General features: G+C 36.1%; 2 protein-coding genes across 2 annotated transcripts; both read left to right on the top strand.

Annotated features, from left to right (window-relative positions):
* The first annotated feature begins 50,518 nt into the window (after positions 1 to 50,518).
* Positions 50,519 to 55,979, top strand: LOC149236756 (uncharacterized). The gene is made up of 4 exons (XM_089369020.1): positions 50,519 to 51,383; positions 52,098 to 52,561; positions 52,656 to 53,490; positions 53,572 to 55,979. The coding sequence occupies exons 1-4, from the start codon at positions 50,519 to 50,521 to the stop codon at positions 55,977 to 55,979; spliced, it is 4,572 nt and encodes a 1,523-aa protein (XP_089225146.1).
* Positions 55,980 to 60,920: 4,941 nt separating this feature from the next.
* On the top strand, positions 60,921 to 66,413 carry LOC149236755 (uncharacterized). The gene is made up of 2 exons (XM_089369019.1): positions 60,921 to 61,527; positions 62,548 to 66,413. Exons 1-2 carry the CDS (start codon positions 60,921 to 60,923, stop codon positions 66,411 to 66,413), a joined length of 4,473 nt encoding a protein of 1,490 aa, XP_089225145.1.
* Positions 66,414 to 72,089: the final 5,676 nt, after the last annotated feature.

Genomic DNA, 72,089 nt, shown 5'->3' with positions numbered 1-72,089 from the left:
CTTATTGAGCTTTAAAGTGCAGCGCTTGATGATTCGTGTCTATAAACAGGCATATAGATGACTCCATCTAACAGACAGTGACATTATTTCATTCATGATTACTATGCTTAAATATTTAAGCAAAGCGATTAAAGCAATATTACCACACTTATCATTTATATCATTGATGTATACATGATTAAAAAAAACACATCATAAAACATCCAATAGTGGAATGAATATAGATCTGCTTGTCACAGCGCATGCATATAATCAATAATAGCAAGAATAATCACATAACAATTCATATGAAATGAATGAATTCAGACATAGATAGAAATACCATATGAGCTGCTTGACATTCCCAATATCAATCGTTACTTGTAGTTCTTCCTTCAACGCAAAAACATTCTCAACAAAGACAATAGTGCACAATTGCATAAAAAGCTTCCTTGTCGAATTAAGAACAACTGGTCCAGTTTCATAAAAGAATATTGACTGAAGCACAATAGTGCAAACTTCAGTCTTTTAAGTCTGGTACAAAAATTTACGACCCTTTCCAAAACAATGAAAGGGTCTATAAATACTAAATTAATCTAAATATCTATTAAACTGAAATCCTACTAAATCGGTATCAATAAATCTTGATCCTATTTCCCTCAGCGATCTGGCAATCGGCGGCATGATTCATCAAGTAGGCTGCTTGCCTTTGAATCTGAGCTGACTTATCGCAAGCATTGGCTCTACTTCAGGAGGTTTGTTAAGGCGCGAACTGAGCTGGGCGGCATAGGTGGCATCCTGAATATCGGGAATTATATACCCGATCGCATCTGTTAGGCACTTAAGGGCGGCTCTCTGTGTATGTGGCTTAATCAGGAAGAGCCAATATGCCTCGAAGGTTAAACTGTTAATCCCGACGATTAATCTCCCCTTTTCCTCTAAATCAAGATAACATGATTGCTCCAATGTGTTTGTTGTTGTCATCTTTCCTGGTGTACATTGGGAAATCATATTTGATAAGTAGAGAGTGTTGTTAACTAGTTCAACTAGATTGCTGGAAGTTGATTTACATCTTGAAGCCGCCCTTTCTGCTTTCATCATCTAAGACTGCCATTCTGTGAAGAGTATATCTTTATGTGTTTCTAAGATCCTGGGCAGATTTGCTGCTCTCCCTTGATCAGAATCTTGCCAGTCAAGAAATGCAGTTATGATCTCTTCGGCTTGATCTAATTCATTTCTGGCCTTCTCTACCTACTGATTTATGGATGTCGTTAACTCACATAGTGGCTCTCCTGAGCGATTTGTTGACACAGGAGCCTAATTTGGGATATTAATGCAGTGTTTATTTGTAATGCTTCTGCCCTGAATTCATCCACTTGTGGAGCACCCTTTATTTTTTCGAGCCGCGATGACAATTGAGCGATTTGCTCATCCTTTGTTTTCATCATTTGCTCGTTTGCTGCCCTTAATTGTGCCAATGCCTCTGATAATTCCTTCTGTTTTTGGATCGCGCTTTGGTCGATCCTTTTCTTTTCTACCTGCAATTGCTGAGTTAATTGACTGTTCACTTGCTGTTGTGTCAACAATTGCTGCTCTGCCTTCTGCTTTGTCTCAGCCAACTCTGCCTGTAATGCGAAAATTTCTTGATCCTTGGTTTTTAATAGAAGACTTACCTCCGATGCCTTATCGATTGTCGCTGCCGAATAGGTTCCCGCATACTGCGACAGTTTTGTCAGGTCATCGGAGGGGTCGAATTCCTCCTTCCAAACCACGCTGCCCGTAACAGTTTGCTCTGGGAAAAGGGAAGGTTGATCAATCTTCCTTCTTTTCCTTTGTCGTTTTACCACTGCTCTATGCATCGGGCTGTAGAAAACATCCAGGGGAGGAATATCTTCTATCTGGAGAATGATTTGGTCGGAGGGGTCTTTTGGTATTACTTCAACATCCTTAGAAATGGGTGGGCCGCTGGCAGGGAAAATTTTAAGAACCCCCCCTAAATTTATAAATATAATAAATGGGTGAATCTCCATGATATATAGGAAAAATGGAAGGCGATTTTATCAATAATATAATATGTATATATAATTTTTTGGCGAATCTCTCACCAGGCATGGCGAATATTTTACTCAATTATAAAATCTTGTAAGATCTTGGCGAGTCTTTCACTAAATAATAAAACTTTGTAAAGTCCTAGTGAATCTTAGCATAGGCTACATGCTGGTTTAATTCCCCCATTTAAATAGGCTACATTCCAGGTGAATACCATAGGTCAATACCATGTGCCATTTTGGTGAATACCATGGGTCAATACCATGTGCCATTTTGGTGAATACCATGGGTCAATACCATGTTCCATTTTTATTTTTATTAATTCTAATATTAGGGTTAATAATGGTATTTTGCATCGTATTAATAACAATCTAGTCCATGGTATTTGTCCCATAGTATTTTGGCCATAGGTTTCACCTAAATATAACCCATTTCTTGAGTGTTTGTAAATATAAGGTGACTTATGGAGTAAATATAAAAAAATGTTTTATTTGTTTACCATACCTCTCGTTTATTTATATTTTTATTAATTTACCATACCTCTTTTACAAATATGGTATTTGGCCCATAGGATTCACTTAAATAAAACCTCTTTCTTGAGCCTTCATAAATAGAATGAGGGTTATGGACTAAATATAAAAAGAGGTTTTATTTATTTACGATACGTATAGTTTATTTATATTTTTATTTATTTACCATACCTTTTGAGTAAGTATAAAAAGATGTTTTATTTATTTACCATACCTCCACTTTACTTATATTTTTATTTGTTTACACCCTTACATGTATATAAGGTGACTTATGGAGTAAATATAAAAAATGTTTTATTTATTTACCATACCTCTCATTTATTTATATTTTTATTAATTTACCATACCTCTTTTATAAATACGGTATTTGGTCCATAGGATTCACTTAAATAAAACCTATTCTTGAAAATAGGCGAATGGATTCACTTAAATAAAACCTATTCTTGAAAATGGGCGAATGGAAGGTTGTAAGTCCTAATTTCAAGGGCTAAATTTACCTTTTTTACCCTCTCCCTTAAAATAAGGTGGGCTATTTGAGGTGATTTGTAAAAATGTACTATGATACAAAATATTCGCCCACTAAAAATTTAAAACCCCTTAATTTCGCCAAAGGGCAAACATTCGCCCCTAAAATTATCCTTGGCCGCTGGTTCCACTTAGAACCTGAGGTGAAGTGATGTCCTGTGTATCGTTTGTCTTGGAAGTGTCTGTATCCTTGGAACATTCCAACCCACTGATGATAGAGTCAAATTGCTTCCATTCCTGGAGCAATTTAAGGTCAATACGAGTATCTATATTGACATCAATGGTTGTTTGTTTTTGCTTTTCGGCTTGGGACTCCTTCCGCACTTCTTCCTGCTCTTTCTTCTGTTGCTCCTCTTGCTCTTTCTTTTGTCTTTCCTCCTGCTCTTTCATTTGCTGTTCCTCTTTCTCTTTCCTCTGTCTCTCCTCCTGTGCTCTCTTCTGCCTTTCTTCTTTTTCTTTTCTCTGCCTTTCCTCCTGTTCCTTCTTATGATCCTTTGTTATAACCGGAGGTTCCTTTGACTGTTGCTGACCAGGCTCGCTTGATGATGTCGCTGGGGTTGTCGCTAGTAAATCTAGAGGCAGAGTTTGCAACCTCTGCTCTCTAAGTTTATTAAATTCAGTCAACCTTTCATCATTATATTTCACTATGGCGAATGATTTAACCTGATTTATTGACTCCGCTGAAGGGAACAGGTCGTCAAAGATATCTTCCTTATGATCAAATCTTGTCAGTTTGGCCTGTTCTAATGCATTATAGGCAACTTTATTTGGATCAAAATGCCTATTTGGGAGAGTCGCCAGAGTCAAGGATTGAATTTTTGTGGCTTCCTTTTCTGCATGTTTGAGGTCATGCAGGGTATATACACCACACTTCAAAGGAAAAGAGGGCCAGCCTTGCTTCTTATTTTTCTTGAGCGTTTGTGTAACACTCTCTGCAATGATTTGGTAAGAAATTTCCCTCGCTAGCAGTTTATCCGGTATGTACAAAGGGAGGACATGCGGTCTGGCTTGGCTACTGAAAACTCTTATGTAGGTAAATCTCTCCTCTCCAAACCATCTACCTATTCCGGTTAAATCAATTCCGGCTTGATAGGAAATCTTGGGAGCAGGTTTATCAAAAATGGAATAATAAATAGGCAACATAAAGCCATTACAGACTTGGTATAGATGATGTTTATAAGAAGTTTTCCATAATTTCTGATGATATATATGAATAGGCGTGGGGTCTTGTGCAGTCCACCTCCAGCCGAGTACGGGGAATTCAGAGTTAAAAAAGAGGGTATCTAGAATATAGGCACTGTAGTAAAATGGGGGAATTACCCTTTCAGAAATACAGGTCTTGCTTCTAAACTCAAGCACAACTTGTGCTAATTTGTCAGAAAGGATGGTGGCCCAATCCATAATTATACTGTTGCATGCTGCTTCCATTAGAGGAACCATTTTTATGGTAATATTAGTAGAATCATGCAATCCCCATAATCTACACATCATTATTCCAGCATAGCAATAAGGAGAAGCCAGAGAATCAACCGAGTACTTACCGGAAGATTCGTGTTTGTGCTTGGCCGGATTTTGTCTCCAATCCCGGATGGGTTCGGATTCAACTTCATTTTCGTTTGCAAATTTCTCCAGGAACGCCTTATTATATATCTTCTCTGGCTCGGGCAAATGATACATTTGCCTTAGATCATCAGCCCTGAATGATCCGAAAATTCTCCCGTCTCTGGTGCTGAAAGTTCTATCCAAGATTGGGATTTATTCAATCGCCCACTGCACGATGTCTGTGTATGGGAGAATTTGCTCCCTGGCCGCTATCCTGTGAAGGAAAGAGTCGGCTAAATCCTTGAGATTACTCTCAGACTTCCGAGTTAAATCCACAGTAGCTTCTACTATTGTCCTTGCTGGTTCTTCGGCTTCAATCAGGTTGTAAGTGCCTTGCCAAGTAACTCTGGTGAGACCCGTACATGTAGTATCAGATATCAAGCCCTTCTTTTTGTCCGTGACAGCTTGTCCTACAGCCGGTGTAGCGGAAGCGCCTGTGGTCTTCTTGGATTTCTTCCCCATCTTGCTTGAGCTTCCTTTTATGGATGAATTCTGCACAACAGCGAAAATAAACGTAACACAGAGATATGCTAATGAAAATCCAATATGGGAAAGATATATTGATCAAAGCGTGCTGAGAGATTAACTCTTAAAAATGGCTGCGGATACAATCCATGGGAAGATCTTACAATTACATTAAATGGCCATTTAAGACCTGCCACCCCTTAAATGCTCATTATACAATTATTCGGCCGAATGGCCCGCTTAAGCGTGCTATGGATATTTTGGCGGTTGAGTGCAGGTGATCGATTACTTAAGAGATCAAGCTTTAAATATGAATAGATCGTAATATCCCTCCATTTAACGGCTTTTTTTGAAATCCGCGCTATATCATAATCGAGCGTCGGGAACACTTAAATCCTTATGTTGACAATTTTGAAACCCCGATCGCCGATAGCGATATCGCATCGCATCAGGAGAATTGGTGTTATAAGAACATATGGATAGCATACCACCGACCGCCGATAGTGAAATCGCTTCGCATCGGAGTGAATGGGCATAACAATGTGCATAGATAGTGTATCGTCGATTGCCGATTGCAGATATCGCATCGCATCGGGGGTATGACATGGGCGCCTTATTATTGTGCATAGGATATTGCCGATTGTCGATTGCGATATCGCATCGCATCGGGGTGAATGGCTCAAGGTGCTTTAAGATTGCGTATAAAGTATCGCCGATAGCCGATAGCGATTTCGCATCGGTGGGAACCCACATGTCACTTATTTGTGTTTTCTATGTCATTGCGATATGCGATCTTGCGATCGCTTTATCGCAATGATAAAAGATTGTTTTATTTGATCAAAAATGGGTTTTTCAAAAGGTTTTATATAATGTCTTCATTTGGTTTGCGGACCTTTTTCAAATCATGCAATATTGATACCAATTAACTTCTAAAGGGACCCATTTCATATAATACTTTTGTAAATATAAATGATATGAAATGGGGGGTTGTTGTAGGGCACAACAAGTTGTTACTTAACAGAATAGCTTGGTTAGTAGTAGTTCCAGCATGAAAGTACCCAAGAAAAATGATATTGCCTTCATTCCTTAGGTTGTAGATGTCTTTTTCTAAGGTATTGAATGGACAATTCTTATCCAAGTTGTTTTTCTTATAAGATCTAGAGTATATAGGAGCGAAATAGCAGATTGCAGGAAGATCTTATTAATGGTAGAATCAAATATCTTGATCCAAATGTATTAATTGAAGGGGTTGATTTTATGAAGTTGGATGTGAGAGGAAACATTGTTCCTTATATAATAGGCTATACCATCAAAACCCTCTGTGAGGATTTATTATTCCAAGCCGACCAAAGAGTGAATAAGTCAAGGTGAGGGACCCTAGAATCATCATGTTCCCAAGTTTCAACTAAAAGAATAATATCAATATCACTCGATATCCAACTTAACATAGGGCCTTTACACCATGGAAAAGCACGACAATTCCATAAGAGGATTTGGAGTGATGCTAGTCCCTATTTATCACTGATGTTTGGGACTCTATCTCTAATAATAACTTTCCTATTCCTAATGATTGCCCATTTCCCTTCTTTTCTTGCCTCCTTGACCTTTTTAACTTCTTTCCTAAGTTCATCTTGGTTTTCTGGAATGAGATATTCATTTATAAAGATTTCTGATCCTTTTAGGCTTGTCGATTTCCTGAGTATATCTAATTTATGGTCATTACAACTAACCTTGACACATATTAGTCTTTGGTTATGCTCAAATATCTTTCCTACCCTTATTTCTTTTGTGAGATAAGTTGTTTGAATTTGAGAATTTTTTTTTAGTTGTTTGTTTACTATTTCTAATGTGTCTTCATTGTTTTGTTCTTCAATACCAGAAATTATAAGGTGTAAGGCTCTTTCGTGGCACTCATTGTTGAGTACAATTAGTTTATTAATTTCTTCTTTTGTGGGTTTAATATCTAATTTATTCTCTGCATTATTTAAGGATGAGTTATTACGTAGTTGTTCTTTTAGATTTTTAATCTCGCTTTTCAAGGTGTCATTTACTTGAACCATTGAGTGTTTAGTATGTTCCATTTCTTGAATTCTACCTTTCATTCGTTGGAGTTCAGTCTCAAGTGTGATTATTTTATTTTCTAGCAATTTGTGGTTGTTAATCAATAACGTAAAAGCATTTTCACTTAGTCAAAATAATAAAAAAATAACAGTGTTTGTTATTAATGAGCATTTGTTATTAATGAGCTGTTGGCCATTGTTATTAATGAGCATTTTTTGGGGTTCATGAAGAACCATCTCAATAACAGTATGATCTGTGATGAGATTCCCATGGTTCTTGCCTTGATATGCCATGAAATTCTTGAAGGACAAAAAATCAAGGCAGATGATAAATGAATTAATGAGAAAAAATAACAAATTCGACTAAATCAATAGCTTCATATAATATATCTTAGGTGTCTAAAATTAATACCTTAAAGGCTTAAAGCTTGGCCTTGTAAAATCCCACACGAGTCTCACCACAATCAGTTTATCAGTGGCATGACACATTAACATACTGAAACTAAATTTAAAGTCACGGTAATAGAAATTTTCCTTTGATAAAGAGCTGAATAAACAAAAAAAAGGCAAAACAACCTAACAAGAAGACAAAAGCTGGACGAAAGCAGTCTCCCCTCCTCCTCCTAAATTCCAAGCATCGGCAAGTGTCTTGCCACAATTAGGAAGCAGTGTCTCCTCCTTGTTCTATTTTTCAACCATGGGGAATGCATGCTATTTATGGTTGGAACACAACACAAAAAGCTCCCGATCATATGGAGGGTGCACCCTTATTACAGTCCTTCTTCCACCCACACCCTTTAAAGACAGTGTTCACTTTTTTTCACCTTTTTCTCCTATCCTTTTTTGTTAAAACTTACTGTTAGCTGACCCCGGTATATGGATGGCTACACACATGTCACAAAACATCCCACCTAGGCACCCAACACCCTCTACGAATATTCGCTCACTTTTTTCTCCTATACCCTTTCCACTGTCAGGAGACTCACTCTTAGCTCTGGGTTGAAAGAGCATGTGACCTCGAGCATGGTGGCGTCACTCACTAACTATATGGACCACTACAGACATGTCACGAAACATCCCACCCCACATCAACTGTCATGTTACTTACTCTTAGCTCCCTGGACGAGCATGTGACCATAAATAGTTCACACTTACTCTTAGCTCCCACCGGGAAAACATGTCAACGTATGGATGGCTGCAGATGTGTCACGAAACATCCCACCCGCATCAACTGTCATGTTACTTACTCTTAGCTCCCTGGATGAGCATGTGACCATAAAGAGTTCACACTTACTCTTAGCTCCTTCCAAGAATATTCGTTCACTTTTTTCTCCTATACCCTTTCCAATGTCAGGTCACTTACTCTTTGCTTTGCGGAAAAAGACCATGTCACCATTTTCTGGCAACCAATAAATCCTATGCTATCGGGCTTTAATTGCACAGCGGCTGTATATTCCCACCGTTCGATTTTGCTAAGGCCGAAAGTGAACGGTGGGCATATACAGTCGTCGTTCAGTTAAAGCCCGATAGCATAGGAAATATGGCTCGCCATTATTTCTTCTCTTTTCACTGTTACCCTTATTTCTTCTCTTTTCACTGTTACCCTTTCCACTGTCATGTCACACTTACTCTTAGCTCCCCGGAGGAGCATGTGACCATAAAGAGGGCTGCACATAAACCTTAAGCACGGTGGATCCTTATCCCAGTCCGTCTTCCACTTGCACCGTCCAAAAGATATTCATTCACTCTTTCTCCATTACCTTTTCCACTGCCATGTCATTTAGCTCCACGGACAAGCCTGTGACCATAAGAATGTGTGCAACCTCGAACATGGTGGACCCTTATCCCAGTCCGTCCTCCACCTACACTCTCCAAAGGATATTCGTTCATTCTTTTCTCTGTTACCTTTTCCACTGCCATGTCACTTACTTAGCTCCACTGACAATCATGTGACCATATTTCTCCACATATTTATCCTATATTACTTTTTTCATTTCTATAAATATAATTTTTTTTTTAATCCCATGTAACTAAATAATTTAGTCTTTATCCCATATGCAAGGATAAAATATTTCTCCTATATTACTTGTTTTCATTTTTATAATTTATTTTTTAATCCCATGTAACTAAATAATTTAGTCTTTTATCTTATATATTATTAAAAAATGTGTAGCTAGTCCCTACCACTTAATTTAAAGATAGTTAAATTGAATAGAAATAATAAAATTAGCAATTATATGAGAGGTGCACAGGAACACCGAATAAGTCTCTCACATTAGTACAAAAAGTTTATTTTTGCAAAAAATTGGAACCCCTTCAGCTTTGTATTCATGCTCCTTTATAACCCTTTGAGTTTCTTTAGCCTCTCACTATTTTGTGCCACAAAATTTTCCATATCCACCTAAAATCCAAACAACCAACAATTTCTTAAAACAAAATATTAAACTAAATCTAAATAAAACTTTGAATAAAATTTAAAAATAAAAACTAATATAAAATTTAAATTTGATTAAATTAAAGTAATTAACTAAAAGTAATCTTAAATAAAAATTAAATTTAAAATAACTTAAACTATAACGTAAATAGATAAAATTCAAATTTATATGCTAATATTATCATTCAAACAAAAATTAAAACTAATAAATAATAAAATCAGAAATCATCGTTACTAAATCAAAGTTAAATACTAAAGATTAAACCAAAATTAAAATAAATTTAAGCTAAATTAAATTAACTTTTAACTATAACTAAAGAAAGCTCGTAATATAACTAAAATAACATAATTTAAATAAAAATAAACTAACAAAAAAAACTAAAATGACGACAATAGACCAAAAATTAAAATAGCTATTAAAAGAGTCATGACATAAAATGAAAGAAAACAATAAAGTTCATAAGGTTCAAAGAGCCCATCACTTATTCATATTATCATGAGAGATATGTTGAATTCGAAGCTTTTCCAATAACCCTTGTACATCGTCTATAGTAACCATGCCATCGACATCACTTTGCAAGGTATTGAAATTCGAGAGAGGTCCCATGTTTGAACGAAGGTCGTGTATCTTTTATTTACAAAATCATTGCTCGTTTCATCAATCATACCTCTGGACAATGTGTATTTTCCAAGATGACTTATAATATGTGGGTCTTTTGGATTGCAATGTTTACGAAACTTAGTTTTCATTATCTCATAAACCCAAACATGAAAATGAAAGTTGTAGAAGGATTGGAAAAGGAAACTTACTTGGGTCAGTAGTGGTTATGGTAGCACAACGTTAAAGTCACAAGATCCATCTGGTTATGGTAGCCACAACGTTAAATTCACAAGATCCATCTGGTTATGGTAGCCACAACGTTAAAGTCACAAGATGCAGCTGCTATGCCTGTCTTGTGGTAGTAGCTATCAAAGGCATAGGAAGCATGTTGTTGAACATTATCAAGATAGTCAAATTTTGATAAATTTGATCAATATTGTTATTATAAGTCAAGGAACTTAAATCCCTTTCTAACTCCTTTAAGAAAATATCTATATTACTTCGATTGAAACGAGTGTGTCTTTGGGTTTCACTATTAGCCTACACGTGGCTCATATTCATAACAAGATTGACAGTTAAAGACAAAGGGTTGTGGTCACATAAATTAATACTTAATAATAATAATAATAATTTTAATATGATAGTTATTTGTGTAATATTAATATTAATATTATCATTAATATTAGATCTATACCATTAACGTCTGTCACTTTTTTCAACCACATTTACTGATGTGGTTGTACTAGCAATATTAAGTTGACACCTACAACCTATCTCAACCACATTTATTAATGTGGTTGTGCTAATATATAATATATGGAGTAATTTTATTAATGTGGTTGTGCCAAAACGCTTGCTAATATTGGAGTAATTTTATAATATATTAAGTTGGCACCTACAACCTATCTCAACCACATTTATTAATGTGGTTGTGCCAAAACCCTTGCCATGAAGATTTGTAGATAGAAGTTTTTGGGGCCAAGGGAGCCATCATGATTTTATTGAGTAAGAGAAGAATCCCACAATTTGATTTCCTAGAATTCAAAGTCTGTCTATTATTATTTTATTATGAAGTGTATCTTGGAAGCATAAGTCATGCTTCTGCAAAATTGCAATCTAAGGCAAGAAAGCCTTAACTAAACATTTCAGTGGGCATAGGATTTTCCCAGATCAATGCGACGAATTGTACAAAGGTTTGTTTCATAATTTATGATGAACACTGATAATTGGAGGTGCAATCATGTTCATTGACCTATGCATATTATGATGGAGGGATACCTAACCATAAATTTAGATATTGAAAAGCCTGAACTGAGAAGCACTGACCCAAAAATAAATAAGCACCCATGTCAACATAAATAAGCCTATCTATATCTAAGTTGCATGGAAGTAGATACTGAATTGTTTGAATAGTCAGGTTCTCACTACAGTGAAATGATATATAAAAAATATGACTGTTGAAAATCCCCATGAACTACAAACATATAAAATTCATATATGTGAATATGTTTTTCTCCCATTCACTTCAACAATTTAGAAATTAAGAAACGTAGATTTGTGAGATTTTAGGATGGAGGATGTTTATTTCACAGGCCAAAATCAAGGTTCTAAAATTTAAAGCCTTACACTTTGTTTAGAAAATTTTTCCCTTACAACGTTTCCTTTACAACATATGGTGTAAATGCTAGTATAATTATCTACCACTTATGTTATAGGTGGATTAACCAAATTTTTAATTAATATTTATTTTATTTTTTATTTTTTTATTATGGTGAATTGGTATTTTGTTGGAGTAATGTGGGTGAGGCCCAAGACTAAATCTAGTGGTTGTCACTATAACACCAAAAGTATATCCAACAACTCTTAAGCCTGATTTCTAGGAATTTATGACTATGCAAAGTGTTCAGCCTTTACAACAGTGGGGTAGCCTACATTCTTTGAGTCTTATCACAATGGAAAAAAAATGGTATAACATTTCGTTGTGCCAACCACTTAGGCATCCAACGAGAAGACTAAAATTCATGCTACAACTATTTCATAAATGCCACAAAATGGTCTAATATGAAAAGGGGGGGAGGGTGCGACACTAGGACTTTCTGAGAGGTCACTCATACCAACATTGTTGTAGCCCAAGCACACCTGACACATTAACGTTGGTAGGATCGTACCAAAGTTTCAAATTTATATTGTTAATATTGTGAATTAAAAAACAAATGGTGTATGACACCCCCTCATTTGTGTGACAATGGACCCCCCTCCATGCAGCTCATTAAGTTCAATCCCAAGGGACATGTTTCACCTGTTGTGATAAGGTTTGAAGAGTAGGTGCTCCTACCGACGTGATATCTCTACTCTTGCTAAATCATAAGTTAAGGGTATATCCAACTTTCTAGCTATTGGATATACTCTTTGTGTTATAGTGGCAGCGCAAAGTTTTGATCCTGAACCTCTAGATTACTCTAAGTGGTTTCTAATTCACCATAGTTCAAAAAAAAGAGACTACAAAGGTGTGCAAATGGTAATTATTTAGTGCATGTTAAATTTAAAATCACTTTGTTTTTAATTTTATATAAAACATCATATTAAGTTAACACACTTTAATAGTAACATTATAAAGAATACAACTCTTTAATACTAGGTTGTAAAAATTAAAAGCATCTTGCATTCTTTAGTGAAAATATAGTTTTTAATAAATAGCATACATAAACTTTAAGGATTAGTTGCAAGTGGTTTGACTCATCATGTACAAGCCATGTTAGTTAAGGATATCATGAGGTTGAATTTACATGGATCTCTTGGGTTAATGCATAAATTAATGGCAGAAGTGTCCTCAGACACGTAATTTTATTAATCAGAAAAAAGATAATTACATAATTTATTTTGCAAGAGTTTACACCCAAACAACCAAACACTCTTGCAATGAGCTATTTATAAGCTCCATGTCCTAACTACCTCTAATTATGGATCACTTATTAAATAACAAGTGTCCATTTACAATAAATGCTATTCAAACCAACTAGCTAACAAATCTCCTAAAATAGAGCCTAAGATACGACACATTTGGAGAGTCATATCTAGTTACAACAATATGCTAATTCTAAAAGTCTCCATTAAATAATTAAACATTCTAGAATAATAATTATTAATTTAATATCTTAAATTAATAATTTTTTTATTCTAATTTTATAACCTATGATAATTTTGTATTTTTGGATCATCTAACATTCCCCCCTATGATCCAAAGATACATTACAACAGATACCAAGTTCATCCCTGAACTTAGTAAATTTTATTCTGCCAAGCGGTTTCGTGAAAATGTCGGAGATCTGATCTTCGGAAGGACAATAAACTGGCTTGAGGACATCTTTAGCAATGAGAGATTTGATATGATGATACTTGTTATCCACATGCTTTGTATTTGAATGAAAAACTGGGTTCTTGGCAAGTTTGATGGCTGACTGGCTGTCAATGAATAATGATGTAGCTTCTGTCTGAGAAATGCCCAAGTCCTGCAAAATTCGGCGCAACCAAACAATTTCACATGCTGCTTCCCATGCTGAAATGTACTCTGCTTCTGCTGAAGAAGTGGCCACTGTAGCTTGTTTCTTACAACTCCAAGATACTGTTGCTGACCCCATGTTCATTAAATAACCTGATGTTGATGCTCGATCATCAATACTCCAAGCAAAGTCGGCATCAGAATATCCACCAAGTACAAAATTTTTAGTCTTTGTGTAAAGAAGACCAAAATCTTTTGTTTCTTGGATATATCGAAGAACTCTTTTAGCTGCATTCCAGTGGCTATCTCGTGGTTCCTGCATAAAACGTGAAAGAATACTGACTGCATAAGATAGATCAGGATGAGTATTTGTCAAATAAATCAAGTTGCCAATCAACTGTTTGTAAATTGTACTGTCCACCTTTTCCCCCCCTTCAAATTTTGAAAGTTTCAAGTTTTGCTCCATGGGGGTGAGAATGGGCTTGCAATCCTGCATGCCAAATCTCTGAAGAACCTCTGCTGCATACTTACTCTGAGAAATGAAAATATGATGTGGACGTTGGAAGACTTCAACTCCAAGATAGTAGTGAAGTAATCCCAAATCTGTCATCTTAAAACCTGCATGTAACTCCTTTTTCACCTGGGCAATATGATCATCATGGTTGCCAGTAATGATCAAATCATCTACATACATAACAAGAATGACCAGATATTTTCCCTGTTTTCGCACATACAAAGTATCATCATATTCACTTCGTTGAAAACCAACTTTCTTAAGGTATTCATCCATATTTGCATACCAAGCTCGAGGAGCTTGTTTTAATCCATATAAAGCCTTGATCAATTTGCAGACTTTATGTTCTTGTCCTTCAACTTCAAAACCTGGTGGTTGTGTCATATACATTGCTTCATGTAAATCCCCATTGATAAAAGCACTTTTCACATCCATTTGATGAACTTTCCATCCTTTCTGAACTGCCAATGCAAGTGTTAAACGGATGGTGTTCCATTTAGCTGTAGGAGCAAAAGTTTCCTCATAATCAATGCCTTCCTGCTGCGCAAAACCTTTTGCGACAAGTCATGCTTTATACTTTTCAAGTTCTCCCTTTTGATTATACTTAATTCTGTAAACCCATTTGCATCCTATGGGTTTAACATTTTGTGGACAATCAACAAGTTTCCAAGTGTTGTTATCAATCACTGCTTGATATTCTTCAACCATAGCCTGTTGCCATTCTTTATGTTTTACTGCTTCTTTGTATGTGGAAGGTTCAGTAAAATCATTTGCTATCAAGGCAAAATTGCCTTCACTTCTATGTGCCCTTCTGGTGCCTGTTTTATTCTGCTCATCAGGCTTTACATCTTTCAAAAGTTGAACTGCCCATTTCGGTAGTTGGTGCTCACTTGTTTGCGCTTCTGTAAAATCTCCATCATTGTAAAGAGGATTAATATAAACTGATGTTCTTCGTTCAGGTGAAGAATCTGGAGAATCACTGTCAGAAGAACTGTTGCTGCTTGGTGATGCGGATGCACTGCTAGAAGACCCAAATGATGTTGTTGATGTAGATGGACTGGATAACTCATCTTCAGAGGAAGGAAAATCAAGTTCATACCAATTTGGTGAAGTTGGTTGACTTTGCATTTTTCCATTTCTTTTACTTCCCTTAGTTTCTAACCTGTGAAGAAGATTTTTAATTTCTTCACCACTCTTACTCTCAGTTTCATCAAAAATGACATACCTGCTCACAATGAATTTTCCATTGGTCAAAAGACGATACTATTTCTTCTCATTAGAATAGCCAATCATTATGCATTTTAAACTTCTTGAGTCAAGCTTAGTTCGTTTTTCTTTCGGAACTAAGGCATAACATACTGATCCAAAAACTCTAAGATGTTTAACTCGAGGTTTGAAACCAAACCAAGCTTCATAAGGTGTGATTCCGTCTAAAGAAGCAGTTGGAGATCTGTTTCTTAAGTAGACAGCTGTATGTATTGCTTCTGCCCAATATGTTGGACTTAACCTCTTGAAAGTTAACATGGATCTCGCCATTCCTAACAAGGTGCGATTCATTCTTTCGACTACTCCATTTTGCTGTGGAGTGTAAACATTAGTAAGATGTCGTCTTATGCCATTTTCACTGCAATAAGTTTTGAATTCATTTGAAGTGAATTCTCCCCCATTATCTGTCCTGAGAGTACCTATCTTTTCTTTGACTTCATTTTCAACAAGTTGGCGAAAAATTTTAAACTTATCAAATGCTTCTGACTTGTTCTTTAAGAAGTAAACCCAAGTCATTTTGCTGAAATCATCAATGAATAGTAAGAAATATTTGCAACCACCAAATGAAGTTTGTAGTGGTCCACAAACATCATTGTGAACTAGTTGTAGCCGCCTGTTTGCACGCCATGAACTTGTTGGAAAACTTTCCCGACTTTGTTTACCATAAATGCAAGCTTCACATTTTGCATTTTCCCTTTTGAAAGTGGGAAGTCCTTTAACCATTCCTTGTTTCTGCAATTGAGAAAGACTCTCAAAATTTAAATGTCCATATCTTACATGCCATAGTCTTGCAGGTGAAATACTTGTACTCACTGCCCCTACAAAATCAGAATGCCTTGGAATAATTGTCCCTTTCATCCGTAACAGTTTTCCATCTTCATAACCTGTCATGACTGTTTTCAAGTTCTGTTTGACTGAATTAATCTTGACTAAACCATCTTCCATAATCACCTGATGTCCTGCTTGTCGAATTGTGACTAAAGAGAGAAAATTTTTCTTAAAACTGGGTACATACCATACATTGGAAATCATTTTTTCTCCAATGCCAGGGAGAAAAACTTTAACTGCTCCTTTTCCATAAGGAGTATGTTTTGTATCATCAGCAAGAAAAATGGAATTAAGTTGGCAATCTTGAAAATTCCAGAAAAAATCACGTCGACAAGTCATGTGCTGAGTGGCCCCGGAATCCAAGATCCAGGCATCTTCATAGTCACTTCTAAGATGGGATGAAAGTTGTGATGTTGGCGAGGAAGTAAAAACATATTCTGAGTTATCATCATCTTGATCATTTGAAAATTGCGCTGAATGCTACTGAAACTTGGGAATTTTATTAAGTGAAGTTCGACAATCTTCAGCATAATGGCCAACTTTGTTACATCTTCGACACACAATTTGACTTAAGTCTCTTCCTCTTCCTGAAGATTGTCCTCTGCCTCTGCTTTGACTTCTATGTTGAGATTGTCCTCTACCTTGATTATTATTTCCTTGAAAATTTCCTCTTCCTTGGTTGTTTCCTCTACCTTGAAAATTACTTCTTCCTGAACTGTTGCCTCTGTTAAAGTTGTTTCCTCTACTTTGGCTTCGACCTCGACTTTGTACATTATGTGCTGCTTGATTCTGATTGCCTCTGCCTCTGCCTCGAGAACTGTCTGCTGATGATTTACTAGTGCTGGCCTCTGTGAGAAAAACATCTTCACCAACTTTCTTCTTCTTCCCAAAAGTTTTATCATGTTGAGTCAACATTTCACAGAGTTCATCAAACTTTAGTTTCTCTAATTTCCCAGTTACTTGTAGAGTCTCCAAAAAATGCGTGTAGGAAGAAGGAAGTCCAGCAATTACAATTGTGACCATAAAGCTATCATCAATTGCGGGAAAACCAACATTAATGATTTCCTGCCTAATATTCTTAAGTCTTGAGATATATTCAAGAACATCACCTCCTTCAGTTAATTTTTGTTGCAACAATTTTAATTGTAGATCAACTTTCTTTGATTCAGGCTGAGTATCAAAGAGGTCTTTAAAAGTTTTCAAAGCAGACCATGCATCTGTAGCATTTTCTATATGGACATACATTTCATCATTCACAGAAGATTTAATAAGAGCTAAGGCTTTAGCATTCTTAACTTCCCATTTTGCTAGTGCAGCTGCATCTGTGGGTTTATTCAGCTTAACATCTCCATCACATATACCCTGCCATAATTCATTGTAAATGAGAGTGCTTTCAATGAGATGATGCCATGTTTTGTAAGATTTTGTGCCTTCAAGTTTGTCGGAATCAGAAAACAAATTAATCAACTTAGACATTGTAGTGTTAAGACTTCACACCACGAATCAAGCTCCAAAAAACTCAAGATGCGCAACACAACAGCAACACACGACGCAAAAAATGAACTATCGGGGCTTGGCCTTGACCCTCGAATAGTCGTCAAAACAGGAGAAAATTGACTGAGCTTTGCACTTGGCTCTAGTCAATTTCTCAAATTTTTACAAGGCAACTTTCAAAATTTGACTTTTACAATGGTGCTTTTGCACAATCTGGTAAAAAAATTACCCCCCCTCAAAGTAAAATTACTTTGAGTTACAATGTGATGATCCCAATTGAAAAATAAAAAATAACTTCTTGAAAACAAATTACCCAACACACCTTATCACCACTTTCATGCATATAAAAATGCATCTCCAATTTCATGTCAAGTAAATCCACTCACTGGGCAATTTCAACACATGCGGAAGCTCCTTTAAAAAAAAAAAAATTCACTTATGGTCATAAAACCATAGTCATCCCTCTCGCATTCATCTTATTCCTCCAAATAAAATATGATTTTAATTGCAAATCACAATTACAATTTAAAAAAAACTCCAATTACCAACTCCACTTTTTAATTTCACCAATCATTAACGTTGACTGGAACGCTGGAAATTACCTTAAAACACTGGCACACAAACTGGTTGGAATGCTGGCTGACTGACTGCAAACTGCAAACGCTGGTTTGATTACACCCCGTGCAGAAATGGCAAGAGCGCTCTCCTTATCTTCTGAGCTGCAATCTTCCAGACAACTGGTCCAAGGTTTGCAGCAAACCGAGCAAGACTACTAGCATATGCATGCTCTGACCGAATTCCAAGTTATATTCTTTTAATTGAACGTGGTAAGCAGCGATCTTTAACTAAAACGCACCAGTGACTACCGTGCAATGAAGGATCTCATGTCAAATATGCACAAATGATCAACCATATATAAAAAGAAAGGTATATACAGAAATGTTGGTATCCGTTAGTTCAACGCTTTCAAGGTTCACGCTTAACTGGTTCAACGCTTTCAAGGTTCATAGTACGCTGGTTCAAAGTGCAGAGTGCTGGCTCAAATCGTTCAACGTTGGAAAGTTGGTTCTTATTGCTAGAGGACGCAATCTTTTGATGATCACTTCAACGGAGTTGAGTTTTCCACGATCTGATAGAGCTGGAATCTCCTCCTCAAATCAACTGCAGCATTACTGGAGCTCTGATACCACAATAATGGCAGAAGTGTCCTCAGACACGTAATTTTATTAATCAGAAAAAAAGATAATTACATAATTGATTTTGCAAGAGTTTACACCCAAACAACCAAACACTCTTGCAATGAGCTATTTATAAGCTTCATGTCCTAACTACCTCTAATTATGGATCACTTATTAAATAACAAGTGTCCATCTACAATAAATGCTATTCAAACCAACTAGCTAACAAATCTCCTAAATAGAGCCTAAGATACGACACATTTGGAGAGTCATATCTAGTTACAATGCTAATTCTAAAAGTCTCCATTAAATAATTAAACATTCTAGAATAATAATTATTAATTTAATATCTTAAATTAATAATTATTTTATTCTAATTTTATAACCTATGATAAAATTGTATTTTTGGATCATCTAACATAAATGTTGTTTGTTGGTGGTATTTACTCTGAGTACTATTCAAGAGAATGTGAAAGAATCCCCAAAGAATTTCCCCATGGAACTATTCCTTGGCAAAGGAAATTAGATCATAGTTTTCAAAATAGGAACCGGTCGTTGGCCCGGTCCCCTTATTAAACTAATTTTTGAATTGGAACTAGAAAAACCAAACGAGTCAGATCTCATTGAATCAATCATTAAAAAAATACATGAAATAATTAAAATTCTAATGAAAATAATTATTTCTAAGATTTAAAACCATGATTCCAAACCATTAGAGACAAAATATGCAAAGTTTACGCATCTATATACCATTAAAAGGTGAATATATCAAAAATGGTACCGAGTGCAGTACATATGAGCAAAAAAATACATAATCAATGATGATCTAAATGGCTTCTAGAGTCCAAAAACAATACTACAAACTATTGGGCCACTGGCCTACTACAAGTCTACATATCAGTGATCAACATGATCGCTCCTCATCAAACTTACTACCACTACTACACATGGGATCATCATCAAGAGCTACATAAACATCATATGGCTTAGAGCCTGAGGACTCCTCAAACTCCTCTGCAACCTCAGTAGTAGTAGTAGCAAAACTAGACCTAATAGAAGCATGAGTTGGTCGACTTGCACGATTAGTGTCTCCCATTGGTTGTTTTCTTTCTAATTCAATGATTGCTTCTAATTCCACTGACACTACCCAATCTACATTGGGGTCAACACCCCCTAACTCCAAATGAGATGTGTGAGGAAAATGAGAGGGGAGGTATGATTTTATAAGCTTGGAGGGGTTGTTTTTGGAGGGAAATAGCCCCTAGCTTCCCAAAAAACCACACACACCCACCCTAAACTGCTCTGTGTGGCTTTGTGGCCACGCACGTGCAAGTTGTCAATGTCTCAACCAATTTATGTCGGTTTGGTACCAAACAGGGATCTACCTTGGCTCAAACCAAGGTCATTGGTCGAGTTGACCTATGAGCCTAATGAACTCGCTGATCTGACTAAGTAGAAGTTCAACTCAAGTGGGTTTTAAAACCATGACTAGGATAGATAATATAATTTGTAGAACATGTAATGTGAGATATCCTTGATCATGGCAACTGCCTCAAACTCAATACCAATGGTTGGGGAATCAACTTTCAAAAAAATGGTGACATTCTCAACACAATGCCCTAGATTGATGTCTAATATGTCCAAATTTATTAAGAGCATAATTTTTGAAACCCAATCTCCAATGTGTGGTCTGAGTATAAAGCTCTTTTCTGCTTAAATAATCTACAAACTAGAATGTTTTTGGGAGTGTGGCCATCAATTCAACCATTGGAAGCTTGGATCTATATCCAATATATCACCACATGCAAGAAGGCAACAAGATCTAATTATGTGGTAAAGGTTTTTATGGATTTGACTTTCAACTTAAAGATGATTAAGAATTAATATTTTATAGTAACCCTCAGCTTATGTGATCTAATGAGCTACCTTAATAATTTGTATTGGTGTTTTAACCTAAAAGAAGAAACCCCAACAGTCATTTTGGTCCAAGTGAGATTGCCTCATCTACCCCTTCACATAGGGGATGTAATGGCTCTAGATGCGATAAAAAATAAGATCAGGGGATTTGAGGATAAATCAATGCCAAAGATGTCATTGTTTTGATGTGATTGCGTTTGTATAAGAGGAAATTGATATGCATCTCAACCACTAGTCCTTTGTTCAAAGATTGGATTCCATGCATCATTCATTCAAATGGAATGATTCTCACAAATATGACCATTTCAACAAAAATAGTCCAAACATGTACACCCCTCCAACATTGGAAGAGAATGGGTTTCAAAGAGTTTAAAGACCCTCAAACGAAAGGAAAAGATAAGGCAACCCCCAACCCAAAAATTATACAAAAACAAATCTAAATCAAAACAAAATTGCATCCCTCAAAATTCTACACAAGGAAAATCTCTCTTTCCCAAAAAAAAAAAAAAAAAAATATTATTTTCCCACCATCTTTAATTGGCAACCAAGAATTTCAACTCCCACTTGATCACCCCTTAAATTATGACTAAAATTATAGAATAAATTCTAAATCCCACAATAACCTTTCAGAACCAACTAAGAAAACAACAAATTGAATACCAATGAAAGAGGTCAAATTCTTAATTTCTAAAAATAAAACAAGTCATCCTTTAAAATAAATAAATAAATGAACTCAATGTAAGGAAAATTGTTCATCCAAAAAATAAAGACAAAATTTGGAGAAAAATCAACTTTCAATAAAACCACTCAATATTTTATAAGGATTTAATATAAAATAACATCTTGGAAATTTCAAATTAATAAAAAATAAAATACAAATACAAATAATTCTTTTAAAGTTCCACATTTTCTAGATTGACCATTGAAAATAAGCTTATTGAAAATTTTATTATATATTATTTATTTTATTTTTCAAATTAAAATATATTCAAATCAAATTTAAACTGTTAAAAAAACATATTTCAAACACTTCAATCCCCTCCAACTAAATTTATAGGAGTTGTCTATAATGCGACTTTTTGGAGATTCGGGTGACGGAATCCGGCGGAAGAAATTGAGGTTAAATCTTGATTTGTTGCAATTAAAATGGTTTTTTAACTGCATATTTGGATTCAGCACCCTAAAAAACCCCTGGGACGCTTTGATTGTGCAGAGACTAGCTATCAAACTTGCGATTCCAATAAATTGCTGCTGGATTTTGACCGGAAAAACCTACCGGAAAAGCTTCCAAAAAATCGCATTATAGACAACTACAAATTTATATTTATATATATATTCCAAAAAAACCATATCCCAAAAATATCAATCCCAACTATATACATATACATAAAATATATACCGACCGAAAAATCAATGTCCTAAAAACATCAATCCCGACTATAATAATGATATTTAAAATGTACCCAGAAAAGACAAATCTCAAGTACATCAAATGCCCCTCAACTAAAATTGATAGTTCCAAAAATATATGTGAAATAAATAGATGGTGCAGTGGGTCTATGGAGTTGTTGGAGGGGCCCCTTCTTGTGAACTAAAATAAGCCGGCGGTTTAGATAATTACTTGGAATGATTACAAGTAACGTGGTGCATTGGGTCTATGGAGTTGTTGGAGGGGGCCCCTTCTTGTGAAGTAAAATAAGCCGGCCGTTTAGATAATTACTTGGAATGATTAAGCCGGCCGTTTAGATAATTACTTGGAATGATTACAAGTAACGTGGTTTTGTACACGTGCACCTAAAAACATTTCATTTTTCCTTCCTTTCCTCTTTAAGGAATGTTTTTTCCGAGAAGGATTGTGCCTGGCCTGTTAAGGAATGCTTCCCGTGTAATGTTTTTATGATAGTTTATTGCATTCATGTTGGTTGCTTTATTGTTAAATTTAGAGTTATGTAGTATTTTGGGTAACATTTTATTATTATTATTATCATTATTATCATTATTATCATTTTGATGGATATGTTATTATTATTATTATTTAGTTTGAAGGTTATAGTTAAGTTATTGGTGTATGAATTTTTTTTATCTGTTTTGAATTTGTGATCTTTTACTAAAAAATACATGTTTTTAATCATTAAGCTTATTTAAGAGGAAACACATATTCTTAACGATTAAGCTCATTGGAGTTGTATTAGTTTCTTTTATATTTTTTTATTTACTATTTAATAGTATTTTGTTAGATATTTTAGACAAAATCTTACATTCATAATATAAGATATTAATTAGGTGTTGTATGGATTTATGCTTTTAAATAAATCATCACAAATATTATTTTTTAAGTATTATTATATTTTATTTAATAATTTGGTTTTTATTAAAATTGATATTTACCATTTTTAAAATAAAAATAATCTTATAAATATATGTGATGTGTTTTTATTTTTCTTCAAGATTACATAAAAAGTTTTATAATATTATATTTATAAATATTTTTTATATATTTTGAATTATTAAATTAATGGTTTGATAATGTAATTCATTGCACTTTAAAATTGGTAAAAATTACGATAGGACATTCTTATAAAAGGTTATTTTAATAAAAATTGAACTTTTGAATATGAGTAAATATATTAATCATTTTCCTTCGAATAGGGTGTGAAGCAAGCTTCTAGAAGATGGCTTGACAAGGTGGTGGGTTCAACCATCATTTCAATGCATGGGGTCCCTTATGTGGCAGGGTACTTGCTCCTTTCTTGCTATTATGAGTTGGTATGTCGAAAAGGTAACTAGTATGCGTGAATTGATGGTGATGCAATGAAAAGATCATAGCCCTTCAACCCTCGCAAACCATGATGATGCTTGTTTATGGCTAATTATCATTTCAATTGGATGAGACTTCCTTAGTATAGTTGCTATTGTGTAGGGAAAGGGTATTTCAATGCATGGGGTCCCTTATGTGATGGGGTACTTGCTCCTTTCTTGCTATTATGAGTTGGTATGTGTGAATGGATGGTGATGGAATGGCAAAATTAGGGCCCTCCAACCCTCACGAACTTTGGTGATGCTTGTTTATGGTTGATTATGATTTCAATTGGATGAGGCTTCCTCAGTACGGTGGCTATCATGTAGGGGAAAGGGAAGTTTTTTGCTTAAATGGATTGTGTTCCTCTATTATCTTGTCGTTGGTATCTTTCTTGGTCTTCTTATTTCTATGGGTAGTCTTCCTATCGTTCGCTTATTTGCCCCTATCACTTCCATGTTTTCTTCATACGTTTTTTTCATGGTTTAAAGTGTATTTGGATATGATTGTCTTACTCATTTTCTCAGCAATCTTAAACTCCTCTACTCTATGGGTTGTTAGGACTTTGTTTTACACACATCATCTATGTAGGGGGGTTTTTCGATTCTCAAGCTTAGATACCTCTCCACCTCCTATTGACGAAGTAGTGGTCTCAATGATCTAGGTTCGGGTGTGAAGAAGGACCCTTCCAAGACCTTTTACTTTCGTGATGTGATAAATTGCATTTTAAAAGAACATTAATGAATACATCGGCATGCGGAAACGAAGAGGAACATGAAAATCATCAACACATGAAAACATAAGCATTGATAACGGAGTTCGTCCAGGAGGGACTACGTCTACGGGCCCCGGTGTCAAGATGGTGTAAGTCGCTGCATTAAGTGATGTCAATAAAGGTGATGTACACAGGAGATGATGTCGCAATCATACAAGGAAAAATGCCCTTACACAGGAGTGGCTCTAAGAGATATTCCACAACCGGAATTCCCAATCAAAATACTCCTATCAGTATGACACAAAAACATGCATGATGAGTATCCTGCCAACATGGCACAAAAAGGATCTCAATGCAAAATCATGCATGATGACAACAAGAGTATCCCAACAACGTACAACAAGGGATCTCAAAACATAACATGATGAGTTATGACAACAAGTACATCACATAGAAGATTATGCATCAAATCAAGCAAGGAATCATGACAACATGTAATAAACAAGATTCGGCATCAACATCAATCAAGGATCTGTGCAACATAATGCAAAAAGAAGAAGTACATGAACAAATCATATACCTCACAACCAAGGGCCATATGAAGAAGTGGATGTCACGCTGCTAAAGCTGCTCGAACCATCGATCTCAAGGCATTGATCGTATGAAAATGGCTACTCGCACATGAATGTGGACATATGCATTGACACTTAGAAAAGTGGCTAGAAGAAGAAATGAGAGAATAAGAAATCTGAAGACACCATCAGATTTCTGGCATCGAGTAGTGCTGAATTGATTGTCCAAAATCCAAATTCTGAGAAGTTGAGAATTCTGGGCTCAAGGAATCTTTTAGATTCCTCCAAGTTTCCTCAAAGATTTTGTTCCAAGGATGGATTGGAAATCTGCAACTCGGATGGCGAATCTGATCTCGCCATTGCGATCCTTGCGAAAAACCATGAAAAATAAGTATAAACTTGACTATATTCTGAAATGTCAAAATTTTACCTCGTTGGGAAAATTTCATGGCTCATGGTTTCGCTCCCTCTTTTTGCTGAAATCACAGTTCCACGTGCATTCTGGAAATGACCGAAAAATTCAGAACTATGATGAAGAAACAGACAACACCGTTGCGCTCGTGGCGACGAGAGGTGTAAAATCCATATAAAATTTGTCAATTTCTGACAAAGTGAGAATTTTGCCCTCCTGCAAAATTCATGGTTCCTGCATTAAAATATTGATTAACTGCCTCGGCGATCGGAGTTTTAAATGGCATATATATCGGCATACGTATCGGCGCGATATATGGGGTTTCACCGATATATATATTGGCGATCTCCACATATATCGGCGTTGTCGTCATTGTATTAATCGGCATATATATATATATATATATATATATATATATATATATATATATATATATATATATGGGTCGCAATTGACGGGGGTTATGGCTGTCGGCCTTAAAATATATATGCGATGGTTTTAAAGGGTTCGGTGCCGATCTCGAAACCATATATATTGTTTATTGTTTTATTGTTTTATATAGTTATTTTAATAACTATATATTAAAACAAATTTTGTTATATGGTTATTTACTAATCATTTTCCATAAAAATGATTTTTATCTCTTATGCAAGTTTAGGAGACCAATGAAAGAACGCCAAGGGTCAATGCTTGATGGGCTGCCATGTGGGTCCCACGTGCTTACTAAGATGCCATGTGGCACACTGTGGGCCCCTCTTTTCCCCAATCATGTCAAACTTTAAAGAGCTCTATATTTCGCATACGAGCTCTGTTTGACGAACCGTTCACACCTCTGCGATCAGGATGACGAGATATACGCTCTGGTTCTAGGTATAAGTCATTATGAGCACTTTGATTTTTGAGCCCTCTTTGTCTTGTGTGTCTCTCTAGAGCCACCTCGATCACTCAAAGCTACATCCATGAAGAATAGCAAGCTACAAGGTAACTAGAGGTTAATGTACCTTAGGAGCTGGATAAGCCCATCGTTAAGATGGAGATATAAGTATAAGTGCATTGGAGTCTCTCTAGGATCTAAGCATCTAGATTGGAGGTAGGATTTGTAAATATCAACATAAATACCATTCCTTATTTCATGTTTGAGAGATCGAGAACATTCAATGGAAATTTATGCAACATAGTCTGCCAATATTAAGATTGTTGAGATGATGCAATGAAGGGGCTCTTGCACACCAATAGATATTGAACCCATGTTTTTTCCTGCTCCACAATGGACTTGAGAGCAAGATATGGACATCTAAGAAGAACACATTATGAACTACCCATCCATCTAAGCTTGTACATCATTATCACCACATGAAATATCACTAAAGAAATGAGTGGGAATGTGCCAAATTCTGCACAAATGATAGCCCAAAGGACTAATCTCTTCACATTAATATGTTTGGATAACATCCTAACAATAACTCTCCCTACCCTATTTTAGTATACTCAAAGGCATGCTCCCAAACCTCATAGCCATATATAGGGGTAGGTGTGAGCAACGAGTGAGAGAATCAAATATTCAATCAAATGTCTTAGATCTAAAGCTAAAAATATCGTTTCCAAGGGTTGTAAGAGTCCATATCCCTTACTCAATCTAACCTCTACTACTCAAGTCGAGATAACGCGTCAAAGAAAAAGACCATCGTATATATATGTGTGTGTGTGTGTGTGTGTGAAGTGACTCCCTCAACTATGCCACCTCATACGTAAAACCCACCTTGCTTGAAGTCAACTAAGGGTAGACTGAGTGGTTGAGGTGGGTTGTAAACTCCCTCACCACTCGTGTTCAATTCCCTGAACTGGCATGCTTAGCCTATATTGATTAGGCTCAAGGAGTGGGCAGCCCTAGGGAGTTTTCACTCCATTCGCAGTCAATGTGGGACGTCTTGGCTCTTGCTTAGTCATTAGGTCATTATTGTTTGAAAAAAAAAAATACCTTGCTTACCTCAGTTTTAGGGATGTTAAAAGCTATGAATCTTGTTTTCATCAAATTACCACAGACCCCAAAGATCGGTGGTCTCTACATCCATTGAATATTTGTACCAGGAAGATCCACCAAAGGGATCACTTCATGTCAGCTCAACCACGAAGCCTATCCCTGAGAATGTCAAGAAAATTGAACCCATGACCTCTCAATAACAAAGGTGCTTTAACGACAGGGACTTGACCGATTGAGCTAACCCTCGAGGCTAATTACCCCAAAGTTAATGTCTTACAAAGTAATATAATATGTCAAATTGTTTTTGAAAAATAATATTATCTAAAAATAGGAAAATAGCAATAAATACTCTATTTAGTAAGAAATATATGTGACATCTATGATTGTTGTTCACATAGAGTCTAAAAGTTTTAAAAAATAACAACCTTATTTAACTTTAATAGTGTTTTTCATCTCTTATACCTCACCAACTTTTAATTGAACTTAATTAATAATAATCTTATAAAGTGACATCACAAACTAAACCATGGAGCTGAAAGATTTAAAGTATCAAATTTCAACTCAATAAATGAAAAAGTAGCAAATAAAATTTCAACACTTTAAAAAAAAATAACACATCAAATTTTAATGAAAAAAATAACACATCAAATTTCAAGGCACAAAAGTTTAAGATAATAACAATCTCATTTAAGTCCTATGGTACTTTTCACCTCCTCTATTCTAACCAAGTAACAATAAGAACCAAGTAACAATCTTATTTAAGTTACTTTTCACCTCTTCCATCTAACTAACATTAAATTATACCTAAATAATAATGATTTCACAAAATTTCATCACAAACTAAACCATCAAAAATTGAAGACTTCAAACTTTAAAATATCAAATTTCAACGCAATAAATAAATAAAACTTCAAATTTCAACCTAATAAAAGAGAGACAGCAATTCTAATTTCAACCCAATGAAAAAGATAAACACATCAAATTTGAAACCAAAAAATTATTTATATGATAAACCATCCTTTAAAATAAATAAAATATTTCAAACTTAAAATAAAAAAATACAATATTAAAAAGATAAACACATCAAATTTAAAATATAAAAAATTCCAAATATGGTTCCTTATTTATCTAATAACTTAACCCTTTAAGCCAATAAAATTAAAAGGGAATATTTCGAACCTAAAATAGAGATGGAATATTAAATTTTAAACAGAACGAGAGTTATCTAACACAATATGGATTCTCGAGATTTCATTGTTATTCACGTAACAACTAGTTCCCTTAATTTCAAACACAATGAGAGTTACCTAACACAATATGAGATTTCTCGAGATTTCTTTGTTACTCGCATAACAACTAGTCCCCTTAATTAAATGAGGCTAAAGCGTGGACCTCACACTTAGAATTTTGTTCTCATTGTATCAGAGATTTAGTTCAAACTATAGGTTATATAACCATGGTTGGAGAGCTTACTATGACAATGACTTTGGTTTAAAAGGTTAGGATAACTTGCCATGGACATATCTATCTTATAACCAGAGAAGTGCAAGGAAAACAATTATTATTATTATTATCTGATTTTAAGGTCACAGCGAAACCAGACATCAAATTAGTGTATGAGACCCTGTTGTTTGTGGGACAAGGACCTTAAAATCTAATTTTTTACTTGTCAAGTACACCTCACACTTAGTACAGTGATGTGTGGTTTAATGGTAAGTCTACTTGGGCGAAGCTCAAGAGACCATGGTTCAAATCTCATTGAGTACATGACCTGCTATGGTGGCGGCTCGAGAGCAGATTTGGCGGCACGAGAGTCTCGCTTTGCTAAAATCATAGGATCCTAGTATATCGACTTGCAGGTAGTTGGATGTACTCTTGGAGTTATAGTGGCAGCTACGAGGATTGATCCCGTGTCTCCCATAGATTAGGACTGGCAGTTACCGATTCACCACGTGGTTAAAAAAAAAAGTACACCTCACACTTAGAATTTTGTTCTCATTGTATCAGAGATTGAGTTCAAACTATAGGTTATACAGTCATGGTTGGAGAGCTTACTATGACAATGGCTTTGGTTTCAAAGGTTAGGATGACTTGCCATGGGCATATCTACCTCATAACTAGAAAAGTGCAGGGAAAACAATTATTATTATTATTATCTAATTTTAAGGTCACAGCTAAACCAAAAACCAAATTGGTGTATGAGACCCATTTGTTTGTGGGACAAGGGACCTTAAAACTATTTTTTTTACTTGTCAAGTACACCTCACTCTTAGAATTGTGTTCCCATTGTATTAGAGATTTAGTTCAAACTATAGGTTATATAGTCGTGGTTGGGGAGCTTGTTATGACAATGACTTTGGTTTAAAAGGTTAGGATGACTTGCCATGGGCATATCTACCTCATAACCATAGAAGTGCAGGGAAAACAATTATTATTATTATTATTATCCAATTTGAAGGTCACAACGAAACCAGACACCAAATTGGTGTATGAGACCCCCTTGTTTGTGGGACAAGGACCTTAAAATCTAATTTTTTTACTCGTCAAGTACACCTCACACTTAGAATTTTGTTCTCATTGTATCAGAGATTTAGTTCAAACTAGGTTATACAACCGTGGTTGGAGAGCTTACTATGACAATGACTTTGGTTTAAAAGGTTAGGATGACTTACCATGGGCATATCTACCTCATAACCAGAGAAGTGCAGGCAAAACAATTATTATTATTATTATCCAATTTTAAGGTCACAGCTAAACCAGACACCAAATTGGTGTATGAGACCCATTCGTTTGTGGGACAAGGGACCTTAAAATCTAATTTTTTTACTTGTCAAGTACACCTCACACTTAGAATTGTGTTCCCATTATATTAGAGATTTAGTTCAAACTATAGGTTATACAGTCGTGGTTGGGGAGCTTGTTATGACAATGACTTTGGTTTAAAAGGTTAGGATGACTTGCCATGGGCATATCTACCTCATAACCATAGAAGTGCCGGGAAAACAATTATTATTATTATTATCCAATCTTAAGGTCACAACGAAACCAGACACCAAATTGGTGTGTGAGACCCACTTGTTTGTGGGACAAGGACCTTAAAATCTAATTTTTTTACTTGTCAAGTACGCCTCACACTTAGAATTTTGTTCTCATTGTATCAGAGATTTAGTTCAAACTATAGGTTATACAGCCATGGTTGGAGAGCTTACTATGACAATGACTTTGGTTTCAAAGATTAGGATGACTTGCCATGGGCATGTCTACCTCATAACTAGAGAAGTGCAAGGAAAACAATTATTATTATTATCCAATTTTAAGGTCACAGCTAAACCAGGCACCAAATTGGTGTATGAGACCCATTTGTTTGTGGGACAAGGGACCTTAGAACTAATTTTTTTACTTGTCAAGTACACCTCACACTTAGAATTGTGTTCTCATTGTATTAGAGATTTAGTTCAAACTATAGGTTATACAGTCATGGTTGGGGAGCTTGCCTTGACAATGACTTTGGTTTAAAACGTTCAGATGGCTTGCCATGGGCATATCTACCTCATAACCATAGAAGTGCAGGGAAAACAATCATTATTATTATTATCCAATTTTAAGGTCACGGCGAAACTAGACACCAAATTGGTGTATGAGACCCACTTATTTGTGGGACAAGGACCTTAAAATCTAATTTTTTTACTTGTCAAGTACACCTCACGCTTAGAATTTTGTTCTCATTGTATCAGAGATTTAGTTCAAACTATAGATTATACAGCCGTGGTTGGAGAGCTCACTATGACAATGACTTTGGTTTCAAAGGTTAGAAGACTTGCCATGGGCATATCTACCTCATAACCAGAGAAGTGTAGGGAAAACAATTATTATTATTATTATCCAATTTTAAGGTCACAACTAAACCAGACACCAAATTGGTGTATGAGACCCATTTGTTTGTGGGACAAGGGACCTTAAAACTAATTTTTTTACTTGCCAAGTACACCTCACACTTAGAATTGTTTTCCCATTGTATTAGAGATTTAGTTCAAACTATAGGTTATATAGTCGTGGTTGGGGAGCTTGTTATGACAATGACTTTGGTTTAAAAGGTTAGGATGACTTGCCATGGGAATATCTACCTCATAACCATAGAAGTGCAGGGAAAACAATTATTATTATTATTATTATCCAATTTTAATGTCACAGCGAAACCAGACACCAAATTGGTGTATGAGACCCCCTTGTTTGTGGGACAAGGACCTTAAAATCTAATTTTTTTACTTGTCAAGTACACCTCACACTTAGAATTTTGTTCTCATTGTATCAGAGATTTAGTTCAAACTATAGGTTACACAACCGTGGTTGGAGAGTTTACTATGACAATGACTTTGGTTTAAAAGGTTAGGATGACTTGCCATGGGCATATCTACCTCATAACCAAAGAAGTGCAGGGAAAATAATAATAATTATTATTATCCAATTTTAAGGTCACAGCGAAACCAGACACCAAATTAGTGGATGAGACCCATTTGTTTGTGGGACAAGGGACCTTAAAATCTATTTTTTTTACATGTCAAGTACACCTCACACTTAGAATTTTGTTTTCATTGTATCCGATATTTAGTTCAAACTATAGGTTATACAACAGGCGGTGGTTGGAGACCTTACTATGAAAATGGATTTGGTTTAAAAGGTTAGGATGACTTGCCAAGGGCATATCTACTTCATAACCAGAGAAGTGCAGGGAAAACAATTATTATTATTATTATCCAATTTTAAGGTCACAGCCAAACCAGACACCAAATTGGTGTATGAGACCCCCTTGTTTGCGGGACAAGGACCTTAAAATCTATTTTTTTTACTTGTCAAGTACACTCAACACTTAGAATTTTGTTCTCATTGGATCAAAGATTTAGTTCAAACTATAGGTTATACAGTCGTGGTTGGAGAGCTTACTATGACAATGACTTTGGTTTAAAAGGTTAGGATGACTTGCCATGGGCATATCTACCTCATAACCAGAGAAGTGCAGGCAAAACAATTTTTATTATTATTATCCAATTTTAAGGTCATAGCCAAACCAGACACCAGATTGGTGTATGAGACCCCTTTGTTTGTGGGACAAGGGAACTTAAAATCTAAATTTTTTACTTGTTAAGTACACCTCACACTTAGAATTTTGTTCTCATTGTATCAGAGATTTAGTTCAAACTATAGGTTATACAACGGGCGGTGGTTGGAGAGCTTACTATGACAATGACTTTGGTTTAAAAGGTTTGGATGACTTTCCATGGGCATATCTACCTCGTAACCAGAGGAGTGCAGGGAAAACAATTATTATTATTATTATCCAATTTTAAGGTCACAACCAAGCCAGACAACAAATTCGTGTATGAGATCCCCTTGTTTGAGGGATATTGATGGCACTGGACCCGCCAACATGTCAGGGGATCTCCCCGGTAAGAAGTCCCAAGTAGACCTCGGGCCATTTGGAGTAGGAGTCCCACCAGTGGGTAGTACAATATTGCCTTGACTGTGGTTGCGCGCAAAGGTAAGTAAGATGTCCTTGTTGGAAGCAAGGGTGTGACCTTGCAGCAAGTTAGGGAAGGTGCATGAAAGGCTCTAACACACGGAAGGGGAGAAGAGTGCGCACTTAGAACCCTGTGATATTATGCAAATTGAAAGGGAACACACGAGCGGAAAGACATCACGAGATGGAAAGTAGGATAGCCGACGATCCAAAGTGATGAGTTATACCAACAATACGCTTCGATAAGATTCATACAAACACATACAGAATAGTCTATACATACATGTGTAAATTACAACTACATACATCGTTAGAGTAACCAGGATAGTCAAACTACAATAACAATATATGCATGAAACATGTTGGCTTTGTTATATTAAAAGAGTGAAAGATCCAATCATACATACAACCATGACAACCACTAGCCCCAATAGTGGAACGTTACAGTCACTGTCGTATGCTCCTCCAAAGAGATGTACTCACTGTGCAAAGTGGCAAAGCCCAGGCTAGTTACTATACACTCCAAGCTTTCTCTAAGTTATACCTATCAGAAGCTTGGCTACCAAAAGCCTGTACAATGAGTTATGAAGTTATATATATAGAAAAGGGTGGGGTGACCCTTAACATTCCCCTTTGTGACTCTTCAACTACCCTCATGACTCTTCAACTTACACATGATTGTTTACATTCTACTATTGACACTTGGTCTTTCACTTTACAACATGTTTACAATACAATCTGCACATGTACCCATGTGAGACAAAAAATGAGCTTGAGTAAGTCGTACAAGACATCACTGAGACTTAGACAGTTGTGGGAAGACTATCTCATCAACATCCTCTTGGTGATCGATGGTGGCGAACTGATGTAGCTTGGTAGTCTGTTATGGTGTTTGCGTACTCTGTGGTGACATCCTTCTGAAAGCGAATTCTTGCCTCTGTTGCATTTGGGTACATTGATTTGACACCTCTGTCCAACTTGTTAGATAGCATGCACATCATGGTCTTGAGTGAAGTTGGACCAATGACATATTGGTGCATAGTGTCTGCTCTCATCTGCAAATCTGCGTTTGGTGGCTATGCTCATCAATTGCTCCAAGTACATGTCCATCTCTAGTCGGACTTGGTTCTTTTCTTTCACCTCAGTGAGTGTGCCAATGGATGGGATCATATGCGTGCGGACAATGACATCCATGCTCCTGAACACTCATGCATGTGAAGCCTGTAAGCTGGTGATGAGCTATGGGAGTTCCTCGTAGTTTCGGATCTGACTTTGGATGCCAGAGCTCCAAGATCGAAGTGAAGAATGAGCTCTGAAGCATCGAATAAATAGTTTTGACAAGATCGAGGCTTATGTCACACATACCATGATTCTAGGAAAAAGAAACACTTGGCAGGAGGTTTCTAAAATGACTTTTACATGTAACTCCTGACTGCTAAAAATAGATCTCTAATATCTAGGGATGTTTTTTCTTCTTCAAAAAAAATTGCCCATGTATGCAAGGCAAGATTACGCAGTCCTGGAGGGAACCGATAAACCTGTGAGCAAATACAATGGACAACAAGCCCCAGGATGACTTCTGCGCAGTTTCTGGGCTGAGTGGCTATGGTTGCCCCTCAATCTCTACGCAATTTCTGGGCTGAGTGGCTCTGGTTGCCCCTCAAGCTCTGTGCAATTTCTAGATTGAAGCCAAGGTTGGCATCCAAAACTGCGCAAATTCTAAGAGCAAGCCTAGTGATGGGTTGCTTTGCGTAATTTTCAAGTGGAAGGAAGCATACATGCTCTACGCAATTTTGGAGAACAATTGGTTGCCTTGATGCTCTGCGTAACTCTAGAGAGAAAAGTTGGTTGCCCTCCAATATTGCGCAATTCTCCAAGTCAGCATAAGAATTGGTTTAATACCAAGTCACGAGAGGTCAACTTGCGAGTGAAAGGCAAACAAGTTAGCAAACACAAGCTGATAAGCTAGAGAAACTCAATTGAAAGCATAAATACTTGGGCAGTGCAAGACACGCTGCTAAAGCTGGTTGGTAGAGAGGCTCCAAAACAAAGCTAAGGAAAAATTTTGGAGGATGGTTGTAGCCACTACAACATGGAACAAGGGACCTTTAAGGTCACAACCAATCCACACATCAAATTGGTGTATATAGTGATTTGACTGCTAAGTCTACGAAGGCATACATATTCTACCTCTCTGGTTTTGAACCCGTGACCTTTTAGGAGGAAACAGATGACCTTAACCATTAGGCTCATTCAAGTTGTGCTTATCAAAAGCCAGAAAAGATTCGGCGAGGCAACAATCTACGGAGTTATCAAAGAATTGAAGTAGATGATCTATCAAAAGAAGTATCAACAATGTTGGTATTGATGCATCGTGCATGCCATTTCAAAACGGAATCCCTGATCTCCAAGGTTTTGAGTATAACATTAATAGAAGAGAGATCCAATCAACCGCAGGCAATCATAAGGATATATACATCGACTTTGGCAGCTCTAGGCAATTTCCAGATGTACTTTGGCAGCTCTAGGTAATTTCCAAATGTTGAAATTGGGTGGTAGCCACATGATTGAAGCTCGTTCATATAATTAGCAAAAGGTCTCTTAAAAAATATATTGCACAATATTTCTGGTTAAAGCTAATTCATATCATCAAATTTATGTTACAAAAATTTCCATGGACCTTGACACTTTGTTTTTGTTCCATTGAGAAATCTCAATGCAGATAGAATAAACTATTCTTATCTCATTATGTTTATTTTTTTGTAGTCTAAAAATTATGCCTTTTTTCCTGGAAAGTTATGGAAATTATGGCCATATTTTGAAAAAATTCAGCAAGGATTTTTGTAAATCCAAGTAAAAGCTATCAATTTATTTATTTCTTTATTTTAGGTGCCCTAGACATTTTTGATGGTGGTGAATCCATTTCCACCATCAAAAACATGATTCAAACAGTGCATCTACAAGATTTTTTGAATTTTTTTTTGCCCAGATTCTAGAGACTTTTGACAGTCCGAGCAATTCCTTCACCTCCTTAGACGACTCCGTTTATTTTTACCGTCAATTACTTGGACATTCGCACATGCCATTTATCATTTTCGAGATTATATAACAATTGTAGTTTACACTTTGGTTTGAATATAAAGTACATTAGCAAACTAATCTCAATCCACCTATGCTGACTGGATGGACGGAGAGAATTCTGAATTATATCCTTCTCTCATATTTATAGGGAGCCAAATGTCTTGGCAGACTCGAAGGGACTTTTAGCTATACCTAGGTGTTTGCACTTCTAGTTCTTCTAGAATGGATACTGGAGGTAGGAGGAATGCATTCCTTTTATAGACAAGTTATATTTGTTGTTATTTCAATTTATTTTTGTATGCTTTTGATTATGTTAGGACATTATAGTATTACAAGCATAATATAAGATGAAGTTAATAGTATTTTTGAAGTGATCAGATCCTCGTTATGGGAAGGAACTATTTACAAAATATAGTATACTTGTTTTGAATAACTCATTAGATCTGTAGATATATATGATTGATGATAGAAAATATGGACTATTACCGATTATGTATTTTTTTTCTTAAGAAATAAAAAGTACATTACTGAGATTAAATGGTTTGAATATAAACTACATTACTATGATTGAAGTGGGAAAATATTATTAAAAAGTTCAAGTTGCTTAAAATACTAATTTGAAGTATTAAGTAAATTAAGTGTAATTTTTTAATTTTATTTTTATGGTAATGGTGATTAAATGTCATTAAAACTAAAATTGGTTTATCGAATCTAAAGAGGATAAGAAAAAAATCACTTGAAATCTTTTACAATTTTATTCCAATGCCCCAAAAAATTATTCAAAGATCATCATAGTTATGGTGAGTTAAAAGGTTAGGAATATTGGTAGTGTGACAAAGCATAAAAAAATGTGATTTAATTTAACTATATTTTGGGCACACTTACCAGGTGTAGAATAGACGATGATGGGGTGTATTATTAAGTCACTCTTTGATGTGAAGGCCACTGGTTTGAACTTTGTGGGAAAAAATTTAGTCATGTTAAGTACTAGTGTGGCCTAGGCTAGGTGCGATCCCTCGGTGATTTTGACAGCGTAAATGCCATTGGGTTGTTGTTTCTCAAGCCACAAGTTAAGCATGTAGTCATGTGTGGAGGACATAGACAACTTGACAAATAAAATAAAATAAATGTATAGTTTGGACACTTTTAAGAGAGAATTCTTTTCATTTTCAAGTCTCTTTTTGATCCCATGGTGTTATAGGAATTGACCAACAATTTCATTATATCGCTCATAAAAATTAATTCTGATCTTAGCAATGTTTATTTTCTTCTTTACAATAGCAAAAACTAAAAAACAATTTTGATTTTTTAAAAAGGTTTAATCACCTCTTGATAATATCTTAATTTTCTTATATTACAATTTCTCAGTAATTCTAATCTAATAATATTTTGAATATTATTCTTATTTCCCTAAAAGATCTCTTCTTATATATCTAGTTTTTAATAGTAATTTTTTTAATATTTAATAGATTAAATCTAGAGGAGGCAGCGCAAATGGTAATTGTCATGTTATGAAATGTTGTGTAAACTATGAAATTCAATGTTTAAATCCCTTATGGGTCAAGGAAACACCATGTGTGTATATATATTGAAAATAAATTTGTATTAAAATTTTAAAAAATAAATTGATATTTTTGTATTGAGGTGGTAGAGATGTTGTGTTGTAATGTCATGTAAACATTTAAAATAAAATAAAAATAAACATATCCCTATGTTAAAATAAAAATTCTAAGTTATTATTTTTATTTTTATTAGTTTGTTGAGTAGATAACGTAAACATAAAAATTCTAAGTTATATTTTATTAATTTTTGTTGAGTAGTTAAGGTAAAATTGACTTGGCCAAGTTACTGGTGGTTTTTGAGCCCAATGTTTATGAGAACCTAGTATTGATCCATGGTATTCACTTGAAATATAGCCTATTTAAAGGGAGGAATTAAACTAGCCTAGATCCATCTTACCTCTTGAGAAGTGAGAGGGATGAGTGAAAGGGATCAAATCTCTTCACTTTTGAAGAGATTTAATCTCGTTCGACCCTTGGTATATCCACAATTACGATAGATCTAGACTAGTTAAAATTAAATATTATTCTTAAAAATTAAAATATAAACTAGCCTAGATCCATCTTAACTCTGAATCTAACTACCGAGGAATCAAATCAAATCTCTTTTAACTCTAAAAGAGGTTTGCATATCAATAGATTTGGTCCATCTCTAAGCTTGGTAGATTTGGAGTTATATGGATCTAGGCTAGTTCAATTTCCGCTTTAGATAAACTATATTCCACAAAAATACCATGGATCATTTTATTTATTTATTTTTATTTATAAAATTATTTTTCTTTTTACCTTTTTATTTTATTTTGATAAAGTTAAAATGTGTATATTACATTAATATTTTTATTTTATTTTATTTTTAAATTCATCTAATTTGAATTATTCAAAATATTAATAGTACATTACAAAATCTCTATCATATATAGTTCTTATCCATCTCAATGTTTTAATATAATTATTTATCTCATTACCCTAATGAAAACGTTTACGTATCTCTAAAATATTAACTATTTAATATTATATCTTAACAAATTTTCTATAACAAATTTCCTTTTTAATTAATACTTGGTCCATCTAAACCAAATATTAAATACTTCATCAGAATAAAGTTGATTTTTAAAATGATTAGGAATACAATATGCAAAAGAAAAAAGAAAAAAGAAAAAAAAATTTCAATTCAATCACTATTAATATATATATAAACTTATTTGAAAAAAAATGATCACAGAAACCTAAATTATGATAATATAAAAATTCTTAAAACCCATTGTAAAAAAATCACGATAGAAACATAAGTTTTGATAATATAAAAATTCCTAAAATCCACCGCAAAGTCAACTTTTGACTTAAAAAAATAAATCATTTTTAAAGCTATTGCTAATTAAACTACCCCAATCAACCATAAAAATATTTTAATTCGAATCTACTTCGTCGACAACACATACGTCAGGTTTTATATTCAATGAAAAATATTTTAATTCCACTGGACCATGTTGACAACACATACGTCGGGTTTTATATTCAATGTATTTTGTAAAGAAACCACAAACGACACTTTCAGTGACCACGCAAGATACCGTAGGTCATTGTTTTGAAAGATTATATTATGTTCGTATCGCGTTTGAACGTATATTTCATGAAGCCAATCACGAGAAGCGTCTGTCAAACGCAACCGTTGTTTATTGCTGTATTCTAAAAATTATTATTATTATTTTTTTTTTGAAAGTTTTGGAAATTTTGGTCATATTTGAAAAAAAAATTGGCAGAGATTTTTGTAAATCCAAGTAAAAGTTGTTAAAATTCATAATTTTAGATATTTAAGACGTTTTTGATGGTGTTAAATCCATTTCCAACATCAAAAACATGATTCAAACACTGCATCTACAAGATTTTTTGAAATTTTTTTGCCCAAATTCCGACCACTTTTAGTCATCCAGCCAATTCCTTCGCCTCTATACACGACTCCCTTTATATTCTCCAATATACCTTTTGGGAGTACTTTCGTAACACATCTTAAAAGGAATCCAGTAAATAAATTTCTCTAATATGCCTTTTGGGAGTACTTTCCTAAGACCTCTTAAAAGGAATCTAGTAAATAAAAAAAGCTCATGAATGGGGGAGAGCTTTTTGAACGCATCATTTCAATACCAGTGAAATTTATTTATTCTTTTAATTTGGAAAAAAAAATAAAAAATGTCTATGGAGTGATTTTTAGAAGCATGCATATGAGTTAAATTTCGATGAGGCAGTCTAATCAGATTGTTTTTTCTTTGAAAATCATGGAAATTCTGGGAAGATTTTGATTAAATTCATAGGGATTTTTGTAAATCCAGGTTACAACGGTCAAACTTCAAGGTTTTGGGTGCCCCAAAAGGTTTGGGTGGTGTTGAATTCATTTCCACCATCAAAAATATTATTCAAACACAGCTAGTGCAAGATTTTTTGAAAATTTTTTGCCCCACTTTTAGTCGTCCAGACAATTCCTCAACCTAGATAAGCACTCCCAATTTCGATTTCTTCAAATTTGAAAAAAAATAATAATAAATTATATTTTCCTGACCCAAAAATATTTAAATCACACCTTTCCTCAACCTCGGTAGGCAATTCCAATTTCGATTTCTTCAAATTTGGAAAAAATAAAAATAAAAATTAAAAAATAAATAATAAATAAATTATATTATATTTTCCTCTACCATTTTGGTGGACCCAAAAATATTCAAATCACACCTTTGAATAAAGGAAATTACATTACAATCTTGTTGAAATGAAAAATAAGATTATAAATGAAAATTAAGAGATTAGATTATAAATTAAAAAAAAAAAAAAATTATAAATGAAAAATAAAATTATAATTGGTTAGTTTTACATTATATAGTTAAGAGTTTTTTTTTGTTTTTGTTTTTGTTTTTTGGGTTTTTTTTTTAAATTAGTTTCTTTGACTCCATAAAAATAGTGAAATTTAATATAACAATATTTATAAACAGAGAATCATTACAACAATATTGGGCACCAATACTTTCTTCTTCCTTCCTTTTTTCTTTTTTCTTTTTCTTTCTTTCTTTCTTCTTCTTCTTTTTTCTTTTTCTTTTTTCTTTTCTTTTCTTTTTTTCTTTTCTTTTCTTTTCTTCTTCTTTTTTTTTTTCCACTACTGGTTCACGGTTACACATGGTCACTGGGTCGGTTACGTCCAGTATCAAACAACGCTAGGGTGGACCCCACTCGAAGGGGGTCATGCCCCTCGGCTTATTGACTGCCCTGACCCCAAGAGCTTTTGGGTTTCAACCTTGTGACCTCCCATTTGCGAGGCCCCGGCCCTTGGGGCTATATTGGTCACCAATACTTATAATAAAAACAAAAAACAAAACAAAACATTTATTTCACTCTCCTCTCCTCATAGTTTGTTAAAATTAGTGTCCGGAGTGAATGTTTGGTGATAAAGATTTGTGTCCTCGGTGATAAAGATTTGTGTCCAGAGCTGAATGTCCGGATTATGTATATATATATATATAATTTTTCTTGAACATTATCAGCCAAACTTATCTATCGTATCAAGATATTGACAAGAGTGTTAATATACTTGCTATTAAAACTAAAACAGTGGAATGTTTTGAAAGTAAACAAACTAATTTATTATTTATACTAATTGTGGTAATCCTATAAGGGTTCTAGTGAGTGCGTTTATTGGAATTATAGTGGGTTAGAATTCAATAGAGTATTTTAATTGCAAATTATCATTTCAATAAGAATTGTATTAGTAATTGTTTCAAAAAGGTGTAGGGAGAGGTCAATAGAATTGTTAAATTGAAAAAATTGTACTTTGTTTTGAAATAATAATTATTGTATTAGATTAAGGTTGTTTAGTCTATTTGTGTTAAATTGGTAATACACAATCAAAATAATAATTGAAATATTGAGACAATGAAAGTCCCATAATTTGTCTATACATATCAAACAAGCCCCTCAGTTCTCAACTTGCCCTTTAAGTTCTCTCCTTTTTACATATCCTTTCATACATCACAAAAAATAAATAAATAATTTTTGTGGGGATTTGAATTTGATACCTAATTTTAACTTGCTATTGTTGCATTTTCATTAAAGTAGAATTCCTCTCATTTATATATATGTTTACTATATGTGGTAATTCAATTTTTTTTTTTTAATATGTCCATTGATTTTTTATATATATTATTATTTTTAATATATATTTTTAACTAGTATATAAAATTTTGATATGATAAAATCAAGTATAAACTTACATACTTAGTGATTGTTAATATGAGACCATTGAAAAATGATTATAAATTTTCTCAATTTACTAAAACATGTTTTAGGTTTTCCCAATTTACTGAAACCATACACAAACTCTCTACACAATTTGGTATGATTCGACCTCTTCTTCCGAGAACCTATCAATGCTTTTCCCTTCCAGGGCCTGCCATGGGTGTTCATCTAGTCTATATCAAATTAATCACTATTTGACAACCATCTCATCTTTGTTCAAAAGCTTCATCATGTCTACCTATACATCTTTTTCATAACACAACAAAGTCTAGCTTGTTGTCTCTGTCTCTCTTGAATATATACCAATAATTATTCATGAGGAATATATGTTTCTTTTAACAAGATCAGATAGTTGATATATTATCAATTTTTTTTTGGAGCAAGCTCTTTTTACATTCCGCTGTTATGATATGACAGAATCAGCGGTTAAATAGGCATGCAGACCTTTCTTTTGTGCTTAGTATCAAAACTTCAGAGTTTTTTTTAGCTATTCTAAAGTACTCTTTTACATATTGACCCACTAAGAAAACAAATTTACGTAGCATATTTCACGAAATTTATGGTTTGTAAATTGGGAGAGTATATTCTATGGCCTTTTCCATATGTTTTGCATTTTGTTGTTCCTTAAGTTTGTTGTTCCTTGTGCTGTTATTCTTTCTGCTTGTTGTCCTTTGCTGCTGTTCCATCGACCTGTTGTTCCTTTGGCGTACTGTTCCTTCGACCTGCTGTTCCTTCAGCCTGTTGTTCCTTCTGCTACTGACCCGTTTGGTTGTTGTTCCTTCTAGCGCAAAAGTCTCTACTTGGCTCCTGCGTATTGAGATTGCTACAAAGATTGCTAAGCACTCTGAGCACACCTCCCTTTTGAGCCTTGATTGAGCTTGCTAGGCTCGTGATTCTTCTCTGCTATCTCTGGAGTAATCCCCTGAGTACTGTGCTTGCCTGACTTTCTGTTTAGATCAGTTTGGGCACTACCGTGATTGATATGACCTGTATAAGCTATATTCTGATCCTGGAGATGGGTTCTTTTCTGAAGCAGGTAACGAAGCATCTCTTTCTTCATAATGGGGATTTTCCTCACTGCACGAGAAGGAATGTGTAGGAGAATCTCTTGTTGCTTATTCGTATGTGGATGCTTTGATTCTTTCGAATTGATTTGTTTAGCTGTGCTTTGAGCCTTGTACCAGTCTTCTTGAGGGGGCAATTTATGGGATTGCTTTTTCATAAGTATCTTGGTTTTGTTTCACTGACCCAACCCTTTGATCCACTGCCTTGTTGGCAAGTGAATCAACTTTTTGATTTTGATTTATTAGTAAGTGTTTAAAAACATCATTTCCCAAAATTTTTAAGTTGTCCAGAATTCTTTGCCTAATTTTATTTAAAGATTGATTTTTAAAGTCTCTTCCTGCTTCCATTGCAGCAATTATGATTGCTGAGTCTTCAGTTATGATTGGATCTTTAACCTGGTGTCTTTTGAGGAAACTGGAGCCCATAAACAAACTGTAGACCTCCGCCCTATTGTTTGTCATAGTCCCAATCCCCCATTCATAGGTAGCAATTGTCTCACCATACGGATCAAGAATTAACCCGCCTGCCCCTGCTCTTCTAGGGTTATTCTTTGAAGCTCCATCGAAGAAAAGAATGTGTTTTCTTTGGTTTTTGGTCCAATCTTCTATCTCATTTTCATTTCCACGAAGCTTTCAACCTCTAGTTTTTCCTCCTATATTCTTTAGAGATTAAATCCTTGCTGAGCCTCCAATAAGGGCTTTTCTATACCAGTCCTTTTCTTCTTGCTGCCAGCTGTTTTGATCCATGATTGGCACACCATTTGCGCTTATCATCTCCGAAATTTGACCCCAAGTTTTGGCTAAAATGGACCCTGAATTTGGCTTTTGGCCTTTAAATATGCACTTATTCCTTGCTAACCATATTTGCCAACAAAGAGTGGAAGGGAGGCACTTCCAGATTCGAATTATGGAATTTTTTTTTCTTTACATATGGATAGCTTTGCACCCAATTTTTATTTAAAGTTATCAGCTGCTCAATTGTGTCAATGTTCATTTCAAGAGGACTGATGAGTTGCTTCCAACAATGTTTTGCAATAGTGCAATTCAAGAAGAGGTGCTGAATGCTTTCTTCTTCTTTTTGACACAAGACGCATATAAAAGGACCATGAAAACTTTTCTTCCTTAAATTTTCCGCCATAAGGATCTTTCCTTTTAGGAGTGTCTAGGAGAAAAATTTAATTTTGGGGAGGCATTCATTCTTCCAAACAACTGACCAAAGATTCCAATTTTCGTGATTGTTGTGATTTTGAAGAAAGTTGTAGCTTGATTTAACTGTAAAATTTCCTCCGCTTGGGTCCCATATATAACTATCCTGGCTCCTTTTATTTATGGGGGAAACTTCTGTAAGAAGAAGCTTCAAATCTTCCCACTGATTTTTCAGTTTATTTGGAAGTGATTGCATTCTCCGGGCAATCCACCTGTTTTGGTCCCAGTCAGAGATGGAGTATAAAGAGGTTGTGCCTTTCTCTTCCATCCAATCTTTCAAACCTCTTAAATTTTGGTGTTGGTTTAAGGGGGCTGCTGCAATTAATCTGTCGTTCCAAGTAGAGGTGTCTTTCTTGTTCCCCGGGTTCTTAGAGATATGGTCTCTAATTTGAGGAATAATTTTCTCGATGAGTTTCCAGACTTGTGTACAAGAGCGGTCTGGAATTATTTCTCTAAGCATCTTTAACCGTTGACAATTGAGATATTTTCTTGAAAGAGCTTTGCCTCACCATTGATCATTTCCATTTAGCATTCGCCACACAAGCTTGATACCAAGGGCCTTGTTTTTCAAACCTGGAATCCTAATAGATATACCTCATTTTTTGAATGGGAGAATCACTTGATCCCATCGAACAAGACTGAATTTTTTGGAATCTTGTTTTCCTCCTTGCCAAATGAAACCTCTAGTAATTAGCTCCATTTGTTTGTGTATGCTTGCCAGGGCAAAAATTAAAGCATACTGATATATTGGTAAGGCTGAGAGGAGAGCTTTAATTAGAATTGTTCTGCTTACTAGATATAGCCACGTCATCCCCCAACTTTGTATTTCCCCCCTCACCCCTCATTTTTTTAATTTGTTTGTTCCAAAACTCAGACTTAACCACTTCTTTTGCCAGCGGTAAACCAAGATAAATAAAATGACACCATTTTAACTGAATCAAGATATCCATAATTTGAGAGATCCTTTGCATTATATTAATTGGCACATTCCAAGTGTAGATTTTGCATTTTTTATTATTTAGAAGGCCTCCTGAGACATCAAGAAAGTCATCTAGAATTTTTTTGAACCGCCTGGCTATGATACTAGAGGCTCCCCCAATAAGAAGAGTGTCGTCAACAAAGAGCGAGTGGTTTATTTCTTTAACTCCTCGAGCTATTCTAATGCCTGTAATTTTCCTTTTTTCTCTTTGGCTTTCTAGCTGAATACTCAACGTTTCTGCCATTAAGATGTAGAAAAATGGGGAAAGCGGGCACCCTTGTCTCAAACCTCTAGTGCTTCAAAAATATTTGCTTGGCCTTCCATTGATCAATGGGGCTATCCAAGGATTGGATATGCAAGCCATAATAATATCTATGAACTTGGGGGAGATGTCGAACTTTTGAAGAGCGGCAGCGAGGAAATTATGATTTACTCTGTCAAAAGCGTTGGCCATATCTAGCTTTATGGCCATGCCATTTTCCTTTCTTTGGATGTTGTTGTGGATGGCTTCTTGAACTAATATTAAATTGTCTGTTATCTGTCTTTTTGGGACAAAGCCACCTTGATTTTCTAAAATGATACTAGGCAAAAAAAAATTCAGTATATTTGCCAAAATTTTCGTGATGATTTTGTAAGAGGAATTGCATAAGGAGATTGGCCTATATCTATCAAAAGATATAGGAGTTGGTTCTTTTGGGATGAGAGCCAAATGGAAAGCTTTGGTGTTTTCTCCCACTTTATTTTTTTTGAAAGTGTTTTTTTATCCTTCTTACTAAATCTTTTTTTATTGTAGTCCAATGGTTCTTGTAAAAAACAATGGTGAACCCATCCGGCCCAGGGGCTTTTTCCGGGTGCATGCTCCAAATTGCTTCTCTTATTTCCTCCTCTGTGACCTCTTTCTCAAGCTCTCTGTTTTGCTGTTCATTTATTTTGCTGTTGATTTGCTGAATGAATTCTTTGCTATCCACTTGCTGATCCCTATTGAGAGAAGGTTTTTGTAGTAATTATGAGCTGATTTTTTAATTTCCTCCATTTCCTTTATTTCCTGTCCTTCCACTTGAATTTTATCAATTTGGTTACCAACTCTTCTTATCTTTAAATTGTTGTGAAAAAAGCGGTGTTTTTATCCCCCGCTTTAAGCCATAAGCATCTTGACTTTTGCCTAATTTCCTCCTCCTCTTGCCTGTTTTGCTTGTAAAGATCCAAGAAGATTTCTTTTTCAAAAGCATACTCTTGCTCGGTATCTTGTTGATTTTCTTTCTCCTTGCTCCAATTTTCAAGTTTCTTTTGCAGCTCTATTTTTTTTCCTGGAGAGCGTTTTCTCTTGCCAAGCTTTTAGTTTTGATTTTAAGTTTTTTAGTTTAGTTTCCCATACGTAATGGGGGGAGCTTATAACCGAAGTATCCCAGCTTTCCTTTACTAGCTTGCTAAAAGCTTCCTTGCCGTCCCATAGTTTGTTGTATTTGAAAGGAATCGGACTGAGATTCTCCAACCTATCCAAGATCAGCACCACCGGCTTATGGTCAGAGGCTGAAGCATGCACTATTTTGCTTTTGATGGTTGGAAAGGTTGCTACTATATTCTCTTGAATCAGAATTCTATCTAGTCTTTCCTTTATATTATATGCTCTCGATCTTTTATTGCTCCAGGTGAATTTTCCGTTGCTTGGAGGAATGTCAAGAAGTTTGTGCACTTCTATGAGGTCTTCCAGGGTTGCTCTTGAGGGACCACTGAAGTAATTGCCTCCCAGCTTCTCATCTATATGTCGAATCAAATTTAGATCCCCTCTTATAACTAAATTTCTTCTTTTACTGATTCCCAACACAGAGCTTTATCTCTATAGTGGTTTGGAGAGTATATATTTATAAAGATATACTCTTCATTCGTATTCTTATTTTTTAGATCTGTCCTGACCCAATAATTATTGAGTTTTTGTTTGACAAGTTCCCATTTCCATTTGTTCCACAACGTGCAAATACTGCCTGATGCTCCAATGGAGTCCATAGCTGTTCCTTCAAAAAAATTGAGTCTTGATCAATTTTTGGACCTCTTGGTTGCTGACTTTGGTCTCTTGGATCATAATAATGTCTGGTTGTTCCTGTTTTATTATGTTTCGTGCTGTGTTGATTTTGAAAGGGAAGCCCAGACCCTTACTATTCCAAGAGACCATAATCATTATTTACTTGATTTATGGTGAGTTCCTCCTGTTCCCTTTTGCTGATTTTTTCCCCACTTCCCTTCTATTTGCCGAGGAAGGAGTCCATTGGCTGTTGGGTGCCAATGGCCATTTCCTTTTCTGCTGCCTCGTCTCTTATTTCTTTGTTGGATTTCTTTCCTGCTTTTTTCGACTAATCCCCCGCATGGGTGATTTCTTTGACTTTATTTCTAGTGAGAATTCGATCAACGGTGGGTGGGGGGAGGATAAGCTCCGGGTAGGAAATGAGATGATGGCTAATGCATTGACTTGGGTAGGGGAACAAGGGGATGGCAGGTCTTCTCCCAGAAGTTCAAATGGATTAGAGGTCGGGTTTACTGGAGGGTCCGTGATGATAGAAGGAATAGAGGTTGAAGCAATGGTTTCGAGAGGTTGAGAGGGTTTCAGAGTAGCTTGTTTATTATGGGGCTTCTTTCTTTTTACTTGTTCCCAAGTATCTTCTTGTGTCTCAACATTCTCAGAATTCTCTACTTCTTTTATTTTACTACACCTATTTGCAAAATGACCGTATTCATGGCATACCTTACATTTGAAAGGGATTTGTTCATAGTCCAGCTGCTGGATGTGAGTCCATTGGTCCACCTTGATTTTTATTGCCTCTGGTAGCCCTTTCCCCAGGTCTACTTCCATGTAGATTCTAGCATAGGCGTGCATGTTATCTTTTGGCTCACATCTGTCTATATACTTGCCAATCGCATTTTCGATAGCTTTCACCGACTCATCGCCCCAGCAATGGAGGGGAAGATGTGGCAATTTGACCCACACCGGACAATGCTTGGGATGTCCATCTCTGGGTCAAAATCTGGTGACCATCTATTTAGATACAAGCCTCTGGAGTCCATAAAGTAAGGTCCATTTCTGAATATTAGATTCCTATCTTCTTTGGTTTCAAATAGGAAAGTGAGATATCCCCTTCCACAAAACCTTATAGCTATCTTCTCTTGTATATTTGCACTCGAGTTTCTCTCCACCCATTTTCGGACTACTCTGGGGGAGGGCCACAACCCTGTAAATTGTCCCACCAATCCACGTTCAGCTAAAGATATAGCAGCTTTCCTGGGTAGAGTTGGGGGTAAAGAGATCTCTGGTATGTCTGCTAACTTCTTCACAAATTTGCTAGTAGTTGGCCTGGCTTTTGGAGCTCCATTTTCTGCTATTAAAGTAGCAAATGCTGCTTCTTGTTCATCTATTCCATGCTGAGAGGAAGAATCTCCCCCTGCAGAGAGGGGCATGGTGGAGGAAAACTCAGCAGCAGGAGGTTGCCGAGAGAAAGGAAGGGAGCGGGAATTTGCCCAGGAAGAGGAGAACCATCAGGGAGGGGTCGAGACTGAGCTCAAGGAAGCCCAGTAGCAGGAGGTTGCCAAGCGGGAAGGTTGCAGGAGGCAGCGATGGCAGCTAGGTCAGGCCTGCACACGATCGGATTTTGAGTTCTTCATTATGAGGAATATATGTTGACAAAAGAAGAATGCACTAATACCCAAACTTGAGAATAATATTGTTAATAACAATATTTTGATGTCTATATAAAATAAAATAAAGTAATTTAAATTTAAAAATTTCTTATATTTTCTTCAAATATGTCATTTATTTCATTTTTAAGATGGAATTGATATATAAGATTTAAAAAATAATAATAATAAAGAAAAGTTTAATATAGGTTATACATCAAATATTTCAAGATGCATGTTGAGTAAAAGATTTTAACATCAAACATATAGAGAGAGAAAAAGTGAGAGAATTCTTATTCCATTAATAAATTCTTTCTAATTTAAGGTATAAGGGAACTAATGATTAATTTGAATTTGGTATATAAAAGAATATTAATAATAAAATTAATTAAATATATGCACAGAGGAAAAAATATTAATAACGAAAATATTCAATATGTGTGTAAAAATAATGTGTGTTGCTGAAAACCAACATAGTTCCATCTAAAATCAGATCAACCAAACATAGATCCATCTAACTTCAGATCTATCAAGAGTTGAGAGGAATAAATCTACTAAGGTGCAAACCTTTTCTTAGTCAAATAGGTTTGTATATTGAAAAATTTGATTCCTCTGAACGCTTCGTAAAGTAAATCCCCATAAAAATTATTTTTAAACATATAAAAAAAAAATCCCCATTATTATTATTATTATTAAATATATAAATTGTTATGTCTACTACATTTTAATTATAAATAATGATTAAGTCCACAATCTAATTATAAATTGTTATTAAATTCACATTCTAGTTACTAAGTCCACATTTTATTGAGTTGAAGATTAAGTAAATAAAACAACACAAGTTATTAAAACACATCTAGAAAATAAAATACATTTAACACTTTCTAAATGTTACCTAATTATTCTACTTCTTAATTTTTTTAAATTCAGTGATTTTTTTTTTAACTTATATTAATTTTTATATTATTTAAAATATGTTTTGAAATATATAAATACATTCAATGTGAAAAAAAACTTGTAAAAGTGTATAAATTCCATAAAAAGTTCATCTAAAACTCATAACAATTAGACTATCATTCTACAAAAACAACTTTTATTTTTTCGGAAACTTTATAGAATTATTTTTTTAAAAACTTTATAGAACATAACTTGACCATGGAAGAAGAAATAGAAAGATATTGTATATAGATTGGGAGCCCCACAATTTCCCATAACAAATTAAGGTACTTAAAAGCGAAAGTGATACATCAGTGTAGTGGACCCTTAACATTGATATTGAAAAAAACCTATAAAAAAGTGTGAGCTACTACGAAATGTCATAATTATCCACATTGTAAACTAAAATAAATACTACCAACATCTAAAAGAAATTTCAGCAAAATTGTACACTAATGTTTATGGTGACCAAATTACCAAGATGGCATGGATCGGTTGTGTACCTAGAGTTGTGAGAGAGAGGCAAAGGATAATGAGAAATAACTAGTAGTAACATATAGTTGAGGAAAATGAGTAGAAAAGAATTGACTAATAAAGGCTAAGGAATATAGGGTTTTGCTGCGACCTACAAAGTCCGCACTTCGCGGGAGCCGAACCTGCGTGCGCGCCTGCACCTCACGCTCTCTGAGCCTGCGTGGGAGCCGCTGAAGACCCTCTCGGGAGCCTGCGTGGGAGTCCGCTGAGAACCGAATTTTGTGCCTGCGGGGGTCCGCCGAGGGCCTGGCTCCAGGCTGCGGCCGCCCTGGCTGGAATTGGCCCGCCATGGAGGAGCCATCTCTCATTCCCCCTTCAACTTCTGCAACTGAGGCCTTTAAAACCCTCCTAGCCTCCCTGCCTAAGAAGAAATGCACGGAATCAGCGAAGTTTGTGAAAAGACTGGAGGATATTCCGGAGATCGCTCTTCCGCTGGAAGGACCGATTCAAGTAGCCCTCTCGATGGCAGATCAGGCTTTGGTAGGACAGTTTATAGGACTCTGGCCTTCACCAAAGACAACCGAGAACTGGGTTGCCAGGAACTGGGCACCTCTGATCCAAAACAAGGTAACCTCTTACTTCCTCGAGAGAGGCTACTTTTTGTTCGAATTCTCTGCAAAAGAAGACAAAGATTTAATTTTCAGGAACGACCCCTATTTCATGGGCCCCCAAGGGCTTTACTTAAATAAATGGACCCCAGACTTCGATCCGGCGATGGACGTGCCCACAGCGGTCCCGTTGTGGGTGAGGCTCCCAAATCTCCCTGTCCACTGCTGGAACTGGGACTCTTTGAAGCATATCGACAATACCCTGGGAAAATTCATAGATAAGGCCAACAGTAAGGACCAGTATGACTGTGCTAGAATCTGTGTGGAGGTAGATCTGGAAGTCGGACTGCCGGAAGCCGTCAAAATAGTGGTAGGTCCCTGGACCCACATACAGAAACTGGACTATGAGCAGCTGCCATTCAAATGCCGGAAGTGCCATGTCTACGGGCACTTTGCCAGGGACTGCCCGACTAAAGGAGTGGAAGAAAAAGGAAAGGACGAGGGATGGAACCAGGCAAAGCGATCCAAAACCTCTCACAGGAAGAATACAAATGGGGGTGCCAAAACCCACCAAGAGGGCATAGCTCAAAAATCAGTCAGGGAAAGTCAAGGGAATAAATTCGAAATCCTCGGATCTGAGATCATGAACACACATGAGACAGAAGTTCCAAAGGAGACCTCTCCCCCCAAAGCCTCCCCCTCCACCAAAAGCCCAGAGCCTTCCAAAGAAAAGGCTACAGAAGAAGAGGATGAAACCCAAGAGTCTGAAGAATCAGAGGAAGAAGGGGAAATCGGGGAATCCCAGAAGATCTACTCGTGGGCGCAAATCTGCAAAAGAAAAAAGAGAACAAGAAACCTACAAGGACAAGCTCCAGGGCAGCCAGCCAACGCTAGAGAAGCTTCTAGCCAAAACCCCGAAGGTGACAAGGATTCAAACACAGGGCTCTAAGGGAGCCCCCCAAGGCAGAAATAAATGATGAAAATAATCTCCTGGAATTGTAGGGGGATGGGTACCTCAGCTAAGGAAGAAGCAATGCACAGCTTAACAAGATTGGAATCCCCAGATATCCTCCTCATCCAGGAGACTAAATTGGAGGACTCAGCTTTCCTCCAAGCAAGCAAAAAATTTTGGAAAAAAAATGGAGCGCATGCAGTGTCTGCCCGTGGAGCATCGGGAGGGCTGGGGGCGCTCTGGAACTCAAATAAGTTTTCTCTAATTTCTGAGTCCCTCAACACTCATTGGATCTTTTTAAAAATGCAACACTTAGACTCAAAAGAGATTATATGTCTGTTCAATGTGTATGTTCCTAACAATGCAGGTGAGAAAAAAGATTGTTGGGACTCCATCAAAGGCCTAGCAGATATAGAAAACTTGGAAAATGTCATTATAGCTGGAGATTTAAACCTCACACTCCAAGCATTAGAAAAAAGAGGAGGTAGCATAGTCAGGGACCCGACAAGAGAATGGGCAGAAGACCTCATGCAAGATTGGGATCTGCTAGATATAAAACCAGTCTCAGGCACTTTCACTTGGTCAAACAAGAGAGTGGGGCCGGGACACATAGCAGCAAGACTTGACCGTTTTCTTGTCCAAAGCTCCTTCCTTCTCTTGGGGTTGGAGGCTAGAATGCACATTCTCCAAACCAGTGCCTCTGATCATAAGCCTATCAGTCTAGAGCTGACTCCCACTAAGGATTTAGGACCTATACCTTTCAGGTTTAGCTCCCTATGGATCAAAGAGCCTGATTTCCTGCATATGATTAGAGAGAGCTGGAAAGAGCCGGTCAAGGGGTCCCCCTTCTTTGTATGGGAGGAAAAACTTCGTAGGATCAAAAAAATGCTGAAAGGTTGGGTAAAGACATTGCCAAATCCTGCAGTGGACAGAAAAAAAAATTCAAAACGAATTGGAACTCCATCACCTACACCTGGAAGCTGCCGAAATCACCAAAGAGGAGTTAGATAAGGAAAACCTGTTGCAACACAAATTCCATAGAGCGTGCCTGGCAGAAGAAGAGTTTTGGAGACTCAAGTCAAGGAGTCTATGGCTAAAAGCTGGAGACCGTAATTCCTCCTTCTTCCACAAACAGGCCCAAGCTAGAAAATGCCGAAACAATATATCAGAAATAAAAAATGAGAACAACACCATAAAAGATTTTGACAGCATCAAGAAGGCAGCATCAAACCATTTTGGAAAAATGTATTCTGAAGATATGGGGATCAGCCAGACTGCCAAACTGATAGATGATGTTCCCAAACTCATAACTGCAAAAATGAACCAGATTCTGGAAAGTAAAATCTCAGCTAACGAAGTTAAAGATGCTCTGTTTGCAATGGAACCCGACAAAGCCCCGGGTCCGGATGGCTTCACGCCCAGGTTTCTTCAAACTTGCTGGCAAATAGTCGAGAAGGATCTTATGAAAATGATACAAAAATCCCAAGAGTGTCAAAAAATTGGGGGCAGCACAAACTCAGCGTTCCTGGCTCTCATTCCTAAAGAAAAAGGCGCTAACTCCTTCAACAGATTCTGCCCAATATCCCTATGCAACATCGGATACAAAGTGATCACCAAAGTTATAGCAAACAGATTGAAGAAAATCCTCCCTAAAGTCATCCCGGAGAACCAAGGTGGCTTCATTCAAGGCAGGCAGTTGGTAGACAATTTCATCTTGGTCCAAGAGGCGATCCACTCAAGCCTCCGACGGAAAGAAAAAGGTATGGTTATTAAACTCGACCTAGCAAATGCTTTTGATCGCGTAAGGCATAAATTTCTGTTTGATGTAATGCACAAGCTAGGTTTTGGACAAAATTTCATAAAATGGATCAGAGCTTGTATCTCCGAACCATGGATTGCTCCTCTAGTGAATGGCAGGGCTGCCGATTTCTTTAAAGCAACTAGAGGGCTGAGGCAGGGGTGCCCCCTGTCGCCTCTCCTTTTTGTTTTGCAGGCCTCTGTCCTCAGTTTCCACTTAAATAAGAAACAACAAGAACAAGAAATAGTTGGATTGGGCATAGCAAGAGGGATCAAATGCATCAATCATGCACTCTTCGCAGATGATACTCTGCTTCTTGGGGCTGCTTCTCATCTAGCGGCAAGGAAATTCAAAGAGGTGCTGGAAGATTACTGCCAAGCATCGGGCAACGAACTAAACAAGGGTAAGTGCCACGTATATTGCTGGAATGTATCAGTGGTTGCTGCCAACTCCATTGCCAGATGCCTGGGATTTGCAGCATCAGCTTCTTGGACTTCCTTCAAGTACCTCGGGCTGCCAATCTTCCACAAGAGGGCTACAAGTAAGGATTGGTCTCCACAGATAGAAAAATTCAAAAACAAAATGCAGGCCTGGGGGTCACATTGGCTCAATTTGGCAGGGAAATCAGTGTTAATAAAATCAGTAATAAGCAGCCTGCCTCTGTTTAAATTTTTTGTACTATTGGCACCAATGGGAGTCATTAAAAACATGGAGGAATTAATCAGAAAATTCCTTTGGAAAGGAGGCAAGAACAATGAAAAGAAACTCTCATTAGTAAACTGGGATATAGTTGCCAGGCCGCTACAAGAAGGAGGATTAAATTTCAAAAATTTAAGCACTCAGAATCTAGCATTGGGTGCTAAACTGATCTGGAAGATCATAGCACCAAAGCCTGGATGGGTCCAGTTGGTGTTGTGGCGAAAATATTTCAGAGGGCAGCGACTACGTTGTCTGGAGCAACCTAAAGAACAGATCAGATCCCCCCTCAGCAAGCTAATATTTAAAGTTGGGCCTCTTATCAGAGATAACGCTTATTGGATTCCCGGGAATGGCAAGCACATTAGAATCTGGGAGGATAGCATTATGAATAGACCTCCGATTGCAAACTCAAGTCTAAGGAAAGAACTGAAGGCGTGGATGGAAGAAGCGAATCTAAATACGCTATGGGACATATCTTCTTGGCATGGAGACAGTTGGGCAGGCTGGAAAACGCCCAACGTTCCAGCTGCGTGGTTACCAGATTATGCAACGCTTCTTCAGATGCTTCATGGAGCTGCCCCTATCCACGCGAGAAGGAAAGATTCGAGAGGTTGGGGAGCGCATCAGACAGGATATTCAGTGTCTCAGGGCTATGCCAAGATCACGGAGAGACCCCACGTCCCCCCCAATCCGGCGCCTTGGAAAGGTATCTGGAATTTTCCTACTATCCCAAAGATTGATTTTTTCTGCTGGCTGTTATGCCATCAAAAAATCCTAACAGAGGATAGACTGCTGAAAAGGGGATTTCTTGGTCCTTCAAGATGCGTTCTATGTAAAGAAAACTCCGAATCTGTTGTCCATATTTCTCTGGAATGCAAATTTACAGTTCAAATCTGGCAGGAGCTCCTTGGAACGCAGAAACTGATGCCCAACCTCCCCCACGCAGTTCCAGATTTGTTTGTTGGGTGGTTGACTAGATATCCAGGACCAGGCCCAAAAAACAAGATTGTCAAATTTGCTTGGACTGCCCTGCCCAAATTTATTAGCTGGCAAACCTGGTTGGAGAGGAATAGGAGGATCTTCAGGGACAAGGAACAGAACTATAAAGTAGTTGCACACACAGTTAAAGGACAACTAAATGAGTGGCTGAGTGATAAAGATGACGACTCAAATTTAAGCCAGCATGACATGGAGTTCGGAGCAGCTCTCAATCTAAAATTTCAAAAGTCTACAATATCTCCTCTATGCCTTAAAGACTGGCAAATAAGGAAAAACGAAGAAGAATTTCAAGCTTGGTTGAATAATCAAACTCTTCCTTTCTTGTTCTTTGATGGAGCAGCCAAAGGAAATCCAGGAAGGGCTGGAGCAGGAGGCATAATCATAAATCCAAAAGAGCCTTCCACTCACAGATTTGCTTGGGGTCTAGGCCTCACCACAAGCATTCAAGTGGAAGTCATGGCGCTGTTCCAAGGGATCAAAACACTGAGGGACATGGGACTCACAGAAGCAACTGTGCTGGGAGATTCCCAAATCATTATAAATGTAATGGTGAACAATGCAAATCTAGCAGATCTACGACTGGCAAGGACAATTTCAAGAATCAAAAGCATGATAAAACACATGAAGCTGACATTTTTCCATATTCTAAGAACAAATAACAAGGAAGCAGATGTAGAAGCAAATAGAGCAGCCCAGCTAGATGCTGGATCTATCCTTAGAGATAATGAACTCTCCTGGGACCCAATCCCCTAAAAAATCTCTATGTTCTTCCGTCTTTTGCTAAAGCAGTTTGTTTGTATCCATAAGCTAGGGAAGATAGCAGGAAAAGATCATGTGAAAAATTGTAAAAAAATGCGATTCAAAAGTGTTTGTGGCATGCTCAGCTGGTTGGAGAGATTCCAAGAAACCAGTATCAGATTTTGTAATCGAACTCATGGTATTTTGCTAGACAGTTAATGAAAGTCCCATAACCGTTTTTGTAAAAAAAAAACATATAGTTGAGGAAAATGACGAGAAATGCAATGAATGACCATGAAAGTGTTGGAAAAGACGACATTAGGTCCTCGATGCTCACATAATTGATTGAAAGAAGACATTAAATTCTAGATGCTTACATAATTAATTGAAACCTGTAAAACCTCCTTTCTTGAAAAAAAAGAAAAAAGAAAAGGAGAAATCAATAGCCACCAGCAACGATGATAAAAGATGTCCCATTATGAAACAACATCAATTTTCATTAAATATTTAAGCAAATCTAAATATAATAATTCAAAACTATTTTATTTACATATTTTTATTTTTTAAACCATATTTTTAACAATTTAAAATTACTTTCATTATATATTTTTATTAGCTCTCTAAATTAATTCAAAAAAAACCTAATTGCAATCTAAAATCATAAAAGCTAATAAATTTCTGATTCCAAAAAAATACAATTAAAAAAATAAATGCCCCATTACCCCAACGTCATACCCTAAATTCACAACTAATTATCAAGAGAATTTTATATTTTTCTACTAAATAACACCCAACAATTATAGTGTTGTTTGGAAATTGAAAGGTGAATGGACTTAAAAAAACGTCTGAGTAACAAGGAGATGGAAACTCTTATTTTCACTTCTATTGCAATATTAATGCGCCATGACATGCGGGGCGATAGCTAGATATAACGTGATAACTAGAGGAAAAAAAACGGCGCGCGTTATATCTGGCTATCGCCCCGGCATGTCAGGGCGCATTAATATTGCAATAGAGGTGGAAATAGCAGTCTCCCAAAGAGATGACCCTCTGTAACATAAATACAGTAGCTAAATGTCAAACAGCAAAATATATCTAACAAGATGTTAAAAAATAAAATATATGTAAATATCAAACAGCAAATGAAAATGTAAACTACTAAACTGATTATCGATTTAATTATAAACCACTATTAGAGTAAAAAATCAATAAAATGTTTTGATTTAATGTAAATGTGTCAAGCCGTAAAATACGTGTATTTTGCAATAAGAAAAAATAATTTTTAATTCATAAATTTAATAGTTTTTTTTCGCAAGACCATAAGTTAATAATTCGAAGATTTAAAAATCAAATCTGAGTAATTAAAAATTAGATGAATTTTATTAAATTATGACATAACTGCACACATTAAATATAAACAGGTTACATGTTAAAATTATGACACAACTATATGCATCGTTGTTAAAAGCATGTGCAGCGAACCTGAAATGTTAAATATTTTCTTCATAGTAAGATTAAAAAAAATGTACATGTCTCTCGCAAATTAATTTAACATATATTTATTCAAATTTCCAACAAATAAAATTTTAAATGATTTAATTTTTTTAAATTAAAAATATTTGTATATTTCATCTAAAAATATATGTGTTTTTGGCTTAAAAAATTTATAGCTACTTTTTATTATTTCAAATATAAAGCATTTATTATGTCACATATATAAATTTGCATTACACACATTTTTCATTGTGTTATTCATAAAAATTAATTCTTATTTCTTTTACAATGTTTATTTTCTTTTTATAATAGCAAGAATTAAAAAACAATTTTGATTTTTAAAATTAAGTTTAATCACTTTTTTATAATATTTTAATTTTCTTATATTACAATTTCTTAATAAATATAATCTAATAATATTTTAAATATTATTCTGATTTCGCTAAATGGTCTCTTCTTATCTATCTAGTTTTTAATAGTAGTTTTTTTAATATTTAATAGATTAAATCTAGAAGAGGCAGTTTAATTGGTGATTGTCATGTTATGAAAAATTATTTATCAATGTTTAAATCCCCTGTGGGTCAAGGCAACTCCATATATATATATATAAAATAATTTTGTATTAAAATTTTAAAAAAGTAAATTGATATTTTTGTGTTGAGGTGATAAAGATGTTGTGTTGTAATGTCATTTTAAACATTGAACTCAGTCAAAATAAAAGAAAATAAGGATAACCCTATGTTAAAATAAAAATTCTAAGTTATTATTTTTATTTTTATTTATTTTTGTCGAGTAGTTAAGGTAAAATTGACTTGGTCAAGTTTCAGGTGGTTTTTGAGCTCCAAGTTTATGAGAACCTACTATTGATCCATGTTATTCACGTGGAATATAGCATATTTAAAAGGGGAATTAAACTAGCCTAGGTTTGCATATCAATAGATTTGATCCATCTCTGAACTTGGTAGATTTGGAGTTAAGATAGATCTAGTTCAATTTCCCCTTTAAATAGGCTATATTCCACATAAATACCATGGGTCAATACCATGGGCCATTTTTATTTTTTTATTATTATTTTATATTTATAAAATTGTTGAATTGAGGCTTCTGTGATCCATAATATTTGAAAGAATAACTTCGGCGTAAATCACATGTAGACATACATTTGTCGACGCGTTTCGAACCAACTTAGCATGATAAATAGTCTGAGCAGAGCCTCCAACGGCTAAATTGACTAACAGCTAATTTTGACCTTAGGACCCAGGTCAAATTCTTATTTATTAATTTAATATTATTATTATAATTAATATTATTATTTTTATGGAAATAAGTTAAATTAGGTAAAATGGTTGGTTTTAAAAGGGAATATGTTTATTTATTTAAATTTAAATTTATATATATATATATATATATATATATATATATATATATATATATATATATATATATATAATACTATTAGGTTATTAAGGTAAAAGTTAGGATTAATAATTTCAATGGTTGGTTTGAAAAGATAATTTATTTATTTATTCAAATTATTAAATAATTATTATTGGTATTATAGTTGCTGCTATAAGGCTATACGAGAATGTAATTGCCAAGCTAAAGAACAATGAGGGGTGGTCAAAAGATATTAAGTGTAACATCGGAGTTAAACAAGGTTGCCCCCTCTCCCCTACTCTATTTGGCATTTACATCGATAAGCTCGAAGGTTATTTAGAAGAAGCAGGATGTGGTGGCACAATCTTAGCTGGGATAGTTATTATCCTTCTTCTCTATGCTGACGATATTGTTCTTTTGGCAAGGTGCCCTTCTGATCTTGATAAGCAACTCAAGCTTCTTAAGGATTTCTGCTCTACCATGGGTATGACTATTAACACAGACAAAACAAAAGTTATGATTATCAAATCCAAGAAGGACACTTGCGCTAATTTTATGTATGACAATAATAACTTGGAGGAAGTGTATTCTTACAAGTACCTAGGAATTGATATCCATCACAAGCTCAACTGGGACCATAGCATTGAGAAAAGGATCAATGGGGGATGGAAAGCTTATTTTGGCCTTGAAAATAATTGTAAAACAGCAAACCTCGTAATGTGGGATAAAAAGAAGTTCCTCTTTGAAACTTTAGTCACTCCTGTTATCTTATATGGCTGTGAAGTTTGGGGCTGTAGCATCTCCAGAGAATCATGGAGGAAGATTGAGCAAATCCAAAAGCGTTTTATAACTTATAACCTGAAAATTAAAAGTAATACACCCTATCCTATTCTCCTTATAGAAGCAGGTCTTTCTCCTATTGAGAGCCTAGCTATGCGCAGGTTTCTGTTGTACAAGCACAAGCTCAATAACATAGACAATCATAGACTTCCTAAGCTAGCTTTAAATTCCAGCCAAAACCACCTAAGGCTTAACCGAGGATGGCATAAGGACACAAGGGCCTGGCTAAACTATTGGGAGATCAATGAGAATGATGCTTTGCAAAACATAAATAACATTAAAGATATTGTTACTTCTAAGTTCAAAGAAAAATTGTGGTGTGAGAAAGATTTAGCGTCTAAAAGAAAATTAAGTTATTATAAGAAGGTCATCAACCCCACCCTTCAAGATCAAAAGTATCTCTCTATTCTAACTAGCTCAAAGAAGAAAATTAATATAGCAAAGATTAGAACGAATTCTTATGAGCTCCATAGTGAAACTGGCCGCTGGGTAGTTCCTAAAACGCCATGGATGGAAAGGATCTGCCATATTTGTGAGAATAGGAGCATCGAGGATGAAAACCACTTCCTCTTAGAGTGCCCTACATACAACCACATTAGATCTCAATTTCACAACCTTTGTTACAATACTGACCTTCCTAACCTTTTACAATGCCAAAATTATAGTGAACTCGGGAGGCTTCTCTCCAAGCTTTTTGAGCATAGGAATAAAATCTTAAATCAAAATAAATAATTTGTCTTTTTAGGTCCGATAGATCATTATTTGGTCTCAGCGGATGTTAACCATCATCATCATCATCATCATATTAAAATCATAATATTAGGTTGACTAGTATTTTTTTATTCAATAATAATTCAATGGTTAGTTTATTTATATGGAAGTTAGTTAAAATATAATTTTAAGGTTAAAAATGTAATTATTTATTTATTTAACTTATTTATTAACAATTATATATATATATATATATATTCTATAGTTTCGTTTTTTCTGCCCCTCCAATTTTTTTTTTTTTAGCATCCTAATATTAAAATATATATGAGTTCTGGCGATTCTGCGTCCTGCTGCACTCACCCCTGACCTGATCTTTCCTGCGCGCCTGCGCCTGGCAGCGTTGCTACTAGGCCTGCGCCCTCCCGCTGCTGATCCCCTCTTCGACTGGGGCCTCCTGCCCTTCTCTACCTTTGGGCCTCCTGCCCTTCCCCGCCCTCGGGGCCTCCGCTGGTGCTCCGCCTGAACCCTTCGATCATGCCTGAAATGGATCCGCCTTCTCAAGAACAGGAAGACCTGGAAAAATCGTTCGCTTCTCTCATCCCGGAGAATGCTGCAGGAAAAATCCGCCCTACAGCTTCTAAGTTCATCAAGAAGCTAGATGAAATCCCGGAAGTCTCGCTCCCTCCTACCCTCCCGAGGAGAGCTGCAGTCGCCTTAGCAGAACGTGGCCTGGTCGGTCAGTTCACGGGCTTATGGCCTTCTCCTCGCTCAGTACAACGTTGGGTCGAGAGAAACTGGAACTCGATGGTGCAAGGAAAAATAGCAATCAGGTTCTGTGGGAGGGGGTTTTTCACCTTCCTTTTTGAATCAATGGAGGACCGTAATCTCATTTTCAGAAACGGTCCCTATTTCATGGACTCCAGGGGCCTTTATCTTAACAGATGGACCCCTGATTTTGACCCAGAGATGGACGTCCCCAACGCTGTCCCCGTCTGGGTTCGCCTGCCTCATTTGCCGCTTCATTGCTGGGGAGACGAATCAGTGAAAGCCATAGGGAATGCAGTAGGGAAATATATTGACAGATCTGAACCAAGGGAGAACATGCATGCCTGTGCACGGATATGTGTCGAAGTAGATCTGGGTAAGGGACTGCCGGAAGCAATCAAACTCAAAGTTGATCAGTGGACGCACATACAGCAAGTGGACTACGAGCAGCTGCCATTCAAGTGCAAGGTATGTCACGAATATGGGCATTTTGCCAATAGATGTAGTAAATCTAAATCAAATGTTTCCGAAGGCAATGTAGAAGCTCCTGAAGAAGCTTGGGAAATAGTCAAGAAGAAAAAATCAAACCCCCCTCCAGGCACGTCCTCAAAGCCCCCCATTGAAACCCCCTCCCCCCCCTCCCATCCCTCTGGATCTGGTCCTTCCTTCCCTTCCTCCTCCAATCCCTTTGAAACCTTGTCTGCAGAAGAACCCCCATCCCCCCCCCCCATCCCCGAGAGGCCCCGTGGTATCCCCTTCCCATATCTCTCCCCCCCAGCCCTCCCCTCCCCCAACAGTGGAAAGAATCTTAACCAGGAACAAATCAAAGGAAAACAACCTCTCTACCGACCCTCCCAGAAAAGTTGGAAGGAAATCTAACAAAGAGATAAGGGATGAGAACGCTGCAAAAGAAATGGCCACCGGGACCCAACAACCAATGGACACATATCTAGATAAGACTAAAGGAAGTGGAGAAAAGATGAAAGAGAAAAGTGGGGCTCCCAATAAACAAGGTAAATGATGATTTTGGTCTCCTGGAACTGTAGGGGGATGGGCTCCTCCCTAAAAGCAAACGCAGTCCGAGATCTTCTCAAATCTGAACATCCAGACTTTCTCCTTCTCCAGGAGACCAAAATCACGGAACAGGAATTCCAAAACAGCATGAAAAAAAGCAGAAGCTATGTAGGAATAGCATCGAGCGCAGCTGGCGCCTCAGGAGGCATAGGGACAATATGGGACAAAAACAAATGGAAACTTAAAAACCAAAGGCAGAACAGATGGTGGATAAGATCAGACATGCAAAATATAGCCACGACAGAAGAATACTCAATATACAACATCTACGCACCCAACCACTATAGAGATAAAGCCTCATGTTGGGATTCAATCACCTCAGATCTAATGACTGCTCCGGAAAGGAACATCTTCCTGGGAGGCGACCTAAATCTTATAAGGAACGCTGATGAGAAGCTGGGAGGAAACTTCTTTGCTGATCCCTCAAGAGACTCCCTAGAAGAAATTATTCAAGCTCATAATTTAGTGGACATACCTCCACAAAATGGTCGTTTCACTTGGTCGAATAAAAGAACAGGCAGTAATAACATAAAGGAGAGGCTTGATCGTATCCTGGCTCAAGAGGGAATAGTGGCAAATTACCCAAGTATCCAAAGCAAAATTATTCAAGGTTACATTTCAGATCATAAACCAGTGGCTTTGACACTGGATAAAGGGAAAAACATGGGACCGCTTCCTTTTAAATACAACAAGGCCTGGGACAGCAGCGAAGAATTTAGAAGCCTGATAAAGGAACAATGGGCAAAAGAAATTTCGGGCTCTCCTCATTTCATCTGGGAAGCTAAGCTCAAATCTCTCAGGATTGCCATCAAACAATGGGCAAGAAATCATGCAACAGAGGAAGGCAAAAAAAGAATCGACCTCCAAGCGAAGTTGGAGCAATGGAACCAAGAAAAAGAAAGATGCCAGGACACAGAAGAAGATCAGGCCAAAGAAAATGAATTATATAAAGAGCTGTATAAACAGAACAGAAGGGAGGAGGAAGAGCAAAGGCAAAAGTCTCGTTGTCTTTGGCTCAAATCCGGAGATAAAAATACCTCTTTTTTTCACAACAGCCTTAAACTTAGGCGAGCTGGGAATCATATAGAAAGAATAATGATGGAAGGAAGTGAACTCAGAGAGCAAGAGGAAATAAAGGATGCAGCGTCCCGACATTTCCAAGCTCTCCTAACAGCTGATCCTCAATACACGGAAAATCCGGATTTCCTTAGCATAATTGAAAACAAAATCTCAGAAGCTCAAAATGCCGAGTTGGATAAGGAGATAACGACAGAGGAAATTGAGTGGTCAATTTTCAGCATGGCTTTGGACAAGGCCCCGGGCCCTGATGGGTTCACAGTGGCTTTTTACAGAAACCATTGGGAGATCATCAAAAAGGATTACACCAGAATGGCAAAGAATTTCTTTAAGAAATGCAAAATGGGCAGCAGCATCAAATCTTCCCACTTAGCCCTCATTCCCAAAGACCCCAATCCCCAATCCTTTGATAGATTCCGACCTATATCCTTGTGCAATGTCTCCTATAAAATCATCACCAAGATATTAGCTAACAGGTTAAAAAAACTTCTCCCTTCCATCATCTCTGAGAACCAAGGAGGCTTCGTCCCTAGAAGACAAATAACGGACAATGTCATTCTTATTCAGGAGGCAATCCACAACAGCATAAATAGGAAGGAAAGGGGCATGATCATCAAGCTAGATATGGCGAATGCCTTTGACCGAGTTAATCATAAATTTCTCCAGGCAGTCCTAAAGAAATTCGGCATCTCTGAGCTCTTCATCAGCAGGGTCATGGAATGCATTTCATCCACCTGGACAGCTCCCCTCATTAATGGCAGGCCCAGCAATTTCTTCAAAAGCTCAAGGGGCTTGAGGCAAGGATGCCCGCTATCCCCCTTCCTCTACATCATCATGGCAGAAACTCTAAGTATACACCTGGAGAATCTGCGCAGGCTAAAAGAAATAACAGGGGTAGACATAGTTCGGGGAACCAAGGGGATAAACCACTCCCTCTTCGCTGATGATACTCTTCTAATTGGAGGCGCCTCAAGTCTCATGGCCCGGAGGTTCAAGAAAACATTGGAACTCTTTCTTCAAGCCTCTGGAGGTAGGCTAAACAATAACAAGTGTATGATTTACACATGGAATGTCCCCAGACATATCATTCAGAGAATCTCCACAATCTTGGACATCCCTGCACAAAGGAACTGGACACATTTCATGTACCTGGGGTTACCCTTAGCCAAGGAAACGATCAAAACTGAAATCTGGGTCAAGATAATTGAGAAGCTGAGAGGGAAGCTTCAGAGCTGGGGAGTGTCTTGGCTCAACTTGGCGGGCAGAACAATCCTCATCAAGGCCATCCTTTCAGCTCTTCCAATCTATCAGTTTGCAACTACTCTCGCCCCGGCCAGCATTCATAAACACATGGAACTACTTATCAGAAGCTTCTTGTGGCAGGGAGGAAGGCAAGATTCAAAAAAGTTCAGCCTGGTAAAATGGGATCAGGTCATCCTTCCCTTCGAGAAAGAAGGGCTCGGAATAAGAATCCCAAGATTTGCCAATATGGCCATGGGTTTTAAATTGATCTGGAGAATCCTAAATGAAAAAGGAGCTTGGTGGACAGAGGTCATAAAAAAGAAATACCTGAACAGGGCCAACTCCAATATCCTTTCAGAAATCATTATTGACAGGCAGTGCACCCCAGTTTGGAAGCTAATCAAAAAAACTCTTCCTCAATTCAAAGCATGTATCTCAAGAGTCCCGGGCAATGGCAGAAATATCAACATTTGGGCGGACAGAATAATGGGCTCAGAAGCAAGGGAAGCTATTCCTAATTTCAGGCCCTTGCAATGGTGGATGACAGAGGAAAATTTCAAGACACTTTATGACATCTCTTCTTGGGACCACAACAGTTGGATAGGCTGGAAGTCTATCCCCCTCCCTAACGACCTTAAGAATCTTTGGGATGAATTCAAGTCAACACTCACAGGCTCAGCTCCCATTAACAGAATGTCAGAAGATAAATATGTTTGGGACTCCAACGGTGGCAGCTACACATTCAAAAAGGGTTATAAAATCCTTCAAAATGTTTTAGCAATAAACAACTGGCCTCTCCACAAAGTGGCTTGGAAAATTGAATGCCTTCCCAAGGTAAAATTCTTCAATTGGACCCTCCTAAACAGTAAAATTCTCATTGCGGAAAATATAAGGAAGAAGGGTATACATGGCCCATCAATTTGCTGCTTGTGTAGGGCAGCGGAAGAAAGCAGTAACCACCTTTTTATAGAGTGCTCCTTTGCGCGAACTTGCTGGAAACTCATCACTAGCCCGCTGATCATAGGCGACCTCCCCAACCAGATCACACTCCTTCAGAAAAATTGGGGAAGAAGTTACCCTCACCCCAAAAAAGGTAAGATCCTGGCTAAAAGGTTGTGGAACAGCATACCCCCAAACCTCTGTTGGCAGATATGGAACGCCAGAAACAAATGCATTTTCAATAATAAGAATCCCAACATCCCCAGCACCTTGGCAAAAGCAATTGCGCTCGTCTCAGAGACCATTGGGGCAAATGGAATAACCCATGTTGGCTCGGAACCGGGAGACCCAAGAGAAAAAGAGTGGATGAGTAAATTCAGCTATGAAGCAAGAATTCAAAAAACAGTAAGCACAGGAAAAGGAAATTCTGATTGGAAGCTGAGAGGGACCAAAGAGGAAATCAGAGACTGGATACAAAACCAAAGGAGACCCTCCCTTCAATTTGACGGGGCATCAAAAAACAACCCGGGTCAAGCTGGAGCTGGAGGAATCATCAGAGACACCCAAGGAAAAACCATAGTTATCTATGAATGGGGATTGGGATCTATGTCCAATAACAAGGCAGAGGCCTATAATCTCCTCCTAGGAACTTCTATAGCAAGAAAACTCGGCCTCCAAAACCTGCTAATTATGGGAGACTCAGCTATTATCATAGCCGCCATGATCTCTGGGAAGGATTTCAAACAAATGGCCCTGAACAGCATCAAATGCAGGATCTTGGAAAATACCAGGGGAATAAGCGGGGTCATCTTCAAGCACGTTCTAAGAGGAAGCAATACGGAGGCTGATGATCAGGCCAACAAGGCAACAAGCAGACAGACAGGCCAGGTCAGAGAAAATGATGAAGTTTATGACAAAGCCATGCCTTAAGCCACCCTACCCAGGGAAAATTTTAAGAACCCCCCTTAAATTTATAAATATAATAAATGGGCGAATCTCCATGGTATATAAGAAAAATGGAAGGCGATTTTATCAATAATATAATATGTATATATAATTTTTTGGCGAATCTCTCACCAGGCATGGCGGATATTTTACTCAATTATAAAATCTTGTAAGATCTTGGCGAGTCTTTCACTAAATAATAAAACTTTGTAAAGTCCTAGTGAATCTTAGCATATGCTACATGCTGGTTTAATTCCCCCATTTAAATAGGCTACATTCCAGGTGAATACCATGGGTCAATACCATGTGCCATTTTGGTGAATACCATGAGTCAATACCATGTGCCATTTTTATTTTTATTAATTCTAATATTAGGGTTAATGATGGTTTTTTGCATGGTATTAATAACAATCTAGTCCATGGTATTTGTCCCATATTATTTTTGCCATAGGTTTCACCTAAATATAACCCATTTTTTGAGTGTTCGTAAATATAAGGTGACTTATGGAGTAAATATAAAAAAATGTTTTATTTGTTTGCCATACCTCTCGTTTATTTATATTTTTATTAATTTACCATACCTCTTTTACAAATATGGTGTTTGGCTCATAGGATTCACTTAAATAAAACCTCTTTCTTGAGCCTTCATAAATAGAACGAGGGTTATGGACTAAATATAAAAAGAGGTTTTATTTATTTACGATATGTCTCGTTTATTTATATTTTTATTTATTTACCATACCTTTTGAGTAAGTATAAAAAGACGTTTTATTTATTTACCATACCTCCACTTTACTTATATTTTTATTTGTTTACACCCTTACATGTATATAAGGTGACTTATGGAGTAAATATAAAAAATGTTTTATTTATTTACCATACCTCTCATTTATTTATATTTTTATTAATTTACCATACCTCTTTTATAAATATGGTACTTGGCCCATAGGATTCACTTAAATAAAACCTATTCTTGAAAATGGGCGAATGGATTCACTTAAATAAAACCTATTCTTGAAAATGGGCGAATGGAAGGTTGTAAGTCCTAATTTCAAGGGCTAAATTTACCTTTTTTACCCTCTCCCTTAAAATAAGGTGGGCTATTTGAGGTGATTTGTAAAAATGTACTATGATACAAAATATTCGCCCACTAAAAATTTAAAACCCCTTAATTTCGCCAAAGGGCGAACATTCGCCCCTAAAATTATCCTTGACCCTACCCCATCCCCTCATCTCAGAATCCGAGTAACCCCAGGCATCATTCCCCTCGAAATTGGCTCTTCATCAAATCTCCTTATCCCCTCCAAAATCTCCTCGACTGCGCAAAACTGTACCTCAAAAGCCAAATCCGCCCCCCTGACTTGGTTCACATCATCTCTCTCTGTCTCAACATAGAATATCATGCGTTCACGGCAGACATTCTCTGGCTTTGCGTTCGGGACCATCCCCTCTGTACCCTCTCCGCACGCAGCAAAATCTTATCAGGGGATCCCAATCCTTTCAAGAGCCGACCCTCTCAGCATTGGTTCAAGCATCTGAGGAACCTCTTTCTCCCTATTTATAGCAGCTTGGGCCTCAGCGATCCCTCACTCTGCAGCGCTGCAAGGATCCTTCATTGCGCTCTCATCAAGTATAGGCTTCCTCCTGAAGCAGATCGCAATCATTGGGAACTCGACCTCCGTTCCCCGACTGTGGTAATCTCTGGTTTATTTAATGCTGTTTCAAACTTTGCTAACGAGTGGTTTCTTGGCTGTAGCAGCGCTCCTCGAATCCCCCTGCTCCCGAGTTTTCTCATTCCTCCCCGTGTCTCCCCACCCCTTCCTTCTCTGATCCATCCACTCCCTCATACCGCTTCCCTTCCTGGTACTTCCTTCCTCCTCGGATTCTGTCTGTCTCCCCTTTTTGCTGACTTTTTTCCCCAGTTCACCAAGATGGCGGATCAGCACGACCAGCCAAATGCTCAGGAGCCCGCCCAAAATCCTTTAGACAGGATCTTCAACAACGAATGCACTATGTGCAAAACGCATACATTCATGATCAATAGATTCGTCAAGCATTTCAATGAACTAAAGGAAGATTATCAGGCAGATAGCAGATCGAAACGGAAGAAGCTGGAGAAGCGAAAAGCAGAAATTGAAGCCTTGAAGGAGAGGTGCAGCCATCTGGAGGAAGCCATAGAGCATATCAGAACTCTCACTCAGAGTTTTCAAGCGGAGGCTTCAACTAAAGCCAGCGCCAGGAAGGATCCCCTCCCCGATGACTCGGTCACTCAGAATCTTCCCTAGGAGCTATGGAATGTAAATTTTGTTGGTTAGGTGGTTCTTTTGTTCGGCAATATAGCCGTTACTTCTTTACTTTCAGTTATCATAGAGGTAGCAATGAGGAAAAAGGGTCTGCGCACCCGGTTTTGATCCTCATCGCCCAAACTTATCATGTCTATGTACTAAAACTCTGTATCTGAGGTTTTTATAATATACAAGTAGGCAATTCTGTTAAAAAAAAATAAAAAAATATTAAAAAATATATAATATTAGCAATAAATAATTAAATAAATTACCTTTTTAAACTAACCTTACATTATTTATTTTAACTTAATTAATTAATTAATTATTATTATTATTTTTTATTAATAAATATATTATTAAATTACTTTTTTAAATTATATATATATTTGATTATTAATAAATAGATTATTTAATTACTTTCTCAACCTATAATTAATATATATATATATAGTTTTAATAATAATTATTAAATAATTTAAATAAATTAATTAAATTATCTTTTTAATCTAACCATTAATCCTAACTTTTACTTTAATAACTTAATATTATAACTTTAATTATAGAATATATATATATATATATATATATATATATATAATTGTTAATAAATAAGTTAAATAAATAAATAATACATCTTTAACCTTAAAATTATATTTTAACTAACTTCCATATAAATAAACTAACCATTGAATTATTATTGAATAAAAAAATACTAGTCAGCCTAATATTATGATTTTAATTAAATATATATATATATAATACCAATAATAATTATTTAATAATTTGAATAAATAAATAAATTATCGTTTCAAACCAACCATTGAAATTATTAATCCTAACTTTTACCTTAATAACCTAATAGTATTATATATATATATATATATATATATATATATATATATATATATATATATATTAATTTAAATTTAAATAAATAAATATATTCCCTTTTAAAACCAACCATTTTACTTAATTTAACTTATTTCCATAAAAATAATAATATTAAATTAATAAATAAGAATTTGACCAGTTAGTCAATTTAGCCGTTGGAGACTCTGCTCAGACTATGCTAAGCTCGATCTGTTTCTTCAACTTGTCTTGACGATGAACCACACTAGTTGGTTCGAAACGCGTGGACAAATGTATGTCTACATGTGATTTACGCAGAAGTTATTCTTTCAAAAATTTATAAAATTATTTTTATTTTATTTCGACGGAGTTAAAATGTATATATTACCATGTGATGATTGACGCTATGTGATTCATTTCACTAGTTTCAATCTCACTTTCTCACTCCTGTGAGCATCACCCGATGCAATGAGTGCTAAGTGGTGTTAAGTGGACTATTAAAAAATCATGAGAAATTAGTTAGTTACAACTACCTCTCATAAAAATAGTCATAGATCCCAAAATGATAACTAACATGCATATATTGCATTAATATTTTTATTTTATTTTATTTTATTTTTATCTAATTTAACTTGATCAAAATGTTAACAATATATTACACCATCTCTACCATATATAATTTTTATCCATCTCAATGTTTTAAGATAATTGTTTATCTCATTATCCCAATGAAAATATCTACATATCTTAAAAATATTAACTATTTCATAATGTCTTACCAGATTTTCTATAACAAATTTCTCTTTTAATTAATACTTGGTCCACCTAAAGTAAATATTAAATGCTTATTAGGAATAAAGTGGAAATGCCAAAATTAAAAGAAAAACTGAAAACATAAAATATTTCAACTCAATCACTATTAAAAATATAAATTTTAATTAATTTTCTTCTAATATATACTTTAATTAATTTTTTTCTAAAATATTTTGTAAATAAGATATAAATCACATAAACCTAAATTTTGATAATATAAAAATTCTTAAAGAAATAAAAACCTACATTTTGATAATATAAAAATTCTTAAAGAAATAAAAACCCACGTAAGCCTAAATTCTGATAATGTAAAAACTCTTAAAGAATAAAAATCCAAATCAGGAGAGTCTCGGTCAAAAGCAATAACTACTTTATATTCTCCAATATGTTTTTTGGGAGTACTTTCGTAAATGAAATAAAATGATATTTTAAGGTTTACGAGACTAAAAATAGTCTACGAGACCATGAGTTCCCTGTTTTCCGTTTTTTGCAATTTAATCATTTTGAGATTCAAACCTTCCAACAATCCCCTCACTAAAAAGACAATGTTTTTCCGATTCCATAGCCCCAGAGGTGCAAAATGTACACATTTGTTCTTTCCAAGCTTCTTTAGGTCTTTTCCATCGTCTTGTTTCACACCGAAGTTGATGTGAGTCCTTAATTGAGAAATAAGAATCGTTGCCCTCCATGAAATACTAGCTTCAATGAATTCTTTTTGTTGTAGATCACATGTAGGGTTGAATTCCTCAATGTAATATTTCTTCTTTCTACCCAACTCTTTTCCCCATACCGTTTTATGAAACTTCCACATAAAGCATCTTAAAAGGAATTCAGTAAATAAAAAAAGTTCATGCATGTGGGAGCGCTTTTTGAAAGCATCATTTGAATACCAGTTAAATTTTCTTATTCTTTTAATTTGGACAAAAAAAAATGGGAGTACTTTATGAAAGCATTGAATAAGAGTTAAATTTCGATTTCTTTCAATTTCAAAAAAAATAAAAAATAATAATAATAATAAATAGATAAATATATTTTCCTACACTATTTTGGTAGATTCAAAAATATTTAAATTACACTTCTCAATAAATAAAATTATATATTTTTTGCAATGAAAAATAAAATTATAATTCGTAGGGTTTTTTGTATTTTTAGAAATTAGATTTTTTTTTTTTTTTTAGCCAAATAAGAACTAGAATGAAATTCTTGTTGGAAAACACGTTGTTGTTGCTCCTAAGGATCTGTGCAGCCCTAGCCAGAGAATGTAGCACGCAGCTGCCCCTCAGCGGCCTCCTGTTGCTGAGGATTGAGAAAGATGGATTCACTAGAGGACGGAGATCCTCTCTCTGATCACTAGCAAGAAAATGAAGGAATAGCAAAAGCTTTCGCCTCTCTCATTTCTGCAATGGGTCTGGCAAAGAATCGACCGTCAGTAACTAAGTTTGTTAAAAGATTGGAAGACATCCCTGAAATCTCACTCCCCCCTGCTCTCCCCCATAGAGCAGCTCTGTCCCTGGGGGAGTGTGGATTAGTCGGGTAGTTTACTGGGTTATGGCCCTCACCCAAGACTGTCCAAAAATGGGTAGAAAGGAACTGGACTGCGTCAATAAATGGGAAAATTTCAATCAGGTTCTGTGGAAGAGGGTACTACACCTTCCACTTTGAAACCAAGGAGGATCGTGATCTGATATTTAGGAATGGCCCATACTTTATGGAT

This window comes from Pinus tabuliformis, chromosome 8 (assembly GCF_031772625.1).
Source record: "Pinus tabuliformis cultivar Carrire ecotype Pingquan chromosome 8, CPIR1, whole genome shotgun sequence".
Lineage (NCBI taxonomy): Eukaryota > Viridiplantae > Streptophyta > Pinopsida > Pinales > Pinaceae > Pinus > Pinus tabuliformis.
Note: the sequence above shows the minus strand (reverse complement) of the source record. Positions and strands in the feature narration are given on the sequence as shown.

Coding starts and splice junctions, on each gene's coding strand:
- LOC149236756 (XM_089369020.1), top strand. CDS start 50,519: ATGGAGGAGCCATCTCTCATTCCCCCTTCAACTTCTGCAACTGAGGCC. Junction 51,384..52,097: donor TCAAAAATCAGTCAGGGAAA/GTCAAGGGAATA, acceptor CTAACAATGCAG/GTGAGAAAAAAGATTGTTGG. Junction 52,562..52,655: donor GAGAGAGCTGGAAAGAGCCG/GTCAAGGGGTCC, acceptor CAAATCCTGCAG/TGGACAGAAAAAAAAATTCA.
- LOC149236755 (XM_089369019.1), top strand. CDS start 60,921: ATGCCTGAAATGGATCCGCCTTCTCAAGAACAGGAAGACCTGGAAAAA. Junction 61,528..62,547: donor ATGTGTCGAAGTAGATCTGG/GTAAGGGACTGC, acceptor CAATCACCTCAG/ATCTAATGACTGCTCCGGAA.